This window comes from Balaenoptera borealis (assembly GCF_965194805.1).
Source record: "Balaenoptera borealis genome assembly, chromosome: 17".
Lineage (NCBI taxonomy): Eukaryota > Metazoa > Chordata > Mammalia > Artiodactyla > Balaenopteridae > Balaenoptera > Balaenoptera borealis.
Genome location: NC_138876.1, coordinates 77,985,057 through 78,057,145, shown reverse-complemented (window position 1 = coordinate 78,057,145; position 72,089 = coordinate 77,985,057). Strand labels below are relative to the sequence as shown.

Genomic DNA, 72,089 nt, shown 5'->3' with positions numbered 1-72,089 from the left:
ATACATGGCGAGTGATTTTTGTCTTTTGCCTTCAAGATTTTCTTTGCCTTTGCTTTTGACAGTTTGACTGACATTTCTAGGTGTAGATACCATCGAGTTTATCCTGCTTGAAATTCATTGAGATTCTTAGATACTGATACTTTTCATCAAATTTGGGAAGTGTTCAGCCATTATTTCTTCAAATAGTCTTTCTGTCCCTTTCTCTCTTTCTTCTTTCTCTGGGTTCCAGTGTACATACATTGGCATGCTTAATGGTGTCCTACAGTTCTATGAAGCTGTGTTAGTATTTTCCATTCTTGTTCTTTTTGTTCCTCAGACTGTATAGTCTCAATTGTCCTGTCTTCAAGTTCACTAATACTTTCCTTCTGCCAGTTAAAATCTGCTGTTTTGCTCCTCTATTTTTTTAAATTTTAGTTATTTTACTTTTCAACTCTAAGATTTTATTATTCTTTTATGTATTTTCCATCTCTTTATTGATAGACTCTATTTGGTGAGAAATTCTTGCTTTCCTTTAATTTTCTAGATATGGTTTTCTTGATTTCCTTGAACATATTTATGATAGCTGAATTAAAGTCTTTGTTTAGTAAATCAAATATCTGAGCTTCTGGGGTTTTTTTTCCAGTGTAAAAGCCATACCTTCTTGTTTCTTTTCACGTCTCATAATTTTTTTGCTAAAAATTGAACATTTTAAGTAAAATAACATGTCAAATCTGTAAATTGGTTTTCCCCTCCTTCCTAGCATTCAGTGTTGCTGCTGTTTGCTGTTGTTGCTGTATATTTGCTTAGTAGTTTTTCTGGACTAATTCTATAAAGTCTGTATTCTTTGTTGTGTGCAGCCACTGGAGTCTCTACTTGGTTTACAGTCATTTAATGATTGAACAGAGATTTGCTTAAATGCCTTGAGCCAATAAGTCTTCCAGCTTTTGTCAAACACACCTTCAACGCTCCAGCAGTTTATAACTCTGTTTTAACCTTCCCTTCCTGCTTGCACAGAGCTACACAGTTAACCAGAGTTGAGAGCATAGGCTTTCCCAGGCCTTTCCTGGTCATGCACTAACCTTGCTCATGGGCATGGCCTTCTAGATAGAGTTCCAGGAATATGTCAACTTAAAAAAAAAAAAACCTTAAAAAGATTTCATTTCCCAGTTTTTCCTTTTATGATTTTCATCCAGCTTCTTGTTTGCTACAGCTGGGATTGCTGCCTCCAGCAGCTACTCTATTCAACAGTTGTTGTTGATTGTTTTAGACTAACACTCTGCAGATAGGACTGTTCACCCTGCATGAACCCTGCATGAATTCAATCAAATAAAAGCAAACTCTTAGAATGGGCCTTTTCCAGTGATCTGCCAGACAGTTCAAATAGTGGCAGTTCTCTGGGGATGGAGATTTGGGGGAGCACCAAACCCATTCTTACCCTCTCTAGTGGCGGCCAGGCTGCTGGTTTTCATAGCTACCATGCTTGTGAGGCTGTTGGTTTCAAGACGGTTGCAGAGCTAGGAGAGAAAGACTGGAATAGTGCAAATGTTAAAACACTACAGACTCCTTGTTCTTACCATGGCTCAGCCATTTTTTAGAACAAATGCTCCTTAGATTTTTGCAAACATTTAATTAATTTCCAGAGTTCTGAATAAGTTTATGTTGACGCATTTTAAGTCAGTGTTCTCGTTGTTTTTATGGAGGAGCAGATTTTCAAAGACCTTTACTCCACCATTTTGGAAGTGCTTCTATTCCACCCATATTTTAATACACAGCTATTTGTGTAACTGGCTCAGTCTGGAATTCAAACCTCTGTAATGTGGCGTGGAAATCACTTGCAGCTACATCCGTTGCTTATTTTCCCATAAAACTTGTTGTAGTGAGATGAGAAGCCTTGAGGCCGGGAGTCACTGTCAGCCAGGGAAGGTAGGCAAGTGCTGCTCTTCTGGGGAGGATGTTCTTGTGTACACATCACCCACCCTCAGAAGCACCAAGGAAGTAGTCCTCCCATTGAGAGGACCAGAGAAAGGGAAAGCGAGATGAAGGAAGAGTTTTAAATCTCAGGCTAAACCCATAGACATTAAGTAGTAAACAGAGAGGTGAAGCTAATGCTTCCTCAAGTTGTTGGGAGTTCTTGGCCATAGAGACTAAGGAAGGAAGAATAAGAGGGGAAGAAGGAAGTCTTCAGGAACCAGCAGGACACTGTGATCCCCACAGCTTTGTGGGAGAAAGGGGAAATGGAGGAGGCATGAAGGGAAGAGTACTTCCTTCAAGGATGTCAGTTAATAGTTGATGTTTGCCCAGAACTAGCAGCTTCCACCTAAGGGGACATGGTTGAGTTTTTTTTCATATAAAACTCTCCCACTAATTACCTATTAAATTATTTCTTTGTATATGCAACTTTTATTGGGCATCATTTTCAAATTATGAAGAATTGGCTCATGCGATTATGGAGGCTGAGAAGTCCCACCACCTGCCATCTGCAAGCTGCAGACCGAGGCAGTTGTATGGTCAGGCCACTCAAGATGGCTGCTGTCTGGCTCTCTGTACATCCCCTCCCTCCCTGACCAGCTCCTGCTTCACCTGCACCCTACGTATGTGACTGACCTTCCTAGTACTTACCCCAGGCCCCAGCTAGTGATGGCTTATCCAAGGGGTGGTGGGGGGGGCCCCTCTGCTGGTTTCCCTGGTAACTATTAAACCAACCTGACATCAGTTCCCCTACAACTAACAATCTTCCCTCCCCCTCAGGAACGAAGACTGCCACCATACCCTGTCTGCCATCCACCACACACAGTGGGGTGTCGCTCCAGGACCTTGCTTCAGATGTGTAAGCTCCCCCATCCATTAAACCATTGATGTCTCTGTTGCTGACTCCTGGCTCTTTGTTCAGTCCTGAAGCTGGGCAAGTGTGGGACTCGTAGGCCTGTGGGAAACAGCCCAACCGCAGTGGTGTGGTTTCAGCCAGAGTTCTAAGGCCTGAGAACCAGAAGAGCTGTGGTGTAAGTCCCAGCCTGAAGGCAGGAGAAGATCAATGTCCCAGCAGGGCCATGGTGTAAGTCCCAGCCTGAAGGCAGGAGAAGATCAATGTCCCAGCTTACAGTGATGAAAGAGAGCGAATTCTCCCTTCCTGCCCCTTTTTGTTCTACTCAGATGCTCAGTGGATTGGATGATACCCACCCACATGAGAGGGAGGATGTTTGCACATGGGAGGAAGGATGCATGCTGCAACTCCAAGTGTGTGAGAAGCCCTTAGAATCATCATAATAATTAATAATAATAATTGCTCATTGATTGTTATTGTTTAATCCATTCTTCGTTTGTTATGCAGGGGTACATGACAAGAACAGTGAATTATGGCAAGCTTGACATACAGAGATGGAATGGAGTCTTGAGTCAAATGACACTGAGTGGTACTTACTTGCCTTAAGTTTTGTTTTTATCCACACAGGTCTTGCTAGAGACAATAACAATAATCTAACACGACTTTTTAAAACTAATAGGTCCAAATTGTCATTATTTAGTACTGAAACCTTTTACTTTTTGATTCTTTGCCTGTTCTGCAGATTATGTCTAAGTTAATCCCCTTAGCAAGGATTGATTTAGCTCTGCGGCTTCTCAGTTTGAACTGCTTTGGTTGCTATGCTCCCATTTACGGCTGTTGCCAGAGGCTGAGACTGACATTGTCTGGGAGGATCACTGCAGCATCAATAACTGCTAACTTCTTATAAAAGAGTTCACGTTGATGAAGGACTGTAAGTACCGCTGTGAAAAGCACAGAACGTTTTTACCTGCCTAGCATTCCTTATATTTGTTTTTTTTTAAATCATTTGTCCAATGCAGAGCTAAGTAAAATAATGTGCAAAAAGATTTTAAGGGGGACTTCCCTGGTGGTGCAGTGGTTGAGAATCTGCCTGCCGATGCAGGGGACACGGGTTCGAGCCCTGGTCCGGGAAGATCCCACATGCTGTGGAGCAACTAGGCCCGTGAGCCACAACTACTGAGCCTGCGTGTCTGGAGCCTGTGCTCTGCAACAAGAGAGGCCGCGACAGTGAGAGGCCCGCGCACCACGATGAAGAGTGGTCCCCGCTCGCCGCAACTGGAGAAAGCCCTCGCACAGAAACGAAGACCCAACACAGCCAATAAATAAATAAAATAAAATAAATAAATTTGAAAAATAAAATGTATGTCCTACAGTCAGGAGTTTCCATTTCAGACAAATGTGAGGCTAAGATGAATTCAAGCAAAAGTGAGATTGGGCAGGAGTGAGTTGCTAGAAAAGTGGGGAAATATGATAGGGATTTATGAGACAGAATATATGAATAGATGAATAGCTTCTGCAAGGAACTTGAAGGGAGATTTCTCAGAGACACCTGGTGAGGTGACATAACTCCATAAGCACTCCTTGACATGATACATCAGGCAGGGAATTCACCTCTGCTGGCATTGGCTGTTGTGGCATCTTAGAGACCAGTCTCTGGGGATTCAGCTCTGGTTCATTTCACAGCCATTCTTTTCAGAACTCAATTGCTTCACATTCTAATTATGAAATGATTTGGTCTATCAGTAGTGGTGTCATTTTTATTAAATATGGAAAAATAATAATTCCTGCCTTCAGCCTGTTATATCCCGTCTGGGATTGCCTCTTGAGAACTGATTAGCATTGGCTACCAAAATCTCATAAATATACCCTGGAGAAGGCAGACTTCATTATTCCTAATTTAAACTGGTAGGATTTTACACATTTGTAATTCTTATTCTACTAATCGCCACAAAAATTGGAAAGAGACTCAACTGTGGCATCCAAGAAATCTGAATGCGTGCGAATTCAGTAGTTGTTGTGAATAAAAAAGCATAGTGGAGCCTTGCTGACACAGTAATGAGATGCATACTTAGGTCACATAAGCCAGTAACAGCAAGAAAGGTATTGAAGATGCACTTGACTCTCATAACCTCAGAACTGTAATGTCTGATTAACAACTTTTCAGTAATCAGGTTGATGAATTAAGACTGATTCAGAAAAAAAGTTAAAAAAAAAAAAGAAAACTGATTCAGCATTCTTCATTTATCAGCTGTGTTTCAAGTCTATGAATTGGAGCTTCAAAATCCTTAGGGAAAAAAAAAAAGAAAGAATGGACGAAGGAAAGAAAAAGAAATCTGTTGTCTTGTAATAATTATCATCATTGGGGAAAAAATTGTTAGCATTTGAGATTTAGATACAAATACATTTAGATACAGAGGGGGGAAAAATGAGAGTCATATAGAATGCAGTCTCTGGAAGGTCTGTGACCCTAAATCTAGGAGGAGTGTGAGAATCCCCGGTGAGGCTAGGAAACCTTTGGGACGGAAGTGGAAGAAGGATCCAGGTCCTCTAACCCAGCATCCAGTGTTCCATCTACTATCCTGTTACTGACTATTGCAAAGAAGACAACTCTTCCTCTGCTATCAGAAAAGGAGAAGTCCCTTGAGGCTTTCTTGCTCTGCGTTCTGATGCTGCCCCCTAAAAAAGAATGACTTCTTTTGAGTCAAAGAGAAGGAAATGCAAATTCTACTGCTAAGAAATGTGATGATATACTTAAAATTTTGATCCTTCATTACCTCATTGGGAAAAGTAATGCCTTCCTTACAGAGCTGCTGTGGGGACTGAATCAGATAAGGATTAAGAGCATCTACCAAATTCCCTGGCTCATGGTCAACACTCAGTGCATGTGTTTCCTCCCCAAAAGTAATTTACTTGGACAGCAAATACTTCTTATTAGCTATAACATTTTTTAGAGATATGTGATACCTCAAATAAATAATATTTATAAATATATAAATCCAGGTCTTAAATTATGAGGGTGAGTTTTCAAAAATTATTTGGATAAAAATATTAGATCATCTTGGAAAACAACCCTAACTGTGCTATACTTCCTGCTTAATTAAGATATCGCTGTTGTTGGATTTTAAGTTTGCTTTACTTCCAGGAATAAGACAATTTGGCTTAAACTTTGTTTTTATAATGTGAAAGATCCTGCCTGGCACACAGACACAGACTCTGAATTTTTAAAAGTCATTCCAACAAACGTTTCATCCATCGAAGCAAATTTGAAATTCCCCAGCCTATTATTATCTTAACTCTAGAACATATGAATTAACAGATTTGGGTTGGATGCAAATTGGATTTCTCATGCTCCGTTACATGCATCTGACTGTCATTTCTCCTGTTGACTTTAGTAGTCAACAGAAATGCCACTGGAACCGGTGCTCCCATTGCTTTTAATACAGGTTCTAGGACCTGATCTGACACAGAAATGCAAGTGAACTTCATGCATCTCACCAAATACAGTCTATGGCCATAGATTGTGCCTTGATATTTTTATTATGTCACAATGGCTACTATTTTTTAATAGCACCAACACTTAATGTTGGCTACATCTGAAGCTGTGCCTCTGTGTCCACATAAGGTCACTGGAATAAACACAGTGACCAAAATATTTGCCTGAGGGCACAGCATTTGTGATGCCTACCATCTCCACCCCAGTGATTCCTTGGTATATTGCCCAATTGGTGATCTTGCCTCAGTTTCTCTACTCACTACTAATGTGAAATAAATTTAGAGAATTAGATGGGAGGAACCATTGTGTCCTCAGAGATCCATTCTCTTATGGACAGAGTTTGAATACCTGTTTTGGCTGAGGTCACTCAGTGTTTTTCAGCACTCACTCTCCCAGGATTTCTGTGCCCAGGAGTGAGTTGCCTGCTGTGCTCTGGGGTCTTCCCAGTCTCCTGGGTGGCTTCCTCTTCCTCTGTGGGCCTTCTGCAGAGTTCAATTATGAGCACATTTATCTCTCTACACACTCTCAAATATCTTCTCAATGCAAACATGCCCCAAGTACTCATTTCTAGCCCTGAACTTGACTAATCATCTTTCAAGCTGGAAAACCACTCAGCCCTAGCCACTGCAGCTGTCTCACATTCCTCACTGCGTCCTTGATGACTCCTGCACTGTTTCAGCCTCCCCAGCTTTGTCTGGACCTTCACTCTGTCTGATAGATTTTTCTGCACCTCCTACCTGTTGAAGCCTTACCTAGACCCCTGTCTGGGTTAAGTCTTACTTCTTCCAGAAAGACTTCTCAGATGTCCCTTTTCCACCATTCCTTACCCTTCCTCCTGAGTTCTCTGTTCTATTATAGCAGCTTCTTTCTATATTAAATCTGTGGAGCAAGGCACTTGAATGGAGATGGGTCAAGCTTCTGCACAAATCTGGCATCAGGTACAAACATAAGCAACTGGTTGACTGAGGTATTTACTCTGGATTATACGGAATTATAGAGAAATTGATTTCTCAAAGTTACATAGGAGTCAGTAAGGAAGAAAATGAGATTATTAACCAAAAGTTCATTCATGCCTAAGATATTCCTTGAGGAATACTGCTCCCAACAATTGATAATTTACTTGAAAACAAACCAAAGATAGTTCTTTGTTTATAGAATGCAGTCTAACTTGGTCATTGATATTGACCCAGATCTCTTCTCTTTTCTATTTAAATTTCTTTGAATTCACTGGCAATATGAACCTTAGTAAATCCATCAGTACAGAGTCTCTGTTTCTATTGACTTGTCAGAGAACTGTTCTGGCAAATTATCGATCATTGTAATTGAAATAACTTTTAAAGAACAATTATTTTGTAGTGTATTTTTAAAGTTATTTTATACTATGATAAGTAACGTAAACAGTATACTTATACTTCAACCAGTCCCAAATCAATAAATCCAAGGCTGGAGTTTGACATTAAATAAGTCCTTCTTATTTCTTCATATTTAAAAAATATGCAATTAAATGTCCTAATAAAGGCAACTGTAACTTAGATAACTCTGAGTCATGACAAAGTCCAGTCAATAACTGTGAAAGATCTGAAATTTTATCCTATTTGCCAGCCAACAAGCTTCATGGTTGCTGAAAGATGACACAAGATTCCTACTCATAGACAAAAACAATGTATTACTCATAGTAATAGCAGTTGACAGTGTATCAGCATTTTCATCAGTTTCCCAGCTATGAAGAAGACCAAATGGTCCTGCACATGCAGTGGGGCATATTATGGGAGAAAAACTCCAAGCTTGGGCAAACTAAATATTTTATAATGGGCAATAAGCCTGTCTGAACTTTATCTTGGGAGGCAGACATTATTTTTCCTATGGTAAAGAAGCCAGCCATTTGCCTAGAGGAAGACACAATCTTGGTATTTTAAGGCTGTTCAATATAGAAACAATTTAGAAGATAGTCTGGAACCACTATAGGCAGTGTCTCTGCTTGTAAGTCATGGAGAAACACAAAAGACTCATGGAGAATTATCTCCCAATATGAAGATTGGAAGATACATATGAAGATATTTAAAATTTGAAAACAATTTTCTGAGTTAGACTCACTCACTTTGAGTTAAGAAATATGATTGTGTGGGTGAGGATAAACACTTCAGTGAGGGAACATTTTTACCTTTTTTGAGAAAATACTTCCTATAAAGACAGATTTGCCATTTTTATCCTTTAACTGATAAAGAGGAAAGCCCAGCAGGTGCTATTTCATGACACGTCTCTAAAGGAGACCACTCACACCCTAAATTCTGGACCCAAAGACACAGAATCAGTTACTGGGAGATGGAATTGTTTTGCGGCCTTGTGGAATGGAATATTTCACCTCTTTCTTTCCCCACAAACCCTTCTCCATTCTCTACTCCCAGGTCCAGTCTTTATAAAAACACACCCACACATACATGCTGCCATAAGTTCAACTGTTTGGCATCATGCTCTGTTTTTATTTTTGCGACATACCCAGGCATGTCCACTCAACAATATCTCCAGATAGCTTGTCAGTAAATATTGGTCCACCACATACCTCTTTACAACTATATGGTATTCTGTTGTAGAGATGCATTTAGCATTTAATCAATCTCCTGTTGATGGAGATTGAGGTTGTTTCTACTCTTTTGTTATTATAAACAATGGTGCAATTAATATCCTACCACATATTTTTGCACACATTCCTATAATTTCCATAAAACTTAACACTGACATTTAAATTTAACTGTGAACATAAATTATAGTTGTTAATTATATTTATATAAACATAAACAATGAGTCAAAGCAACTACTTTTTGAAAGAATTCAATATTATCATTTTCTGGTGATGAACACGCAAAGCTTTGTTTTGCGTATGTAAGGTTTTGACTAACTTTATCCTGAGATAATTTGTTTTAAAATAGATTTTTTTTCCTCAAGAGGAAATATGATAGGAAGAAAATGAACAATTCAGTGATTAATTCAAATCACTTCTCTCCTTTCATCTGGAACTTTAAAAGTTAGACAGCAACTACTTGAATGACTATTGTTGCACTGGATTAAAAATAAATTAAAATGAATTAAGGGTCAATGCAGATACAAACATGATATCACCTTTTCCTCTATACAAGTCCTTAGCTTAGAGCTTTCTTTGCCCATACTTATTGAGTTAATAATTCTTATACACTTCAGATAGACTTTGATTCAAAATGATGTTTCATTAACCAACAGGACTTTCCAGAAAAAGGACTGTTGATCAATAATCAATATCTCTTGGTGCCAGTTACTTAGGGAAGAACTTTAGAATTCATTAACACCCGTGAACAATCTTGCATCTTTTGCAGATACATTAAAACAACAACAACAACAAAAAGGAAGCCTTGATGATTGGTTCACTGAGAAATCAGGCGTTCGAATTACCTATTATAGCTGCCGAGAGGGAACAGAATCTGATCCTTACCTATACCTACTCTGAGCAAGAGAATTCTATTATGTTACTACTCATCAAAGAACAATTGGCTTCCAAATTAGAAGCTTGACTCAAATCAGTCCAGGGTAAATCACAGTTTTTAAAGGATTACCAGAAATACATACACTTTAAACCAGAGGAAAAATAAGTAAGCCTTTTAGGGATATAGGCAGGTGGCAAATACCCGGAAGAACCAAGCTCCAGAAAGACTTCTCCTGGCTATTAAAACAAAGATGAGAATTGTAGGGCTGCTCTTCCCACTCTCCATGAGATCTCTGCACAAAATCAACTTCCTAATCCACAGCTCGATTAGAGAGCAGAGGATAGAGGTGACTGGGGCTGCTGCCGGCATGTCCTTCTGGGCAAGTGCAGGGTGTGTGGCTTCTCCTGCAGAACTTACACAGCTGTTTTTGTACCGTGGAAACGACTTCCACGTATTGATAAAATTGTGTTATATGATGTGTTTGGGGTTTTTGTCGGTGGTGTTAAATTCCATCCACCTAAACGTGAATGTAAGTTGTTAAACCTTGTTCATATATAAATTAATGTGTCCATGAGAAGTTGGGGGTCCTTGACACAAATGAAGATAGAAAATGTCTAGACAAAAAGTCAAGAATAATTGGAAGAAACTTTCCCAGTCTCTTCATTGTGCCAATCAGTCCCTTGTTCCGTGTTGCGTTAAACTGATCATGCACCCTGGAGGTGGCAGTGGGCGGCCAGCCTTGCCAGCAGGTTCCCTGGGCTCAGTCTCCCTTAGCTTCCCTGTTACGTGCTGAAAGCCTCAGCTCTGTCACCCAGTGAGGATGCTTCCATCGCTACGAGACTCATCTAAGTGACAAAATCTTTCTGAAATTAAGCATTATGTATTTTATTCCTTGCAACCCAATTATACAAAAATTTAAGTATATAGTGTGTACAAAAGAATGACTAAAAGACGAAGATTTAAAAAATAAACTAAGCCTGGCACCTCCTTCCCACTTCCAAGAATTATCTTGGGGCTCTCCTAGGACTGAGATTCTTTCTCTTACCCTTTCCTTTTCTTTCACGTTCTCCCTTTTCCATTCCATTTTTAAATGTTTAGTGGAATTTATTCTCAAAAGGATATTTAGACACTGTTATAAGATATATCTGTGATATAAAACTCACACTATAACACCTGAAACTACTACGACATTGTAAATCAACTATACTTCAATATGAAATAGGAAGTAAAAAAAATAAAAATAAAAATCACACTATGGATTTTGCTTGCTTAATGCTACTGCTGCTTCAGCCAACAGACACCTTTGTTCACTACTTTTAGATCTTTGAGATGACCTTTATAACTTCTAGTAACATTCTTATGCTTTTATTTACTGTTTCAGCATCTATAAATGGCATCTTTTAACAGCACACCGTGCAAATGGGTATTACCTTTGTTATACTTATTTTTACCTCTTCTCTCCCTCTTCTGCCTCTTTCCCCCATCCTTTTGCTCCTTTTTAACTTTATTGAGGTATAATTGACAAACTTTAATATATCGAAAGTATACAACGTGATGATTTGATGTACATATGCAAAGTGAAATTATTTCCATCATTAAGTGATTTACACTTCCATCACCTCACTTATTTACCTTTTGTTTTTTGGTGAGAACATTTACATTCATCTCTCAGCAAGTTTCAAATAAATGACATTACAGTGGTATTAACTATAGTTGCCATGTTATACATTAGATTCTCAGACCTTATTCACCTTATAACAGCTAGTTTGTACCCTTTCACCAGCCTCTACCTATTTTTCCCACCACAACTACCCGCATCACACCAGGAAACCACCATTCCACTTTGTTTCTATGAGATCAAAAATAAATTGTATTTTAGATTCCACACGTAAGTGACACCATGTAGTATTTGCCTTTCTCTCTCTGGCTTATTTTACTTAGCATAACCCTACCCACCCCCATGCCAGGTTCATCCACGTTGTAAAAAGTGGCCAGATTTCCCTCATTTATAGACTGCATAATAATCCATTAGAGAGAGACAGACAGAGTGAGAGAAAAAGAGAGATCACATTTTTTAATCCATTTATCCATTGACAGACACTGAGGTTATTTCCACATCATCGCTATTATGAATAACACTGCAATGGATGTGGGATTACAGATAACTCTTTCAAAAATAATTTCATTTCCTTTGGATATATACCCAGAAGTGCGATTGCTGAATCATACGGTAGCTCTATTTTTAATTTCTTGAAGAACATCCATACTGTTTTCCATGTGGCTAGACCAGTTTGCATTCCCACCAACAGTGTCAAAGGGTGCCATGTTCTCTACAGCCTTGTCAGCATTTATTCTCTTGTCTTTTTGATAGTAGACATCCCAACAGGTGTGAGGTGATATCCCATTGTGGTTTTGATTTGCATTTCCCAGGTGATCAGTGACACTGAGCACTTTTAATGTATCTGGTGTCACTTTGTATGTCTTCTTTGGAAAAATGTCTATTTAGGTCTTTTGCCCATTTTTAAATTGGATTATTTTATTTTATTTTTTTGCTATTGAGTTGTATGAGTTTCTTGTACATTTTGGATATTAACTGTTTATCAGATATGTGGTTTGCAAATATTGTCTCCCATTCTGTAGGTTGCCTTTTCATCGTGTTGATCATGACTCTCTCTTCTAGTCTTCAAAGTTTTTGCTGAAAAGTCTATTGATAGTCTTATGGGGATTCCCTTGTACTTAGCAAGTTGCTTTTCTCTTGCTACTTTTAAGATTCTCTCCTTGTCCTTAGCTTTTAACAATTTAATTATAATATGTCTCTATGTGGGTTTCTTTAAAGTCATCTTATTTGGTATTCTTTGTGCTTCCTGGATCTGGATGTCTGGGTTTTTTTTCACACTTTAGGAAAATTTGCAGCTATTTTTTCTTTGAATGAGCTTTCTTCCCCTTTCTCTCTCTACCCTCCTGCTGGGACCCTTATAGTGCATATTTGGCTCCATTTAATGGTGTCCCATAAGTTTCTTCAGCTGTCTTTACTGTTTTTCATTCTTTTTCCTTTTTGCGCCCCTGCTTGGATGAATTCCACTGCTCAGTCTTTGAGTTTCCTGATGCTTTGTTCCACTTGATCTAATCTGCTTTTAAATCTTCAACTGAATTTTTTAGTCCAATTTTGTATTCTTCAACTCTATTATTTCTCTTTCGTACTTTTTAATATTTTATCTTTGTTGAAATTCTTACTTTGTTACACCCTGTTCTCTTGGCTTCTATGAGCATCTTTATCAGTGTTGCTTTGAACTTTCTTTGGGTACATCACTCTCTCTCCATTTTGTTAAGATTAGTTTCTAGAAACATATCTTGTTCTTTTGGTTGGAATGTATTCTTTGGTTTCTTCATTTTCCTTTACTCTCTGGGTTGGTTTCTACACATTAGATAAAGCAGCCACCTCTCCCAGTGTCCACAGACTGGCCCTAGGAGATGAACCGCATCAATCAGTTTGGCCTGAGCTCCTGGTTGTCTCTCAAACATGTGTGATTGTCCGTGCCACCATCTTTGTTCTTGCTGGCTCCCAGGATCCACCTATGTCTCGGAGGGAAGATTGAAGTCAGCACCTACATGCAGCTTGATTAGAAGCCAGACCCTTAGGCAGCAGCTGGGAAAATATGTAGTTAAGTCCTTTCCAGGGAGAAACTGGGAGATGGGTTTTTTGCTTCACCGTTTGATAGTGTCACATGGGACTTGTGAACGCAAGCTTCATTGGCTATCAGACCTAGGTGACTGGGGGACTTGTCTCTTGGATGGCAGCTGTAAAAGTTGGGGTACTGAATGTGTTGATAAGCTCCTTCTAGGGGCATGCTGGCAACATGTTTTTATTGTTGGAGCAAGTTAGAGGGAGAAGATGGGGAAAGTGCCCACTGGCTATTTTGAGTCTGGGGAGAATCACAGTCAGCACCTGTGCATGCTATTTAGAAGCTGGACCTTCAGACAGCAACCTATAAAGTATGCAGTCATAAACAACAAGGTCCTACAGTACAGCACAGGGAACTCTATTCAATATCCTGTGATGAACCACAATGGAGAAGAATATGAAAAAGAATGTATGTATGCATAACTGAATCACTTTGCTGTACAGCAGAAATTAACACAACATTGTAAATCAACTATACTTCAATAAAATATTTTTAAAAAAGAAAATCCACAAGCAAGGAAATGTAAAAAAAAAACTAAAGTATGCAGTCAAACCCTTTCCAGTGAAAGAATGGAAGATAGGTGTTTTTGCCTCTGCGTTGAGCCCTGGAGGGATAACCATGGTGAGCGCTCCTGCGTGTGCCCATTTAGAACTGTTTCTTTGTTTGCTGCAGTCCTGTGGGTCTCATGAATGAAAGCCCACTGGCTCTCAGAGCCAGGACACCCGGGGACCCATCCTTCAGGTGGCAATCACAAATGCTGGGGTAACAGAAGAGTGTACATGCTCCTTCTGCAATGATGCTGGCAGCCTGGTTTTATCATTCAAGAGAGCCAGAAGAAGAGGGTGAGAGAAATGCCCACCAGCTCCCCTGGGCTCCAGGAAGGATCACAGCTGGCCCCTCGATGCATGCTAATTAGAAGCTGGACCTTCAGACAGCAGCTTGTAAAGTATGCGGTCAAACCCCTCCTAGAGGAAGACTGGGAGACAAGCCTTTGTGCTCCTCTGCATCGCACCCTGGGGAGAAGCTGGGAGGGGGGGGATCCCTGGCAATTCTCTGTCTGTGTAATGTGGGAGGAGCTTATGCGGGAATGTGGGCCCTTTCCTACCCATCTCCATGTGGGCCTTTTCTCATTTGCCCAAAATGTAGAAGTCACTCAGCTTGTTTCTCTCAGAGGGAGTTGCTCCATATTTAGCTGTATATTCAGTGCATCCTTGTGAGGAGGGAAGTTCAGGAGCCTCTGTCACCATCCTGGTCCCTCTTCTCTTTTTCTCCTTTTATTTCTAACCCTAAACTAGCTTCTGAAGTCTGCCCCCCCAAAAAAATCTCTTTGAAACTTCTCCCTCCTCATTCTCTAGCAGGCTGTTCCCCAAACACTTGTCACCTCCATTACACAGACATATTTGCCTCACTACTAGTGTATATGGAGAAAGCTTGACTTAACGGCCTGTTTCAGAGTCTGAATCATTTTTAGCTTATTGCCTTGTCAAAGTCCCATTGAGGCAGTGAGCATTAAATCCACCTCTTACCATCTCTGGAGACTTTAGCAGGGGAAGCCACCTGGGTAATATTTTCTCTCCAATTAAATTCATTTTCTTTATCCAGCATGAAATCTTTTTATTATAAGTAGTCAGAGAATTATACCCTATCAAGATGCCCCAGAGGCTTATAAAAGTTGTCAAGAAAAAAATGTCTACTTGGAAAAAAATTGGTCTGGGAAGCTTTATGACCCTCTTACACTTTGCCAGCCAGAAGTTTTGGCAGATTTCCCAATAACTTATGGAGCCCAAGGCAAGGGGAGTCTGGAGTTGCCTTGATCTAATTACTGCAGGATTTCAATTTGTGCCCAATTAAAATGAACAGCGTTAAAGGGTGGCCCTCAGCTGCACCAAAGTTGCAGTGCAACAGCATTTACCAGAAGTGTACCAACCCCCAGAGGGAAGCACGGTTAGCTATGTGTGAATGTAGCTCTGTTTCTGGGTACGATTATATGTAGTTCCCGTGTTTTCATTGTGAAAATGGAATTGGATAATGACAGCGGTCCTTGTAGAAAGGGTAGTTTCTAAAATTGGGCTTTAATTTCAATTTTCCAGGTAACTGGAGCAAAAGTAGATGTGATTTATCTAGTTACAGTGGAGTAGACGGAGTGAAATTATCTCAGGAAAGTAAATCAGTATCCTGTTTTGAAAAGATTTCCAGGGAAGGAAATCCATCCATCTTTCTCCCTGGGAGTTGGCACTGCCTCATATAAACAATCAAACTTTCTTCTGCCTATTCATTAAATTTCTAGTAACAAGCACACAGTAGTGACACGTTTATGACATTAAAATAGGTTCACCAAAGTACATTCCAGCATTACATTGTAGGCGTTCTATAAACGTCCCCCAAATAAGTGAAATGTTAAATGCATTACCATTGGATAGAAGTAATCTGCACTCAGAGGCAAATGCAGCCCAGCCTGTATCACTTATACTTTTTCGACCTAACCATTCTTTACACGACCGTGTCCAAGACTACTATACTAAAAGGTTATTATTTTCTTATGAATCACTGGTGAAGAGTTCTTCTTCCCTCCCTAGCTCAGTCTTGCACAAGTCTGGAAAAACATATTCATTAATTTAATCAACAAATATCCACCCTATGCGGATGGTGTGCTGGATTCTGCAGACAGATGATGAACGGTATTGAAATGACTGCTGCACTCAGGCAGTAGAGAGTCTTATGGAATAACAGCTGTCAATGACTAAGCACCTGTTAGGTGCCACATTGGGCACCATGTTGGCATCCCAGGCATTGATGAAAGCTATCTGTCATCATCCCCATTTCAAAGATGAACAAATTGAGGCTCTGAGCTTACATGACATTTCTAAAATTTCCCAGGTATTTTTTTGCTCTTCTTTCTCTAATTGCTTTAGGTTTAAGGTTAGGTTGTTTATTTGAGATGTTTCTTGTTTCTTGAGGTAGGATTGTATTGCTATAAACTTCCCTCTTATAACTGCTTTTGCTGCATCCCATAGGTTTGGGCCATCATGTTTTCATTGTCATTTGTTTCTAGGTATTTTTTTTTAACATCTTTATTGGAGTATAATTGCTTCACACTGGTGTGTTAGTTTCTGCTTTATAACAAAGTAAATCAGCTATACATATACATATATCCCCATATCTCCTTCCTCTTGCGTTTCCCTTCCACCCTCCCTATCCCACCCCTCTAGGTGGTCACAAAGCACCAAGCTGATCTCCCTGTGCTATGTGGCTGCTTCCCACTAGCTATCTATTTTACATTTGTTAATGTATATATGTCCATGCCACTCTCTCACTTCATCCCACCTTACCCTTCCCCCTCCCTGTGTTCTAGGTATTTTTTGATTTCCTCTTTGATTTCTTCAGTGATCTTTGTTTATTTAGTAGTGTATTGTTTAGGCTCCATGTGTTTGTATTTTTTACAGTTTTTTTCTTGTACTTGATATCTAGTCTCATAGTGTTATGGTCGGAAAAGATACTTGATATGATTTCAATTTTCTTAAAGTTACTGAGCCTTGATTTGTGACCCAAGATATGATCTATCCTGGAGAATGTTCCATGAGCATTTGAGAAGAAAGTGTATTCTGTTGTTTTTGGATGGAATGTCCTATAACTATCAGTTAAGTCCATCTTGTTTAATGTGTCATTTAAAGCTTGTTTTTCCTTATTTTTTTTCTTCTTTTTTGGCTGCATTGGGTCTTCGTTGCTGCACACAGGCTTTCTCTAGTTGCGGCGAGCGGGGGCTACTCTTTGTTGCAGAGCATGGGCTCTAGGTGCATGGGTTTCAGTAGTTGTGGCACACGGGCTCAGTAGTTGTGGCTCGCAGGCTCTGGAGCGCAGACTCACTAGTTGTGGTGCACAGGCTTAGTTGCTCCACAGCATGTGGGATCTTCCTGGACCAGGGCTCAAACCAGTGTTCCCTGCGTTGGCAGGTGGACTCTTAACCACTGCGCTACCAGGGAAGTCCTGCTTATTTATTTTCATTTTGGATGATCTGTCCATTGGTGAAAGTGGAGTGTTACAGTCCCTTACTATTATTGTGTTACTGTCGATTTCCCCTTTTATGGCTGTTAGCATTTGCCTTTTGTGTTGAGGTGCTCCTATGCTGGGTGCATAAATATTTACAATTGTTTTATCCTCTTCTTGGTTTGATACTTTGATCATTATGTAGTGTCCTTCTTTGTCTCTTGTAATAGTCTTTATTTTAAAGTCTATTTTGTCTGATATGAGTATTGCTACTCCAGCTTTCTTTTGATTTCCATTTGCATGGAATATTTTTTCCATCCCCTCACTTTCAGTCTGGATGTGTCCCTAGGTCTGAAGTGGGTCTCTTGTAGACAGCATATATATGGGTTTTGTTTTTGTATCCATTCAGCCAGTCTATGTCTTTTGGTTGGAGCATTTAATCCATTTACATTTAAGGTAATTATTGATATGTTATGTTCCTATTACCATTTTCTTAATTGTTTTGGATTTGTTATTGTAGGTCTTTTCCTTCTCTTGTGTTTCCTGCCTAGAGAAGTTCCTTTAGCATTTGTAGTAAAGCTGGTATGGTGGTGCTGAATTCTCTTAGCTTTTGCTTGTCTGTAAAGTTTTTAATTTCTCCGTCAAATCTGAATGAGATCCTTGGTGGGTAGAGTAATCTTGGTTGTAGATTTTTCCCTTTCATCACTTTAAATATGTCCTGCCACTCCCTTCTGGCTTGCAGAGTCTCTGCTGAAAGATCAGTTGTTAACCTTGGGGGTTCCCTTGTATGTTATTTGTTGCTTTTCCCTTGCTGCTTTTAATATTTTTTCTTTGTATTTAATTTTTCATAGTTTGGTTCATATGTGTCTTGGCGTGTTTCTCCTTGGATTTATCCTGTATGGGACTCTCTGCGCTTCCTGGACTTGGGTGGCTATTTCCTTTCCCATATTAGGGAAGTTTTAAAATATAATCTCTTCAAACATTTTCTCAGTCCCTTTCTTTTTCTCTTCTTCTGGGACCCCTATAATTAGAATGTTGGTGCCTTTAATGTCCCAGAGGTCTCTGAGACTGTCCTCAATTCTTTTCATTCTTTTTTCTTTATTCTGCTCTGTGGTAGTTATTTCCACTATTTTATCTTCCAGGTCACTTATCTGTTTTTCTGCCTCAGTTATTCTGCTATTGATTCCTTGTAGAGAATTTTTAATTTCATTTATTGTGTTGTTCATCATTGTTTGTTTGCTCTTTAGTTCTTCTAGGTGCTTGTTAAATGTTTCTTGTATTTTCTCCATTCTATTTCCAGGATTTTGGATCATCTTTATTATCAATACTCTGAATTCTCTTTCAGGTAGACTGCCTATTTCCTCTTCATTTGTTTGGTCTGGTGGGTTTTTACCTTCCTCCTTCATCTGCTGTGTGTTTCTCTGTCTTCTCATTTTGCTGAACTTACTGTGTTTGGGGTCTCCTTTTCGCAGGCTGCCGGTTTGTAGTTCCTGTTGTTTTTGGTATCTACCCCCAGTGGCTAAGGTTGGTTCAGTGGGTTGTGTAGGCTTCCTGGTGGAGGGGACTGGTGCCTGTGTTCTGCTGGATGAGGCTGGATCTTGTCTTTCTGGTGGGCAGGACTGTGTCCGGTGGTGTGTTTTGGGGTGTCTGTGACCTTATTATGATTTTAGGCAGCCTGTCTGCTAATGGGTCGGGTTGTGTTTCTGTCTTGCTCGTTGTTTGGCATGGGGTGTCCAGCACTGGGCCTAGCTGGTCATTCAATGGAAATGGGTCTTAGCATTGAGACAGAGATCTCTGGGAGATTTTCACCGTTTGATATTACATGGAGCCAGGAGGTCTCTGGTGGTCCAATGTCCTGAACTCTGCTCTGCCACCTCACAGGCTCAGGCCTGACACCCGGCCAGAGCACCAAGACCCTGTCAGCCGCACAGCAGTCAATGTGGCAGTCTCCATTATGAAGTCAGATTATGAGGGTCTACCACAGCTGTTCAGCTAGAACAGGATGACTTGGGAGCACTTTGTCTACGAGGCTGTCTCCAGCAGCTGGTGGCTGAAAGAGTAGGTCTCTGCATGCGCTGCCAGAACCTTAAACGTTTATATTGAGGTCTTCACTGGGTTCAGTCATGGATTCGGTGCAGATGGTCTCAAGAACACCTTACTCCCTCAAGGTTGTGTGCTTGAAGCAGCTCCTACGCCTGCGGGTCTACAAGCCGCAGGAAGACGAGACCACCAGGGGCGGCCTGCAAACCATGATTCTTGCCACAAACCCTGCTGCTGCCGTCGTGGAATCCGGGTTCCCCCCGCCACTCTGCAGTGCGTTTTCAGGGAAGCTTTCTCTCTGTGCTGAAGGGATTCATGCTACCTGATTTGTCCAAAGCCATAGAGCACGTAAATGTTGTGGCAGGGGTACAAACCCAGCCAATCTGGCTCTGAAGTCGGTGTTAACCTCACCCTAAACGCCTCACCCCCATGAGTGTAACCTCCTCAAGCCCGCTCCCCAGCAGGAAGAGTCCTAAAACACTATTATTTTTATCGTGTTGCATTTGTGGCATTGGAATTTGCATGAAGCTTTACACCACATGCTTCTAGATAAAGAAGTAACCATAACTAATACAGAGTAAGAATTTTTCTGCAATAAAGATTTTTGAAAGCAATTAATATTCATCAGACTCGGATTTAGTTTTGAATATATTTCTTTCAATCAAACATCATTTTCTTCAATATTTAGCCAAGTTTATTTTCTCATTTAGTTCATGAACATATTCTCTCACCTGTCACAGAATTCTTTTTTTCTTCAAATCTGTTTCTTCCCAAACAATAATATTATTTTGTTGGTGATGCCATTTTAGGTTATTATTTACTGAAGAATCCATGGCTTCATTGGTAGTGATGAGTCCAGCAATGTATTCCACAGACATTTAATAAATGGTATCTTCTACTAATGATTAAATAATGATGATGATTGTGATGATTGATTTTACATGTCAACTTTGCTAGTCCCTGGAGTGCCCAGATATTTGACTAAATAGTGTTCTGAGTGTTTCTGTGAGGGTATTTTGCCATAAAAGTAATATTTCAATCAGTAGACTGGGTAAAGTAGGTTGCTCTCTCTAAGGATGGGCCTCGTCCAATCAGTTGAAGGCCTGAATAGAATAGAAAGGTTGACCCTCCTCCAAGTAAGAGAGAATTTCTCCTTTCTGAATGCCTTTTGACTTGAACTGAAACATGAGCTCTTCCTGGGTCTCAAGCCTGTTGGCTTTCAGAACTGGATTAAATCGTCAGTTCTCCTGGTTCTCAGGCCTTTGGACTCAGACTGGAGCTACACCATCTTGTATAGAGCTGGAAAGCCAGGAACCCTGATGATGTAGTTCCATTCTGAGTGCAAAGGCCTGAGAAATAGGAGAACTGAGACCCAGGAAGAGCTAGTGTTTCAGTTCGAGTCCAAAAGCAAGACTATTAACACATATATGAATATATCCTATTGGTTTTGTTTTTCTGACTAATACAATGATGATGCTGATGGAGATAAGACAAGCAAGATAAGAATGTCTTGGTGCTGGTGTGGTGGTGGCGATAGTAGTTGATTTAAGCTCATTAGACACGTCGATTTTTAACTCAAAATTCCAGTTTTTGAATCTTATGCCTCCTGGGAAAAAGTGATTAAGATGTGTACTTTTGAGTTCTTGTAACTATCTTTCATTCATTCAACAATATTTGTTACTAATCTACCCTGTAAAAGACATTTTTGCAAGATCTATATATATGAGAATCTGCCTATAGGTAATATGCCCTCAACAAAAAAAAAGTAATACATTATACAAGAAAGCAATATAAAATAAGTAGTAACTGAATTAAAAAGTGAGGAAAGAAAAAGAAGCAAGTGATTATACATAAAGAACCAGGAAAGTTGTAGTAGTGTGGACATCACTTGAGAAGTGATGTAGGGATAGGATACTGAGTGGCTGTCATGGGCTAAGTGAAGGGCTATGAACATATCTGGAGAATGTACACAAGATATGATAGATTTCTCAGTGACTCTAGCTCTTTTAAGATGAGGCTATAAAACTCATAGTGAAGTCTTTACAAGTTTATGCCTTCTGAAATGGCGTGTTATAAATCCGAAGACAAGGCAGCTTGCTTTTACCCTAGAAAATAAGAAGAGTATTGACCCAACTGTAACACATTTCATGGCCACAGAGGTTGTGCTCTTTTTAAACTGTCAAAAATTTTTATCATCTAATTCAAAGAACTCAAGGAGACGTATGAGGTGTATGCATCTTCATTTCAAGCTTGTGTAGCCATTTGTCTGGTCAATACAACTAAAAATGCACAATATTTCATTTAATAAACTTACATTGCCAGAATTTCCAGGAACTTGCCCAGTGACAAAATTAATTTTTTACCGTTGCCCCCTTGGCACTTCTTGAAATATACCACCAAGTTAATTGTGTGCAAGAGGCAATTTGAGGTAGAGCCTCTGGATCATTCAAAGTCCCTGTAAGAAGCTTCCTTTCAATTTTTAAAACCCTCACAAGCAAATGGTTTTTGAGGGACTCCTCCTTCCTTTGAAAATTCTCTGCAATTTGTAGAATTGATCATTACCTTTGGAATGCAGGTGCTACCCCAATAGTTGATTAAACCAGCATGGCGTAGAATGCACCCTAATGGCAATCCTTAAAGTCTCCCTTAATTTAATCCTAGTGTTTACTCAATAAAGATGTTTTTAAGCCACTAGATTTCAGGAACTTTTTTTTAATGGTCTGGAGTATTCAGAAAAGAACAGAACAAAGTCTTTACCCTCAAAAAATGAAGTGGCACAGAAAATTAATAATATGCAGTGTGATAAATACTAAAATAAATATATGCACGGAGAGGTTTGTGCACTGGGAGACCAAAGAAAGAGCAGAGAGAATGATCACTTAATAGCCACTTGGGGACAAACAGGGAAGGCTTCTAGGAAGGGTTAGTGCTTAAGAAAAGATGCAGGAGATAGCCAAGAAGTGAAGAAAGTAACAACATTCCAGGCAGGGGCAAGAGAAGTTAAATATATGAGCAAACTTAGTCCATCCAGCATAACCTGTCTCCCCTCATAACACCCTGGTGTGTCACTGTGGTCTTTTTTGTTTTCCATCTCTTCACAAGTTCTCACGCAGCTATCATTTACATACCTCACAAGAAGCACACAGTAGAGGTCACCCAATGACGTCCAAACAATTGGAACATTGTGTACACATCAAGTAAGTCAAATTTTCTCCATCATTTAGGCACATTGGAAGTTATCTACTGAGGAGCCCAGAAAACTGGAAACACTGGTGATAAAAGCACAACTTTTGAGGGAGAAGGGGTGAAAGTGTGAAGATGTAGATTGTCTGACGGATGAAGAGTAAACAGCCATGGGGGTGGATATGACTTGAAGAATGGGAGCTGGGAATACTTCATTCTTGCACATAGAAGTCTCTCAATAATATTTGTTCAATGAATGAAGAAAATCAATACATAAAATATAAATGATTTATGATTTTGTATGGAGCTATTTCTAATGACCAGAAACTATTCATTTTATTCTTCCCTTTGACAAAGGCCAATCCTCAGTAATAGGAAAGCCAGAGGAAAATATTTCAAAGAAAATATTTCAAATAAAATTTTCAAATTCCATCTTAATTTTTGTCTTATTTTGTGACAGTGTTTTTAAAAAGCCAAAGAGAAAAGGCATTTAAAAATAAAAAGAAAATAGGCTATACAGTAAAAATTTAATGAGAACAAGTAGAATTCTGGACAAAAAATTTTCAGAGAAGGATTTGACTCATAAGAAAAACTTATATACCTAAGGCAATGATAATGTTAAATAATTTAAGGGGCCTCTGATTCAAGGGACAGAAGGTGGGGCACAGCAGAGATATATAAAAAATCTAACGCAAAATTCACCGGCCAAGGAGAAGGCTGTGGAAGGGATACGCAGCTGAATTTGGGCGTAGAATTCATTATAACTTAAGGCTTGGGGCCATGCAGACAAGATTATAAGAAAGAAAAGGTAAAGTTAAGGTTGCCAACTAAAAATTAATATTGCCTTGTAAATGGAAAAGAAGAGATTTATTACTTTTAGCATGAAAACTCCAACAGAAGAAATAGTAACTCCTGATGTAAAAAAAAAATATATATATATATATCTCCCAACTCCTCTCCTCCTGGAGCAAATCATTAATCTGACTGTGTTCTCAAAGCACCGTGTTCCCAAAACTAAGGCAGCAGTTACTCCTCACGTTTTACCTGGTTTTCTTCAATGGGTCACGCTGAATTGATGTGAAGAACGTCCCCACGGAAGGGTCAGTGTGAAGGCTGTCACTGCTCTCAGTCCGAAGAACAGAGCCTGGTCCAGAACAGAAACTCAACGTTGAACTGAATTAAAGGATGGAAGAAGTAGCAACTGCTCCTTCTCTCTCTTCTGTTTCCTTCTAGAGCATCCTCAAAGTCCTCTATCAACACCATATTCCCTGGCCTCATCCCACACCAGCTCCCCCCCTCCCCAGTTACTGAAGGAAGAGCGTTCACTGTCTCCAAATCTTCCTCACCTAGGCAACTCCTGAATTCTTAAAATCACATCTGTCTGCCCCGGGCATCTGAAACATCTCTCTCGCTGCTTCCAACTATGAAAATCAGTTTTCCTAACGTTCCTCTCCACCCACTTCTCTGCAACCTTTGATGTTTAATGACCACTATTACTTTAATAAACACACACCGTCTGCGCTACCACTGTTCCTTCAGTTCACTGTTCTCTTCCGCCCGGGGCCCTCTATCCAGTCCTCTTCTGTGCTGTGTACGCCTGTCTCTCCCTGGGGGGGTCTCACTCACTCTCACAACCCACTCCAGCTCCCAAATCTAACAGCACCGCTAACGCACCGCTCATCACCATTATTTCTGGATAACTTGTCGCCAAATACTTCTGCCTGGGTATGCCACTAGGACCTTAAATTCAATTATAAATATTACCAATAACAATAAACAGCTGATAGTATTGCGCACTTTTCATTGGAAGGTGTGATTCATGAGGGGCTGTGTTAACATTATCTCAACTTTGTAGGTGCTAAAGAAGCCCCACGTCCCCACTCCTTGGGAAGGAAGTTGAGGAGGCACCTGCAGCAGGGGACACCCAGGTCGCACTAGCATCTTCCTGAAATCCCTTCGACTGGGACAGAGCAACGGGAGGCACCAAGGAGAGCAGAATTCTGGACTTTAGTTTGTTTTCACCACAACTTAAGGGAATTACGTTCATTTCTTGGACTTGAATTTTTATTTGGAAATGTAACAATAGGAGGTACCTATGTGTACTTTGGGTAATAAAAACAAAAACTGGGGAGTGTTTTTGTGACGCCCTTTATTCCCTCATCCCCACAATTTTATAAGAAGTGGCTAAGCTTCCCCACTGCTGGGTAGGAGGGGATAGTGAGTGAAGGTTTAAGGTTAATGGTTTTTTTTCTTCTCTCTCCACTCACCATTCACCCCTTTATAAGGGAAAAGAAGTAACTAAGGAGATTGATGATATACTGACATACATTGTTCCACGTTTGTGTATTTATTTGTTTGTTTGTTTGTGGTACCAAGGCCACACATGGTCCCCATCCGTCATTTTCTAATGGAAGGGCTGTCCTTAATTCTCTACCTTCTACATCTGAAACTGGTGGGTAACTTTGGGTAACCTTGATGCATTCAATAAGAGATGACAGGCCCTACAGAGCTCTTTAATCTGGTTGCCATGAGAGAATCTTGCTTGGGGATTATTAAGAAAAGAATTTCAATTTCAATTAACTGTGATAATAAGAGCACTGAACCGGAGGTCATGCAGCCTAGTGTCCATTCTGGATTCTTGTGAAGTTTCTGTTGCAACTCATCTCATTTTCTTAGATGTGCCACACATTCGATGTCTCATTTGTAGACTTGAGCTTATGTGAGACTGTTGAGGTTTCCTCTAATGTTTTCAGTCAAGAGTTATGTATCGAGAGCCTATTATATGCCAAGCCCTATGTTAGGCATGAAGGAAAAGGCTGTCGCAATTGTTGATTGAATACAACAATCCAATCCCCTCCTGGGTAGAACAGTCTAGTGGTGGTGTCAGACATTAACAAATAATGACCAGAAAAATTATAATTATACTTTCGAGAATGCCTTTTCATTGTAAACCTTTCTGTGATGTTTTGATTTATTTTTAACACCTGTATGCTTTATCTGTACAAGTAAATGCAGTTTGGAGAAAAGGCATCTGCAAGGTAAGCTACACAAGCCTAAATTGTTCCCAACTTATTCCTCAGGGCACAGGTTTAAGTTCTTGGGAAGAGAAAGAAAAGCGGGTTCAGCGACCAAGCTAAGGTCTGTAAACTTTAAAATTTGTATTACAAACTCTGTGTTTGCAGGAGTTAATGGATTAAGCCAGCCCAACATTTCCTGGAAGAGAAACTTCAGGAAACCCACTTAAATATTAGTACCACTGAGTGTCATTGGTGAGAAGTAATGTGCACGTGTCTGTAGCTTTTCTCCTGGTGCCTGACAGCGTTTCCACAGGAAACAGAATTGTTCTGTCAGCGCTGTTACAATATGACCGTCAATATTGTCTTTAAAAATCAATCTTTGGCATCTGTATTATTCCAACATTCATGTTCTATTTAGCAAATGTACAGAAAGTGGATGTCACAGATTTTCCCCAAGCTCACAATTCAAAGTTGTTAGTTTTTTTTTTTTCCTATAATCTACGAATTTGAGGGGCGTGGGGATCTACTCTCTCCTCTTCAGTAAGCATGCAACTTTATTTTCCTCACTCTCCTTAAGTTCCAAAATATCAGAAAAAAAATTTTTCTTAAGAGTTTCCTTTCATCTTTTTCTTCTTAATAGCTGGATTTGGAAGAAAATTGCTTATAGGTTTAATGTAAAATATCTTCTTACTAGAAGTTATGTTAAGTAAGCAAAGCGTCTTCTCACTTAAGCTTTACAAGAGGAGAAAAGCAGTAACAAAAGTGTGAGATAACTGTGAGTGTTACCAGCGATCCAGCCAAATTCCTCCAGGGGCTTTTTGGTGCCCCTGTGGCTCCTGCTTGAACTGTTCTGCTTAGGAAGGACTCCTGAGGTGCCCAGACAACCCCCAGCATGTTGCTGTATTGATACATTGTGTTCAATGTGATAAACTAAGGACTCCTGCCTTTGCTTCCCAGTAGCCCAATTAACTGGAAAAAAGTATTGTTAGGTTGACGGATATGTACCTAGTTTGCTTAAACTTCATGCCCCCAAAGTGGATGTAGCAATTTATCCACATCACTGTGCTACTATATCAAAAGCAGTGTAACCCTAATCAATGTAGAACGCCCCAATAACCAGCCTTTGTAGAAGGTGTTTTTAAAGACATACAATTTAATAGTCATAAGTGATTTTAGAACAACCCCATCTTAGATTTTTGTCTCACAGAAAACATTAAAGTAGATCCAGTTCATAAGCCTCAGTCACATCTATCAGACGTCCTTAAGCCATGCTTCGGTACCCTTATGCCTTTCAGGTGCTCTGTGTTCCTTAGAGAGCTGAAGCTTTCTCTCCTGGTCCAATTTCTTCTCTTTCTTTCCTCTCACTACTTTTAGTGTGTGGATCACCTTAACTTCTTCCAAAGAGAAAAATATTCTGAAACTCTTTTCAGATTTAATAGACAGTAAAGTATAATTTCCTCCAGAATTCTAGTCCTCATCTCCTTGACAATTTGCTCTGTATTTAAAACAAATTAAAGGAAGAGGTTATCATTTAAACCTTTAAAGATTTACGGGAAGCATACTGTCTACTTGGAAAAATTGAAACCCCAGAAGCTGGAAAATCAGATGAACAGAGGAAGGTGTTTTTATACCTCTTATTTGTACTTTCCAAACCCCCTGGGGTTGCCAGCTTGGGTGGAACACCTCCTAACAAGCTTTGTGGTGAGAATTTTGACACTTCCACTTCTGGTTCCTACTGGAAATATCACAAAATAAGCCTTCTGTGCAATATTTCAGCAATTGTCATGCCAATTCAGGAATTATAGATTAGAAAAAGTTAGCCAAAAACTTCAGAACTTTAAAAGGCTTTAGTCTGAAAGTAATAGTCAAGTTGTAACTGCACTCCAAAATCCCTGAGCTGAAGATAAATATATCAGGAAAGAATGCTTTTAGCTGAAAGTAACAGAAAACTGGACTAACCCAGGCCTTAACAGGAGACATTTGCTGTTTACTGAAAATCCAGATTAGGAGATAAATCATCCAGACCTGGGTCCGCCACTCCACAAAACTGATGTTATCATTCTTTCCTCTCTATCAGCTTAAGCATCTGAAGCTTTTTTCTGAGACTGACCATAAATTTGTTGTCTAATTCGGGACACTTTTGAGTGTGAAAGGGGGTGTTATCAATAATTACACTGTGACAGCAGGATTCACCTGGGACTGTCTTAGGCAAACTAGTACATATGGTTACATAATTTTTTTTCTCATGTCATTTGCCTCATTGCCCCAGAATGGCTGCAACAGTTCCAAACATTAGTCCTATCACCATATTCAAAGGCAAGAAGCAAGGGGAAGAGGACATAATAACAAGCTTGCTTCCCAGGCCTGCTCCTTTATCAGAAAGAAGCTGCTTTCTCAGAAGCCCATCTACTTACTTCTCATTGCCACCATTAGATACAGAGGTCGGGGCCCAGAAGCAGCCTCACCCAGAGGGTCCATGCGAGGCCAGGGCGGGGATGCGCTTTCAGATGCCCTGTTATTTCTATGCGGTTTTAGCAAAAGGATTCACACTTCCAAACTCCATCCTGGTTGTATGTTGGATTCCTTCCGGTCAAGCGCCACTCATGAAGGTGCTATTTCACTGCACTAAGTTGCACCTAGAAGGCCGGCCTGTCTCTAACACAGCTCCAGGACGCCAAGCCCTTGCAAAGGGTGCAGAGGCAGCAAGTGACCACACAGCTCTCTCCTTAAAAGAACTAAAAAAAGAAGTTTTTTTTAGCAATATCAAAAGGAGAAGTTCTAAGCACCAGGCCCCAGGCCACATGCCACGTGCTGGTCTGTCTAGGGCCATAAAAACTGAAGGAGTGCCAGGGGCTGTGTGTGCTTCTTTCTCTGCATCTCTGTGCTCCTGGTGGCAGGGCTGGTGGTGCAGGTGTTACAGAACCACACAGGCGATGTCTGCAAGCCTCTCCTCCCTGGTCCCCCGCACGCTGGCGGTTCCCTCAGTTCTGGAGACGGACCAGGCTTCCAGCAGTGCTGACCACGGCAGAGCAACGGCAGGAAGGGCCTCTCCCCCGGCGTGACGAGGAGCTTGTGAAAAATAGTGCCGGGGGTCCTGGTGGACAGACCTCTGCAGCCCACGTGAGAAAAAGAGAGCATCCAAGGTGGGTCGCTCCAGCAAAATGGGTGTCCGGGAGCCAGCGTGCGCCAGTGTCCACAGCTCCAAACCCATCGTCGAGCATTTCTCAGAAGGGGAGAGCGCTGGTTGACTTCACGTTCTGTGAATCACTGCACGTAGCGCCCCCATCCAATAGGGCAGCCAGATGTTTTCCTACATCTGCAGCAGAGGGACTTGGATCGCCCTGCTGCAAAATCCAGAAAGAAAGTACTAGACGCTGGGGTTGACAAAATTCATAGGCTTAGCCCAATAAGAACATTAATAATTAATTTAAATGATCAGTTAATTAATTAAATGGAAGCCAAAGTAAGAGGCTGTTAGATTTTCCAGTCTGGTTATAGCATTCTGTGTTAAAATTATCAAAATCAAGTGAGACAATCTTATACTTTTAACTTATGATACTTAGCTTATTATCTAATAAAAAAACTCAATAATAAAAAAACAATAATAAGCTGTTATAAGATGAGGTGCTACTTGCAGCAACATGGATGGACCTAGAGACGGTCATACTGAGTGAAGTAAGTCAGACAGAGAAAGACAAATATCATATGATATCGCTTATATGCAGAATCTAAAAAGAAATGATGCAAATAAACTTATTTACGAAACAGAAACAGACTCACAGACTTAGAGAGCGAACTTATGGTTACCAGGGGAGAAGGATGGGGGGAAGGGATAGTTAGGGAGTTTGGGATTGGCATGTACACACTGCTATATTTAAAATGGATACCCAAAAAGATCTACTGTATAGCACAGGGAACTCCGCTCAATATTATGTAACAACCTAAATGGGAAAAGAATTTGAAAAAGAATAAATACACATGTATGTCTAACTGAATCACTTTGCTGTACACCTGAAACTAACACAACATTGTTAATCATCTATACTCCAATATAAAATAACAAGTTAAAAAAAAAAAAAAGACGAGGTGCTGTGCTTAGTTATTCTGCAGGGAACAAAATATTTACTAGACATTTATTTAGGAATTGGGACCCTCACTCTGTACTTTACATGTTATAACACTCACTATTCTTTAGGGTTTACTAGGTTCCAAACCCTGTACGAAAGTCTCTATATGTATTATTAATTCATTTAATTATTATAATAACCCAGCAAGACTGTTACTATTAGTATCCTAATTTTTCAAAGTGGGCACACGGGGCACAGAGAAGCTGAGTAACTTGCCCAAGGTCACACAGTAAGCTCGGAGCTAGGACATTCACAGGAATCTGGCTCCAGGGTGTGCTTGCTCCAACCACAGCTGCCTTCCAAATAAACCCCCGATGAATTGTCCTCTGAGAAAGTGAGAGCCGTCAGACCTTCCCACCAAAAGGATGTGCTGCTTCCTTTGCCCACTTATTCTATTCCGCACGCCTGAAGACCAGAGACAGCTCTTAGTAAATGTTGGCTGAGCAAATAAAGGTATAAGTATTACTATTTTAGTTTTACAGGAAAAGTGGGAGCTCTGAAGAGCTAAGCTAAGTTCTGCTAAGGCAGAACCACTCAAGATGCAGTCTACTCTGTCTGCTTCTAAAGCCCTGATGTTTGCCCGTCTCTCACTGTTGGCAACATGGCATCCATACCCGCGCTATGGATTCTCCCAGCATGCACTGTCATGCATGTGTTTGCAAGACATTCTCCTCAATTCACCTAAGAACTTCTTCAGGGGAAGGGGTGGGTGTGAGGGGAGAATGAACGGGAGTGGGGAAGTCATTTTATTCTCCTTGGTATCCCCAGCTGCCCACTCACTATTTATAACAAACAAAGAACACCCAGCACAGTTCGTTGGCGGTATTATAATATAAATTCCATGTTATTTTTTTACAGAAAGTAACCAAGAGGAGATCATTTTTATTCTATCACTGTAACTTTTGCTTGAGAAAAACATTAACAAGTGTCCCCTTCCAGAAACCTTGCAAATCAATTTGTGTAGTCACTGAGGTCCTGCAGCCATCTGTTACTCAGCTGTGAAAGTTGTTTATTCATACTTCTGCCCATTCATCTGTTTTGTGTTTCCTTTTGTCCATTTCTCACTTAAGATAAACAAAAAACTGTCAGCGCATGACGGAAGCCAAGACCCGAATCTGCCTCTGCCCAGAAGAAGGGTATTTGTCAAGGGAGGGAGAAGAGAGGGTGGAGGGAGGAAATCCCCCTTCTTACTCTTCCAAGACAGAAGGTCATTTGAAATTTCTGATTATGTAGTCCTCCAGGTCTGACCTTTGAAATGCCCCTTGGATTTCAAAACACATGAACAGTGTCAGATGGAACCATTCTAGTCATGCAAACATTTCCAACACTATTACTACTTTTTGAATTGTTTAAAGGATTGCCGATTCTTTCACCTAGGCAAAAAGGTTTGTTTCTCTAATTCAGAGAACAAGTTCATAGAAATGCACAGGTTTTCTAACAGAAGAAATACTATTCTCTTATCAACCCAGAAACACTGGGAAAGATATTATTAGTAATTCCTAATGATATTTTGGAATCAGTTTCCTCCAATTAAATGTCGTTAGTGACAGAATACCCAAACCAAATTGAGTTAATCAAAATGAAATTAATTAATTATTCCACATACCTAAAAAGTCTAGAGGTAGGACTGAATTCAGGAAAGTCTTGATCAGAACTTAAGTAAAATTACTATGTGCTGGTTTCTTCTGTCTTTCATGCTTGCTGCTCTCTGTGCAGATCTCATTCTCATGTGCCTCATACATTAGCCAGATGGAGGAGAGAATTTCAGTGACAGTTTCTAGGTACTCTGCAGAGGGGAAGGATTGTCCCTTTTAGTTCCAGAAGCCTCAGCAAATATCTGGCTATCATTCATTAACTTTGATGATGACACATCCATTCTCCAACCAACCACTGATGCCAGAGGAAGCCAAGGCTCTGACTGACCGAGACTGAATCACTCACGACTTCTGGAGAAAAACTTATTCTATTTTTTTAACAGTGTAATTTTGAAAGTTTGTAGGTGCTATACAGCTGACCCTTGAACAACATGGGTTTGAGTGGAACAGGTCCACTAATGCATGGATTTTCTTTTCACTAAATACGTACAACAGTACTACATGATCCGAAGTTGGTCGAATCCACAGATTCAAAGCCTTGGATATGGAGGGTCAACTGTAAACTTATATGTGGATTTTCAACCACATGGAGTCGGTGCCCCTAACCCCCGTGCTGTTCAAGGGTCAGCTGTAGTTACTTATGATAGTGTCACATAGAGCTAACTCCAGTCTTAAATGACACATAAGAACACATGCTAAATTTTTACAGTAGTTTCCCTAAGGAGCTACAAAACAGGAGGATGTATTGGGAGCCACAATTAATATTATAAGTAAAAGTACAAATGAAACTGTTTTATTTATTCCCATACTGGGGACTTGTTTAATAAAATATTGAGTAAATGTGACCTGATTGAAAAATGGTGGCGTTCGGAGAACTGTATTTTGATGTAAAAGCCTGATAAAGGTTATTGAATCTCACGTCTAGGGAGTAATTTGAGTCTTAGCTATTAAGCCAAGGTTCCTTATAAGTGATAACAGGGAACAGTGATGAAGGACAAGGTCCCTGCCCTTGAGAATCTCAGGTGTGGCATTAAGACACGTGAGAAAGCAAGCACTTAATAAACAGTGTGAAAATGTCTTTTAGAAGCATGTACAGAGATCTATGGCTGCACATAAGAAGGGCCCTTATCCTAGCCTTGGTCGGTTAAGAGAGGCTTCCCAGAGCATAGAATGTCCTTGCAGGGGGAGCCTGGAGAGATAAGAGAAGGAAAAATAAAAATAGAGAAAAGAGAAATGTGCATAGATTGTTCCATTAGAAGAGCATGTGCTCACCTTTGATGGACAATCAAGCAGATATGGGAAAATTTCACTTCCCCTAAAATGTCCAAGCATCCAATCTCCACTAGAGGAAGATCAAGATTCAGCCCAAGACTTGACCCAAGAATAGCAAATCCCTACTCCAGGAGTTAAAAGTAAAACTTGAATCTAGCATAGAAATGTTGTTTCCTGATGTAAGTTCCTAAACTTGAATCTTGTTCCAGATTGAGAAACCAGTTGTGCTACAGAACATTATTTTGGCAGCCATGCACAGAAAAATCCACATTTTCTCTCCTGCACTTATACCTCAACACTCTCTATGATTTAAATCTCCTGTTTTGTAGCTCAAAGTGTCACACAGCCTCAAAATGAACATTGTTGAGATTTTGTTAGGACAATCTCTTTGGAATATCCATAAACATATTCAGATCTCAGGAGAAGACCCTGCTGCTGAGAAAGGGGCTGGGTCCCCCTAAAGTGGAAAACAGAAAACTACTAATTATTACCAAGAGACCCACTCTAATGAAATGTAATGTACTGTAATATACATAATCTTATCCTAGATAAGATTCAGAGCAAAGAGTCACATAAAGAATGTGGAATAAACAATAGAAGTGACACAGCTTCCCTCCTGAAACCCCAGTGAGACAGGTGTTGTCAAACTCAAACTCTATTGGGAACAGGCAGGCATCACACGTGCTTGACACCTGGGAACCAATCGGCTGGGAGACTAGCCACCCAGCTAAAGGAGAAGCCACTTACTCAGCTCCAACAGATAACGACCACTTAGAAATACAGCCCAGTTTCCAGATCTGATCTTTTAAGAAAAGCTAAAAAATGAAAGTTTTTTGTGGATTCTCATACTACTACATAGGAAGTGTTCACTACTTCCTATGTAATATAATATAATATGTAAGATGGCAGCTGCAGAAAAAGGGAAGAAAAAGGAAAAAGAACAGAAAGAAAAAAGAAGAAACCAAAAAAAATGGTGCCCACCAGCTTTATCAAGGCAGAGGGAGAGTGGGCAGATAGGGCCCTCCAGCCTCTCCCCCAGAGAACATCCCGGCCCCTGCCCCTCAGACCAATGCTTTAAAATCAGCAAGTGAGTCTCTCTCACATAAAGTCTGGGTGCTTTTCAAAGGGCTGCTCCTGCGCTGGACCCTGGGCTGGGTGAGTCTGTACCCAATCTTTGTAAGAGCTGCTCCTCGGTTCCCACAGCCCGCAGGTCTCGTGGGCGCAAGCCCCTTGGAACTTCAACGCAGATATCTGTGGGGCTGGTCTCTCAGGTGTGGAGCTTAAAAGTCTGAATGCCTGATGCGGGCCACAAACCCTTCAGCTCTCAGGGAGAAGGTCCAGGTTCTGAGTTTCCTCCCAAATGTCGGTAGCTGTGCTGGAGATGGGGTTTACAGTGAGACTGGGTCCCAGCCTTTCCTCCCCTCTTTGATGCAGTTTGCCTCTTGTTTGCTCGATGTGAAGGGGTCGCTCTGCCAGTGTTTAGTTTTCTTTCAGAGGAACTTGTTCCCTGTAAAACAGCTACAGATTCCACGTGTCTGTGGGAGGAGGTGGGTTCAGGATCTAAGTCGCCATCTTGAACTGGAACCTGGAGAAAAAGATTCTAAGGCGAAACAAATTTGGGGAACCCTGGGAAAAAGTCACACAGGTTTCCTCATTATAGTCTTTAACATCAAAGTGTGTTTTTTGAATCTCCAGGAAAGGGATACATTATTCCGTGTTTCCCAGATTTGACTAAAGCATCCTGACATGTGTACCTGTGTGCACGCACGCACATCCCTCGAGACCATCTCTCGGGACTGGTGATCCAACTGTGGTAGGCAGAATGCCCCCCAACAATGCCCATGCCTGTATCCCCGTGGCAAAAGGACTTCGCAGGTGTGATTAAGTGAAGGACCTTGAGGATGTGTGTGGGGGGGGATTGTTTGGGGTTATCTGGGTGGGTTCAATCAACTCACATGAGCACTTGAAGCAGAGCACTGCCCCAGCCTGGAAGCAGAAGAGGAAGTCAGAGGGGGGAAGTCAGAGAGACTCAAAGTAGGGGAAGGGTTTGATGTTCCATGGTTGTTTCTGAGATGTAGAGGGTCATCTGGAAGAACCAGAGAGCAGCTAAAGGTGGCCGCAGCCGACAGCCAGCAAGGAAATGGGGCTCCGGTCCTACACAGAAGAAACTGGGTTCTGCCAACAACCTGGAGAAGCTTGCAAGTAGCTTATTCCCCAGAGCCTTCAGAAAGGGACTCAGCCCTGTCAACTATCAGCCTCATGAAACTCTAAGCAGACAATGCCGCTGGGATGCCCCTGACTTAACTGGGAGATAAGAGCTAGATGTTTGAAAATGTTATGCTGGGGGTAATTTGTTATGGCAGCAATAAAAATTACTTTCCCTTCATCTCTCATCACTGCCTGCTTTTCCTCTGCACACCATTCACATTCCCCTACCTGTGACTCCCTAGAAACAGATGTTCTCTCAAGCGTCTTGGGTTGGATCACTATGCCTGGAATGCTCTTTCCTTTATTTCTGCTCTTTCCAAGATGCAGCCTCTAATCCTCACCTCTTACCCCACACGCTCAGCAAGTCCCGACTGCGAACTCCATCAGGGTTCCATCTAAGCAACATCCGCTCCAGCACTGCCTGGTCTTCACACGGGAGCTTATGGTCCCCCATTTCCTGGTCCAGCTCTCCCAGGGGCCTTGAGAACAAGGGGTGAACTTAATTAACCAAGGAGGCCATCAGGCTGAAGTGGCTCGAATGCTGAGGCAGCCTATGTAAGTAACTCAAAACCTAAGCCTGCACTGGCCTCAAGGTTACAAAATCAAAACCTAAGGACATCCAGTCACAAGCTGCCAAGTGGGATTTTAGCGATAACCAACCAACAATTTCCTTACTCTGCTTCTGCCTTTTCTCTATAAAGTGTCTCCCCAGCTCCTGTTGGTGGAGGGCTCCTAAGTACTTCTTGTTTGTCGCTGCCTGATTCAAACCGATTCTTGCTCAAACTGTTAAAATTTTGAATATGCCTCAGTTTATCTCTTAACAAAGGACACTATCTTATTCATTTTTTCATCTCCACTATCAGGCTGGTATACAGAAGGTGATCAGTAAGTGTGTAGAACTGATGAATCCAGACAAACATAGCTAGTCAACTGCTCACATTGCAGGACTGAACTTCAAAAGAGATGAAGGCTGGAAACAGAGCTCTGGGGCCCCCTGAAGTGTGCACACAGCGCAGCTCACCCAGCACAGAGGATGGGATAATACATCGAAAAATATTTTCCAAAGGATTTTCAATCCTTGCACGTTCTGTTGCCCTGAGGTTCCCTTCCCAATAACTAAAAGTCATTCATTTCTTCAGAGAGGGAAAATACAGCCGAGAACAAAGTGCCCTGACTTGGCTCTGAGTTTCTTATTAGGCTTCTTTTTTTTCCTTCAATGAGGCAATAAACTTGAAATCTGGGCTCCAGAGAGAGAAAAAGGGATTTTCTAAATTCCAAAGGCTTTTCATATCAAGAGCAATGCTTTAAGTCTGAGCATATAGTTTTAACATAAACCACACTGTATCCAATAGAGACATGTTAGTAACTTGTTTAATGTCTAAATCCAGTGATATAAAAGAAGGGAAGTTCAACCCACGGGTGGGGGGCCCCCAAACCCATGCTTTCTCCCACTAGAGCATCAAAAGAATTTACTGCTTTTGAAAATAGTGATTTCCCTGTAATTGGCCATATACAAATGAGGCTTAATGACCTCTGGGCTTCAATGATGTAGAGCAGATTCTCACATAAATAGGTGGCTTTTCAGGTGACCTTTCAAGTGAGGGCCAATCCTTAGACTCTAGAAGGCTATGAAAATTTTGGTTTCCTTATTTAAAAATTGGTTTCAAATGTTATAACTGTCTCAGGACTTCCCTGGCGGCGCAGGGGAGAATACTCTGTGCTCCCAGTGCAGGGGGCCTGGGTTCCATCCTTAGCCAGGGAACTAGATCCCACATGCATGCCGCAACTGAGAGTTCACGTGCCACAACTGGGAAGACCGCATGCCGCAGCTAAGGAGTCCACCTGCCGCAACTAAAGGAGCCCAGGTGCTGCAACTAACGAGCCGACGCAACCAAATAAATAAATATTTTAAAAAATGTTATAACTGTCTCATAGTTAAATTAAAACCTAACACTGAACCACTCTGAGTAATTCAATCATCCATCCAACTAACTGGGAAAATTAGATTAGGCACATGAATTGTTTGACTGAAGAGTAGCAGTTTAGTCCAAAGCAAGAAATGTCTTATGTTATTACTCCTGACAAATGGAATTTGGGCATGGGAATACCATATGCATTGGCATCCTATATAGATATTTAAATAATAAGTATAGTATAAATATTTACATGGTAAAATATCCATGATCATTATGACAAAAGCAAGTTGAAAAGTAGTGTGTGAGGCATGATTCTGTTTCTATTTAAAGTTATTTCTCATTACATAGAGTATCAGCAGAAAGCTTGGAAGTATATGCATACATGCCTGAAACAAATGCTTAGCTAGTGTGGTTATTTTAGAAAAGTGGGAAACGGAGAAAATAATTATATATATGTATGTGTATTAAATATATCACTAAATTGTTGAGTTTTTAACCATGAGCTATTGATGCCCTATTTTTTTAATAAAAATGCATGTCCTCCAGCCACATGTAAATCAATGAAGTTAGAACACACCAAGACATGGAAGCAACTTAAATGTCCATCGACAGATGAATGGATAAAGAAGATGTGGTATATATCTACAATGGAATACTACTCAGACATAAAAAAGAGTGAAATAATGCCATTTGCAGCAACCTGGATGGACCTAGAGATTATCATACTAAGTGAAGTAAGTCAGAAAGAGAAAGACTAATGCCATATGATATCACTTATAAGTGGAATCTAAAATATGGTACAAATGAACCTATCTACAAAACAGAAACAGACTCACAGACATAGAGATCAGACTTGTGGCTGCTAAGGGGGAGGGGGAGGGTGGAGGAGGGGTGGGTTGGGAGTGTGGGATTAGCAGATGCAAACTATTATATATAGGATGGATAAACAGCAAGGTCCTACTGTATAGGACAGGGAACTATATTCAGTATCCTATGATAAACCATAGTGGAAAAGAATATGAAAAAGAATTTATATATATGTGTAACTGAATCATTTTGCTGTACAGCAGAAGTTAACACAACATTGTAAATCAACTATACTTGAATAAAATAAAATTTTTAAAAAATGCATAACCTCAGCTTATGTACTAGCTGGCTTCTAGGAGAAGCAAAGTCATGGTAAATATCTCCCGTAGTCTAGAGCTGCAGTCTCTGATTATTGCTTCTATGGTCTCTCCCCAGGCCATCTCCAAGGCCACTCAGATCTCTAATCTTTCTTGTCAAAGATCCTCCAAGTTTCACAGGGAGAGGATCCCTGTGATTCCTGGGCTATGTCTTTGGTCTCAGCTCAATGGGGCCCTGCTTACGCCAGAGCTCAGCAGACACCTTCCATGAAAATGAAAACCCAAAGTATGGCAGGAAGGCCTGGGTGACAGCTGTCCACAGGACCCCAGGACAGCCAGGGGAGTGCAGACATGGACGTGAGGGTTTGTTTCTGTCCATCGTGGGCATGCTCATGACCTCAGGGCAGGCTATTTGAATAAAGGTGGTGTAGACTGCAGCCAACAGGCTTGGAGACAAGGGGAGACAGCAAACGGGCTGCTGGAGAAGAGGGTCATCGGTCCAGCGGGTGGTGGTGTTTTTCCCCCTTTCAGGCAAGAACACCTGGAGGGTGTTCAAACTCAGTAAGGAAACTTCAGGAGGAAAGCAGAGAACCAGAAACTGCGCAGAAAGAGACTGCAGTAAAGAGAAACCGTCCTGGAAGAGCAGGGAGTACTTCCCAGCGGTGACGCTCACAATCTTCTAGGCGGCGTGAGCGGAGGTGAGCTGAGGGATGTCAGGGAGGAAGAGACGGGAGAACGCTAGGCTTCAGTCTTCTCGAAAGATGTGAATACGGAGCTTGACAGCTCTAGAAACACACTTATCAATACTAACACGAAAAGCTATTTCAAATGATCTCCAGGAAGTCACAAATAAAATGATCAAAGGCAATCCAATATACGACCATAACATTCGGTTAACCTATTATGTCCTTACAGACGTCGGTGCTATCCCATAATGAGCATTATTCTCATGTTCTATATTTTCTATCCCAGAAAGATACTTGTCAATGTATTGAAGGCAAGGGGGAGACCCGTAATCGTGCTGCCCTTTGTCCTGGCTGAAACTGCTTTCAATCTGCTCCCTGCTCTTCCGTGATTTATCTCAGAGATAAAGGGGCCATTTCGCCGGGACATCGGGAAGCATTCAGTGTGGTTGTCTGTTTGGGGTCACCTGAGAGTAGACAGAACCTGATGAAATGCGGTTTGACAGAGCACCTGAGCTTACCTGGGGGCCCCTGGCTGCAGACAGCAGAGGGGGCCCACGTGGTCATAACACGGTTTGTCTGGAGAACTCTGGAGAGATGTCGTACTTGTGAGTCATTTTCAAAGGTGACGCATGAAACTACCTATCTATTCCAGGACTGTCAGAAAAGAGCTCTCTTACTTCTTCACCCAAACCATCTTCCTCTCTTCTCTGACAAGTCTCTAAAAAATGTGAAATCAAAAAAATTACTTCAAACAGGTATATGTGTTGTTTTTAAATTTAGATTTATTTTTTATAAAGAAAAATACCTACAGCTCCTTGACCAGTCTCTGCAACTGATTCACCCACAATGTTTCTGAAATTGGGCATCTGAAAAGCTGCTGTGGGAAGGGATCCCGGAATAGGGAGGGAATAGGGTAAATAGGAAAGAAACACAGGCAGGAAGATGAAGAGGGGAAGGGTTTTGTGCCCATGAAGGCAGGCAGGACTAATGATAATAAAAAACCGGACATAGGAAACCTTGCCTTCGGTAACCTCACCTCCCTTTCTATCTCCCTCTCTCCTGTTTCCTGGCACCTGCCTCTCAAGGTTCCATTCCCGTGATCTAGGCCAATGGGCCTCAAACTGGGTCTGCTTGCCCAGCTTATGTGGGAATCAGAGATTGTACACAAAATTTAAATTCCCTTTTTTCTTCCATTCCTGTTCTTTTTCTTCCCTCCCTAAAGGTCAGCTTCTACTCTGAATTTTTATGGTATGATCATATACGGATTTTTTATTTTTTAATTTACTTTTTCCTTCAACATTTTGCCTTTGAGGGAAATATAGATCTATTTCATTCACTCTAACTGTTGTCTAAAAATGCGTTGCATGAATATAAAACAATATCTAACAGTGGGTTACTATTCATCTCCCTAATGAGAGATGTTTAGATTATTTCCCATTTCTCACTCTCATGAACAGTGCTACTATGAATATTCATTTTCTTGTTTCCTATGCACATATTTGAGGGTTTCTCCGGGATATGTACCTAGGAGTAGAACAGCATGAAGATGTGCATTTTCAGTTTTACTGGGTATTGCCAAATCGCTCCACAAGCATTTGGACCAGTTTTCACTCCCTCCAGCATCATATGAGAATTCTATTCCGAGGCATCTTCTCATTCACTTGATATTGTCTTCCTTTTAATTTTTGTCCACCTGATGGGCGTGAAATGATAGCCTCTTGTTTTAAATTGCATTTCCCTGAGGCAGAAGGCATCCTTCCCTGCTGCTTAACCTTAAAAATGCATTCATTTCTTTCAAAAATCTTTTTCCCCCATGGCTGCCCCATCTTCACTCAGTTCCCACAGTAATTTCCATGTGTCGCTGTTACAGCAGTTGCCACTTTACACTCAAGTGCCTCTTGCTCTTTCTGCCTCTCCCACTGCCCTGAGAACATCCAGGATAACAACTGTATAACACTCATTCTCTCTACCTCCTGGCTGAAGCTCAGCAAATGTGCATGGAATTTAAATGCATACTAAATATTTTCCTTTGCTTTTACAATTGTATGTAATTTTGATTATTTTCATTACTTATTTACAAGGTGCATCTGCTGTTTTCCCATATAATTTTCCTATTTTTAAAATAAAATAAGTTAACACCTCTTATGCTATAATCCCAAATTTTGTATGTCTGCTTATTGGAATTCTCTTCTGCAATGGACATGGGCACTTAATATAAGGAAAGTAATGGGCCTTGAGAAGTCATCATTTAAGCGGAAATCAATAACATATAAATGCATACTTTGGTTAAAAAGAAAATGCAACTTTTCGGAATTGTAACACTACCTATTCAGCAGCCTATTTTCACAACTTGAATTATCTTAAGGTTAAATCATTGGAAATGATACCTTTGACATACATGTATAGCAACAGTAGTTAGTGCTTACGAAGAACATACTGACTGCAGCTCACTTCTTACGTGTTTTACATGCATTTCGTCCTTACAACAACCTGGGATGTTAGTACTGTTGTCGGCACCATCCCAACGTCATACATTGGGGATCAAGGCACAGAGTGGTGAAGTAACTTGCCCAAGGCTGTAGAGCTGGGATTTTCACCCAGATGTCCCTTCTCCAGGAAGAGATGAGCGGTGAGTGATCAACCAAGGCCACGATGGACATGGAGCATAAAAGAGAGAAAATCCCTGCGCTGCTCTAACTGACCACATACCTGTTTTGTCTTTTGCTTGATTTTGATTATGGTGGATTATACGTAGTGATACTCTATCTGCAGAGAAAAAAGTAGGTAGAAAGTGGTAAGGAATATTCATAAATTCAGGGGTTTGGAGAAAGACCGAGATATTTTAACAAAATCTTCCAGTGGCTTCTTCCGAATTGCATCCTGAGAACACCAGGTGCCTTTATGGAATACATTTCAAGCTTAAAATCTACTTTCGAGCTAGAGCTGTTCTCTAATATTTTTTAAATGAGCTTTTCCAAAGGGATCGCTGATCCCGGAAATACATAGGAGTCCACACCTCAGTGAAGCAGCTATGGACAGTTATCTCCAGGGAAGAACGAGAGATGATAGCACACACGTTAGCAGGTGTGTGTCCGCAGGCAGGAAACGTTGTTGGGCAGCATGCCCGGAGCCTCAATATCTGGGTCCCTACGAAAATGGAGAGGAATCTGGGGGGGGGGAATAAAACTTAATTTTTCTTGTAAATAGAGTTTCATAATGAAATATTCAAAGAGCAGCTCCGCTGGCAGCTGCTAGCCCTCGTGTGCTGAATTGAAATTAACCCACTGCAAAACAATATAGTTGCTTTCAAGTTAATTCACCCTATGCTTGCATACCTGGGTGTCTGGGCAGAAATAATGCATGCATGCACACTCCAGTTTTTACGAAAGTGAAGTCTTTCAGCACATGTGACAATCTAATAATGCCCCCCAAATTCCAAGACTTCTTACTCTCCCACAGTGACGTTTAAGGGTGAGGGCACATGGAATAGGCTGAGAAACGGGCGTTAGCTGAGCTCTGGCAAGTAAGGGTTCTTTACAAATTTAATCTGTTTAAATCTTCTAAGAAAACAGGGGGGAAGATTTTGTTACCCCATTTTACTGGTTAAAAATATTCAAGCTCAGAAAGATTCTCATTTATAACACTTTCATTCCCATTTTAGACTCTCTTTACAAGTGGCTCACACATGCAAATAAATGCTGCCTGTGTTCTGTGCCCTCCATCCCCAGTCCTCACCTCCTCAGGCATCCTTCCGGGAAAGACAAAAGCAAATCCAAAATAAAAGTGATGCATACTTAGGAGGCATCCTCTAAGGACTTTGGAACTGTCGGAGAGACAGAGGACAGAAAGCAGCCAGAGAAGCAGGGACAGGTCCACAGCGGTCCATCCGGACAGTTCTCCAAACCCCAGTTTACCAAAAGGAAAAGTCTTCCCCCTTTTTGGCCCTGAGATTTTTATTTCCTTTTATTTTTTATTCAGAATTGGAATCAAGGTCATGTAAATTTCACAGTTTCCTCCATAATAAACGTGTGGGGTTTTGTATACAAGTATATTCATGTATCTCCTCCTCCAAAGAGCAAACAAACTTTGTCATTATTTCATAATATTTTATAAGCTCTTATTTCCTCTGATGGAGAAGCAGAGATCCAGGTAGAAGAAGACCTACTAGTTTAGGAGAAAGATTTTAAAGAGCAATGCTCATGTTTATCAAGAATTATCACTTAAGAATGAATTGTTACAATAATGTAGAATGTTAACCTGAAAGTTATCTGCCCCCAATCAGCATTTCTCTAGACTCACATTTTTATAAAAATTTGATTAGTTGTATAGCTCTATAAAAATAATGCATCATACTTACCTAATTTTCTGAATATTTAAGAATTCTGATCATATTTTATACAGAAATTCATCTACTTAACTTGACTATCTAGAGAGAATTATCTTCCAAAAGTGTAGCAAAGCAAAGTAAAACCCATTTGCAAAACATACAAGCAGAAATAGATGAACTTTCTGAAAACATTATTAAATATTATTGGGGATGGGTGGGGAGTGGGAAGCAATTAGAAAACTTAATGTCCAGACTGGAGTGTAGAATTCTTTTTAACCAAGTAGAGGTAGGAAAAAAAGCATGAAGGATGTTTTTATAAGGCTTGCTTTCTCCCGTGTCAGTCACTGTGGCAGAGAGATGGAAGTACTGCTCTTTTTTGATCACATAACTGCCACACAATGAGAGACATCAAAAGGATCTTGGGGGACTTTCTTATGTCAGGGTCCCCAGATGCACACCTTGAGACAGGGAATTGTCTGCAGGTGTTTATGAACACTCCCAGGAGAGCCAGGTGCAGGAGGGGAGGAAGTAGGTCAAGGAAGGGAAAGAGAGTCTGATTCTAGGCAGAGCTCCCTTGATCGCCCTGCCAGCACATGCCACCGGGGATTTCTGTGATGTAGATATTACCTTAGAAGCATCTAGACCTGAGGCAAGACAGCTGGATTTTCCTGCTTCTCTGGGATCCTTCAGCCCCAGGCTCAGGTCACACCACGGAAAGGAAGTGGGCAAGGAGCTCCAGTAGGCTAAGTGCAGCCCCTCAGAAACAATAAAGGGACTCAAGGAGATGTGGATGGAGCACCTGCAGTGTCCACAAAAAGTCAACAACCACAGAGCCTGCCATTATTTTATCTTAAACGTCAATGTTTGCAAACATGTACAAAGAGGGAAAAATGGGATGGAGGAGGTGAGGGAGATAGTTCCTGAATTTGAAAAATGTGGGGCTAAATAAAATTAAATAGAAGACTTTTCTGCAGGTCTTTTACGAGCCTTTACTACACATGCAGGCATTGTGAGGCAAACCACAAAGCCTTTTTTATAGGAACATCTCTCGGGATACATTCTGTGAGATGTAGCTTGGGAATCGCTACGGGGAGTAAGAGGCTGTCACAGGTTTTTAAAGCGACATAATCAGACCAAGATTTAAGGTCTGGAGTGAAAAGGGATGCACCAGAAAAGGAGAGATCAGACACTTTGAGATCACCTTGCCTACGGCAAAGGTACAAAGCAAATACAATGAAATCGTGATATAAGCAAGTGGTATAGGAAGCATAGGAGGAAATGAACTTGAACATATAGTAGTTAGAATTATCATGACTAAAAGACCCATGAGACACTAAGGAAAGGGGAGATTCTGAGGTCTGAGGCTCAAGTGACTCCATAACTATTGAAGCCATTAATTATGATACAGAATTTATAATGAGGAGTACTTTGAAAGGAAAGATTAAAGTTTGAAAACAATGTGCAGATGTATGGTAAACAATAAAGCTGGAGGTATGGATAAAGATTCACCAGCTTTGGGGTGGTAAGTACCACAGCCTGGGCGGCTTAAACAACAGAAATTTGTGTTGTCACAGATCTGGAGGCTGGAAGTCCAAGGTCAAGGTGTCGGGAGTGCCGGTTCTTTGTGAGGCCTCTCTCCTCAGCTTGTAGACGCCCACCTTCTCTGTGTCCCCACGTGGCCTTTCCTCTGTGTCTCTATAAAGACATCAGTCATATTGGATTAGAGCCCCTCCCTTATAACCTCGTTTAACCTTAATTACCTTCTTTAAGGCCCTTTCTCCAAATAGAGGCACCTTGGGGGGTTAACGCTTCAACATATGAATTTGGGGGAACACAACTCAGTCCATAAGAGGGTGCTAGTTGGAGCTTAAAGAATCATGAAGCTGCCCAGACTATGATGGAGACCGAGCCCCGGGAACCTCCAACCTTTGAAAGCGGAGGGGGATAAAGCAGAGCCGGCCCTACAGAATACCAGAACCAGAAGATCTGAGCAAGACACTTACTGCTCTGTGCCTCTGTTGCTTCCCCTATTAAAAAAAAAAAAAAAAAAAAAAGTGCAATGATTGCCTTTGTTTATGAAGATTTTATAAAAATATCCTGTTGTATTAGTCAGGGTCCAGCCAGGAGACAGAAACCACACAATGTTTGCAAACACAATGTTAAACCTAAAGAATGATTAGCAGAAGATTGGAGACAAGGAGAGCTGGCTGCTGAGCATGAAGGAGAATGATGAGAGTTTGGGAGCAGCAGATGTGAGGGTAACCCCAACTTGTGGGCTCCAGAAAGATCTTCCCCAGACCTCCCTGCTGGAACCCAGACCTGGTGTGGGCGGCATGGCTGAGACTCGCTGATGGCAGAGAAGGCACTCGGGTGTCTCACTGTTGGGACTTGCTGGAAATCTCCTCTCTGGGAGATGCAGAGCCTCAGTTTTATCATCTGTGAAATGGACATGATAATAGTATCACCTTTAGGATTTGTGGTGAGCACAAATAGGAACATAAAGGTACATTGCCTTACACAGTACCTCTGGCACATAGTAATGGATTTTATAAGTGGATTTTCAAATTTTTAGTGTTTGTAAATAGTAGACCACTTTCCTTCTACTGAATGGTCTTTGGCAATTCGTATAAAATTGAAGGATAGAATATAGTGAGACAGTAATAAATAAGTTGAGTGCATAAAAGCCCAGTGGCTTTTAACGTGGTTAATCCCTCTTATTTGTTTCTTGGGTCTGAATTTACAAGATTAATTTTAATCTGATGCCTCACTTATTCAGTGTATACAGGGGATAAGAGTTCTAATTCAATTCAGAACTTCTGAGATGGTGAATTTGTCAGCTGCCTTACAAGTCAATAGCAAATTTATTGATCATCGTGCCCTCCAAACTCCCACATCAAATTCTATTATAGAAGCTTCTGCTGTTCCATGTGGGAGAGCTGAAATGACTGAATCACCAAGTCACACTAAAGAAACTGTCTGGTTTGTGTGCAAACTTATATATTGGCATCTTCTGCATAATCCAGTGAAGATCTGAACTGAAAACATAACCTCTTCTCTCTAGCCTTAGTGAGTATATTTTCAATTACCACTTATTTTCAGGCATATCATGAAATTTGAGGCTTGATGGACCTGGTAAATTCATCCAGCTCACTATTTCTTGGTTGATCCATTACAGATTTCTACCACACCTGACAAAATCGCTAATCTCAGCTCTGCTCAACAGAGAGTAGACAAGTCTGAAAGCAGAAACTTGTCATTATCAAAAACATGTGACGACCTAGAAGGGTGGGATGGGGAGGGTGGGAGGGAGGCCCAAGAGGGAGGGGATATAGGGATACACAGAGCTGATTCACTTTGTTGTACAGCAGAAACTAACACAACATTGTAAAGCAATTATAATCTAATAAAGATGAAAAAAACAAGGAGTTTGGGCAAATCCTATGACTAGTCACAGAGGCTGCCTTCTTCCAGGGGACAGTCAAGCGCTTTTGATGGCAGTGCTAAATTAGTCAAACTCAGTTGCTGTTCTCTAGCTTAGTGACGAAACTAATATATTTCAGAATCACAATATATTATTACCTAGAGACAGCAGTTCATAGAATTCCTTATTCCCTTGTTTTAATTTTTTTCTCTGTAGTTAGTACTCATAAATTATTGATTTCAATATAAATGAGAGTTCATCTGACCTATCCAAATAGCTGGAAAGTTTTTTTAAAAAGGGAAATAAGTCCCTATGTTTCTCTTTTTTTTGTAATTGCTATAGTCACCACTTTCATATTTGCAGGCGGTTATTTGAAAACAAATAACAATCTCCAGTTTGTTAAATATTCATCCAAACAAGGTTTAGAATCATTGGCAGAACAATGATTACTCAAAACATTAGAGTCCATGGCAGAACAATTATAAAAATAAAAGTCCATAGAGAAATAAGATAAAGAATTATAATGATTTGTCATAACTGTAGAATTAAAATGGGCACCCCTTGCTTCTCAATGTGGTATAGTGGTAGCATTGGACAATAATGGAAGAAGAAAATTGCTTTTTATTTTCCTGTAGGAACAATGTTGATATTAGGTATTGTGTTATTTAATCAAGAATCTAATATGAAATAAATCACATATGACAAATTGTCCTTTCTAAAAGTGTATATATGACTCAACATCTATAATCAATTCATATATGACTATAATTCCATGTCTACAAAATATGTGTGACTATTTCTTCACTTCCATTATACACTGTATTTCAGTATCCTAAAAAAGTATGTAAAGAGTTTTTAAAATATGCAACTTTACTGTATCACACTTTGAGATAAACTAATAAATGTTCTCCTGGCATATTAAAGATAGCTATAAATTCGTTGATCAGCCCTCCATTGAGTGGTGGGGCAGTTTCCCTTCCCCTTGAACCTGGGCTGGCCTGTGACTGTTTTGTTATAGCCAGTACAGAGGAGATGATGTTGTGCTAGTTTAGGACTCACGCTTTAAAAGGACTGACAGCTTCTACCTCTGTCTCTTGGAAACTGAGCTGTCGTGTAAGAAGACTGACTACCCGCAGCAGAAACCACGTGGTAAATCCTGAGGATATTCAAAGAAGGAGAGAAGTTCAGTGAGCCCAGCCTTCCAGCCAACTCCAGCAGGGGGGCACGCATGAGAGGAGAGATATCCTGGAGTCTCCAGCAACCTGTGCAATCCAATATGGCAGCCACACATGGCTACTGGGCCCTCGAAGTGTTGATAGTCCAAACTGAGATGTACCATAAGAGTAAAATGCACATTGGACTTCAAAAAACATACCAAAAATATCTCATTAAAATTTGCATAGTGATTATATGTTTAAATGACAATATTTTAGATGTATTGGGTGAAAATAAAATATGCTATTAAAGTTAATTCTACTTATTTAAACTTTTTAAATGTGGCTATTAGAAAATTTAAAACTATATGCATATATGTGATTGGACAGTACTGCTCGAAGTTGCCCCAAACATCAGCTGACAACTGCTGGGTGACCCCAGGCGATGTCACATGAAGCAGAAGACCCAGCCAGCTGAGCTATTTCTGAATTCTTAACCCACAAAATTTATGGCATATAATACAGTAGTTGTTGTATTAAGCTACTAAATTTTATTAGAGTAGTTTGTTCCATAGCAATAGATAACTGGAGTTATACATAAAAAATATTAAGTAATTGATAGCTATTATACTCAATCTTTTAGAATTTAGAAGGAAGGAATGTGGTAGATTCAAGTGTCATTTTCACCATTATCATCCATGCATTTTAACCTAATGCCTTACTTTTGCTCTGAATTATTTGTAACAAGTATGGAACCTCATATTTATTGAATGTTTTAAGATTTTCTCCTTGAAAAAACAGCTCACATCTCCCTTTTGTTAACTACTAAAGAGATCACTTAGGTAGAGAAATAAAGTGCAGAAAATGAAAACCAATATTTTAATTAAACATGCTCAAATGAACAAAGTAGGGGATCTCACGGCTTCATTTATTAGTTTCATTATCCATGTTAGTACTTACAGTTATGAACTGAAATATCACAAAAATCATTGTTCAGGATTCTTAAGCCAGGAAGACTTAGATTTAGAGATCAGTTATACTATTTTCTAGCATGTCACGTAGCTCCTATGGACCTCGGTTTTCTCAACTATACAATAAGAATGATAACACTAATTACCTGTTGGGATTATTGTGAGGATTAAATGAGCTAATGTGTGTGAAGCACTTATCTCAGGGTCTGGCACAAAGTAACACTCTAAATGTGGGGCTTCTAGTAATGATACATGTAAAAATTATATACAAATATTACATATTGAGGTACGGTGTAATATGATAACTCCGGGTATTATGAAAAATGTCATAAACTTGATTACCTCTTATTTATCTCTTAAGTAAACAGGTGAGCATCAGGCCTGATTCCCACAGTGATCAATAGATGTCCAGCAATGAAGAGTCATCAGACCTCTTGGAAACAGGAAACAGAGCATTCCAGGGGGCTGTGAAGATTAAGTTACTTAACCGTGGAGATCTCTCGCGCGCGTGCTTCTCTCTCTCTCTCTCTTTCTCTCTCTCTCTCTGTCTCAAAACCCAGATGTTTGGAATCTCACCAACATCACCCAAGACCTTCTGGACTGGAAACAAAATGAGTATAGAGAAAGAGGAAGCAGTTTTAGTGAAAGCACCACGGGGAACAAACCAATAAAAAAGCAGGAAACTCAGCACAAGCCTGATTTATGTCGCTGCATTTTTCTAGCTCTCAGCCTATTCCCCCAACACACACACACACACCCGCACCTTCTCCCATGAGCTTTCTTTCCTGCTCTCACTCTCACTTTTCTTTTCGAAGTGGAGCATTTGGTAAAACCCCCTTTTTATGTCATTCTCCCCCCATCTCTCTGGAAGAGCCTCAGAACGTGTGTTAGAATGAATGCACTGAGGGCTCATGGACGTGAATCATGAAGTACTGTCCCCTCATCATTTCTTTGATAGTCCCTTTCTCTTTTTAACAGTCAAGAAAACATGGATTTAGCCACTATTGCAGTTTCTGTTTCTAGACAGGAAAAAAAAAAAAAAAAGGAAAGAAAGAAAGAGAGATAGAGAGAGGGAAGGAAGGAAGGAAGAAAATCAGCCTATAAACATAAACATTATCGTGACCTTCCCTTTTTCAACAGCTGGGGGCCTTCAGAGCGTTTTGTTTTGCTTTGCTTCATTTCTGTCAAGAGGCAAATCCATGTAGAAGTGATGGTGGGAAAACAAGAGAAGCACGTTGAGAATGGATGCTTTGGGACATGAAAGCACAGGCAAGTTGGTAGCCAAAAGCAGATTTTGATTAGAAACAGAAGAATTTTTCTAAGAAATTACTTCCTCATTGTAGTTTCCTGTCAATCCCAAAGTAAACCAAAGGGTGTGCTGAAAACTGCCTTTTGAAAAGAAAGAACAGATTGTTCACATCGCGTCTCTTCCCAAAGCAGATTGTTGAAGGCTGCGCATCGGCCATCGGGGGCGGCCACCCCTCCAGCCTCCCAGGGCCTGGGGGCGAGGAACACATATATCAGTCACCAGCTTCCATGGGTGCCTGCGTGTCCTGGTGCTGTGTGATGACAGCTGATGTCAGCAGCGCCAGCGTCTGTCCCCAGAGAGCCTCCGATTCCATCAGCGGCGAACACGGGACAGTGGAACCATCAACACGAGTTAACTCACGTTAACCAGGACATTGCGATGCCACAAAGCCGTACACGCAAAGTGAGTACGAAGGACTCACTCCAATCAGCTCTCACTGTAGAATGTGACCAAGAAGGATCTCGTGGAAGAGGGGAAACTTTTTAGGTTTTAAAAAAAATACTGAAAAGTAAATCTCTGTGGGCAGCTGTTCAGCTCCACAGACCTAAGATCTGTGCTTTCTAAAGGAAACTATGGAGCAGGAGACCAAATCTGAGGGTCACAGCTAACTAGCTTTGCATCATGTGTTTGGTTGCCCCTTGAGATTTTAGTTACATCACCACACAACAACAACAGTAAATTATAATAATTACGATCGTTAAAGTATTTGTTTTCTTTTTTAAATAAGGTCTGGTCAGAGATGCGCAGGGCCAGAGAGTTCTTCCAACCCTGTGTCGGGGCAGCACTTTCCAATTTATGGAAAATAAAATGAATAACGCAATTAGTTGTCTGCCTAACTGAACTCTGAGTAAATAATGGGTTCTTAACAGAGAGTTACTGAATAAATGGGTAAGTCAAATGCATTTATGTTATAGGAGCTACTGCACTCTACTGAAGACAGGATGCATTTTTCTCTGGAAGGTATGATCATTTCTCCCTCCATGAGAAATGCTCTGCTTCCCGGTTCTGGGAAGAAAGCAGCATCAGCTGGGATCTCCTAAGTGCTGCAAGCTCAGCTTCTGAGATTCACTCTACAAACTGAACGCAAAGCAATAGAGATAAAATGCACAGCCACTTGAAGAGGAAGACTGGCCACAATGTACAATGTAAATTTCCCATATGTTTCTTATTGTGTATCCGGTCAAAAAAGGCTGAAATCCACTTGCCTAACTGATAGTGTGAACATATCTAAGCCAAATGTCATCATTTGGGTCGTTGGGAATGGTTGTCCAGAAATAGAATTCTGGGAAGGAAGAGTGTCATGGACGAACCGTGGTGGGGCTCAGGGTCAAGGGGGCCCTGACCTAAGGATTTAGTCTGTCTGGTCTGAGTAGGAGGCTTACCCATAATGTAACAGTCATTTTGTAATAACCTGATGCCAGCTACTATTCAAATCACATGAGCCCTCCTTCTGCACTGATCCAGGCCCACTGGTCATATTTCTGGTTAAACTTTGGAGTCCCCTCAAGTCCACATACAGCTGGAGAAGGTGCCGAACAGAGAAACCAACCATCCAATCTCCCTGGTAATTGGCTTCACCATCTCATGAGCTGGATTGATGTGAATCTGTTTGGCGAAATGGATCCCTCATCTGTGCCGACAAAAATCACTCAGCAAAACTGAACACCACACCACAGCATGAGGTGGGTTCCCCAGGGCACACAGCACCTAGCGTGGCTTATTGGTGGGCAGGGAACATCCTCTTGGATTCAAACAGGTCCACACTTACAAGCCAAATTAAAACACAAATTAAGACAATAGTTAATCATTCAAAAATTTTTATTGACATGGAGCTACTGTAGGTTAAAAGCAAGAACTTTAGCTGTTAGACTGCCTGAAAAATGTGCCTCAGTTTCTTTATCTCTAAAATGGGGTTCCACAAAGTGTTGAGCTAATTGGACTGAGAGGATAAATGATATTTTTTAGTAAATTTTTATTGATTATCTTCATCCAATTCCCGCTCGTCCACCTCCCACTTATGGTAACCACAAATCTGATCTCTTTTTCTGTGACTTTGTTTTCTTATTTGTTTTCAAACTATAATTGACCTACAGCACTATGTTAGTTCCTGGTGCACTACAGAGTGATTCAATATTTCCATACATTACAAAATGACCACCATGATAAGTGTAGTTACCATCTGTCACTATACAAAATTATTACATAATTGAGGACTCTATTCCCCACACTGTACATTTTATACCCATGACTCATCTATCTTGTAGCTGGAAGTTTGTACCTCTTCATCTCCCTCTCCTTTTTTTCTCATACACCCACCCCACGCCCCTCTGGCAACCACCTGTTTGTTCTCTGTTTCTACGACTCTGTTTCTGTTTAGTTATATTTGTTCATTTGTTTTGTTTTTAGATTCCACATATAAGTGAATTCATATTTTCTTTCTCTGTCTGACTTGCTTAACTTAGCAAAATACCTTCTAGGTCCATCCATGTTGTTGCAAATAAAAAAGAACTCATTTTTTTATGGCTGAGTAATATTCCAGGGTGTATGTGTGTGTGTATATATATATCATACCTTCTTCATCCATTCATATATTGATGGGCACTTAGATTGTGCCCATATCTTGGTTATGTAAGTAATGCTGCAATGAACATAGGGTGCATGTATATTTTCAAATTAGTGTTTTGTTTTCTTTAGATAAATAAATAATAAATGATTTACTTTCTATAAAGTACCTAGAATAATAAGCACAATAAGCATTATGTAAATGTTTTCCATTATCATTGTTTTCTTTTAGTCAATTTTAGAAGAGAAAGTAACTTATAAATAAAATGTTTTAAAGAAAACTTTATGTGATATATGATTCAGAGACAGTGTTGATTTAAATTCCTGAAAAAACAGAATAAGGAGAAAAAAAAAACAAAGAACTAAGTTGCTGACGTATTCTACTCCCTTTGGAATTCTAAAATCCATTTCAAGAATAATTCACCAAAATCTGCGACAGGTAAAGGATCACATACTTAATAATATGTTTGCCAAAATATGGGTTTCTTGGGTTAGTTGTTTAATTATATATTAATTTCAAACCTATTAATTTCAAATCTATTTAAGATTTAAGGTATTAGTAACTTTTCATAACAATCAGACTTATTTTCCAAGTAGGAAAATATCTTTTATCTTGAACTTACCTGATATCGATTCCAAAATAATTTTTTCTAACTCATAATTAATTGCAAGTTGTGCTACTTTGTTGTTCTTCCATTTGAAGAGTCTAGCAAGGGGACTTCCCTGGAGGTCCAGTGGTTAAGACTCCACACTTCCACTGCAGGGGGTATGGGTTCGATCCCTGGTCGTGGAACTAAGATCCCACAAGCCCTGTAGTGCAGCCAAAAAAAAAAAAAAAAAATGAAGAGTCTAGAAAGTTCTGATGTAGACAATGAAATCAAAATAACCTAAAAGGAAAGTTCCTAATTAGATTATTTTCCCCACATTGAGATTCCAGAGAAAATCACTTTTACAGTGGAGTGGTTTATTAATAGAAATAATGTATAAGAGGAAAAAACTGCATTATCACATGGTAATGAAGTGAAATGAAGGAAACTGAAGTTTCATGTAAGTTCTCACTGATGAGAATCTAGTAGGTATGTTTTTAGGGTGAAAGGAAGGGGGAAAGACAGAGCCACACAAGATTTGTAGAAGCTTTACAGCAGTAACAGCCAAAAAAAAAAAAAAAAAAAACAGTACTCATAAAACAGGGGTCAACCAAATTTTATCAGGAAAAAATCCCAGGGTACCACACAGTGGAGGGAGAACTCAAATGCTTTGCATCCGCCTCCCATAACACCTACTGGCATGTGTTTAGGAATATTGGATAATTAGGGGTGTCGGTACAGTCAACTTTAAAAACAACAAGTGAAAGAAATAGACTTTCTTTGAAACTGTTACCCATTCTTCACTGCCGCAACCATTTTTTATTGCACAGAAGTCTGGGTCCTGCCCCAGAGTGTAAATAAATAATGATAAAGTTGGGGCTTCCCTGGTGGCGCAGTGGTTAAGAATCTGCCTGCCAATGCAGGGGACACGGGTTCAAGCCCTGGTCCGGGAAGATCCCACATGCCGTGGAGCAACTAAGTCCGTGCGCCGCAACTACTGAGACTGCGCTCTAGAGCCCACGAGCCACAACTACGGATCCCGTGAGCCACAACTACTGAAGCCCGGGCGCCTAGAGCCCGTGCTTCACAGCAAGAGAAGCCACGGTGATGAGAAGCCCGCGCACCGCAACGAAGGGTAGCCCCTGCTCGCCGCAACTAGAGAAAGCCCGCAACGCAGCAACGAAGACCCAGTGCAGCCACAAATAAAAAAAGAAAGAAAGAAAGAATAAATTAATTAATTTTTTAAAAAAAGAAAGGATCCTATCTCATGACTGGACTGTAAGAAATATGACTAAAATCTTTCTTTTTATACAATCCTAGAATTCTTTTTTTAAATTTATTTATTTATTTATTTATTTTCGGCTGTGTTGGGTCTTCATTTCTGTGTGAGGGCTTTCTCTAGTTGCAGCGAGCAGGGGCCACTCTTCATCGCGGTGCGCGGGCCTCTCACTATCGCGGCCTCTCCTGTTGTGGAGCATAGGCTCCAGACGTGCAGGCTCAGTAGTTGTGGCTCACGGGCCCAGCTGCTCCACGGCACGTGGGATCCTCCCAGACCAGGGCTCGAACTCGTGTCTCCTGCATTGGCAGGCGGATTCTCAACCACTGCACCACGAGGGAAGCCCAACAATCCTAGAATTCTTAAACAGTAAACCTGGGACTTCCCTGGTGGTGCAGTAGTTAGGATTCCGCCTGCCAGTTCAGGGGACATGAGTTTGATCCCTGGTCTGGGAGGATCCCACATGCTGCAGAGCAGTTAAGCCCGTGCACCACAGCTACTGAGCCTGCGAGACACAACTACTGAAGCCCGCGTGCCTAGAGCCCGTGCTCCTCAACAAGAGAAGCCACTGCAATGAGAAGGCTGTGCACTGCAACAAAGAGTAGTTCCCTCTCGCCGCAACTAGAGAAAGCCCGCACGCAGCAACAAAGACCCAACTCAGCCAAAAATAAAATTAATTAATTAATTAATTTAAAAAAATAAAGTTCACAGGTCTAAATATAGTAACCTCATTTCATAATAAAATAGAGAAGTTTTTCATCTTAAATTTTTTTTCATTGTGAACTCTATATTAATTTAGGGTTTAGGCCAACAATATATCCAATTGCAGTTTTTCGTGTTTCTGTAAACTGCAACATTCAGCTCCGTAATATATTGTAAATATCTGAGCATCATTCAGGGGCTGGGGGAAAACACTTTTTACCATAACCAGAGAAGACAGTTAGGTGTCCCTGAAATCACAAAAGTTTTCTATTAAAAGCTGTCATCATGTGGCAATGAGTCTTAACAATCAATGCATCCCTACTGCACCCTCTTATCGGGTTGACCTGCTCTCTGCTTTTGTCTGGGGAGGTCTCCTTGTGACCTGGAAGGGAGATTTTCCCTCTACATGTTAATCTCTCTCTAGCCCACATTTCCTGCTTTCACTAGTGCAGTCAGAATTGCCTGGGAATAACTGACAAACTACTCATCTGCTGCTTAGAGAACATCTCCCCACTACATAGATGCTGGAAGGGGGGCACTCAGGTGAGTTCGCAAGTGCTCCTGGGAACATCCTCACCTTGCTATTTCAACCTGGGAAGCCCTGAGCATAAACCTCAGCACAGCACCAGATATGCAGGAAAAGGCTGAGAAGTCACAGTGCCAAACAAGCATGAGGTCATCCTCAAATCATTTTTTCTACAAGAGGAAGTACCTCTTTTCCTTTCTGTAAACTTGCTGTGCAAAAAGTGCTATTATCTACAGCACTGTACTATGTGTTTTTAACCACACACGCAAAAATATGTCCCATATCCAAATATTCATCCTGCCCAAACACACAAGAAGTTGAGCTAAAATTTCTTCTTAGCAAATTACAGGCTCTGGCTGTCTATGACTAAGTCTGGGGAGATCGTACTGCCATCTCACAAGGCAGCTTTCTGCCCTTTGCGTGCCAGCATATGGGGTGGTACGTGCTATGTGTCCAGAAGGAAATCCTTTGATGCCGTGTAAACTAATCTCCACGCGCTGGCGTCAGCGCTGCTCTTCTGGCCTTGGTAGAACCCGTGCCATATGGCGTGTTGCTCCCCTGGGCTCCGAGCACAGGGGTATGTTTGTGACAAGGGAAAATGTTAACAGGCATTGCAGGGTGACGACAAAGTCACAGAGGCATAGGGTTTTGAAAGTGGTGGTGACAGATGGTTCTCTAACGAACCCTGAAGGAAACAAAAGATATCCGTATCTCCCGGCTCCCTGAAGTCTTCCCCTGAGGGTCTTTGTGAACACCTATCTTTCTCCCTCCTTCATTACCCACTTTTAATCTGACATCATTTTTTTTGCCAATTTCCTTTTCTAGGAAAAGGAAACAATTGCACTGTTCAACCCAGTAACCACCGGCTCCATGTGGCTATTTCAATTTCAGCAAAAATCAAATAAAATTTAAGTTCACCTCCATCATGCTAACCATATTTCAAGTGTTTAATAGCCACATGTGGCCGGTAGCTACTGTATGGGACAGGAGAAATTAATGTTATTCTGGAATATGACTCTTCATTCCCACAACTTCAATCATAATCCACAATGGAATCTTTGGAATCATTGGACCCAGCGTCTTATAATGGCATTCTTGCTCTTCAGCTTATAGCCTCTGTCTTTCTTTATGTCCAAGCACATCCCCCATTGACTAATCCAGTCCAGACACATTTTCTTTAAGTTTTGAATTGTCAGTATTCAAAGCATTTCCTTTTTCAACATACTGCAGTGTCCCTCAAGACCAAGTTCTTAGGCAATGGTTCAAAAAGCTTTACCTGTTGCTTCAAAGACCATGCTATTGAGCCAGATAACTCAAGAATTCAAGAGATGCTTTTATGCCAAAAAGAGTGATCATAGTTATTCATTATTAAATGAAGGCCCTACTACCTTTAGATTCTGCATCATCAAATTATTTAAGGTTAATGTCCCTTTAATTTCCTTTGGGATGTGATGAAGCTTTTGGAGCATGGCCATTCCAGAAAGGAGCAAATATCACATGAATAACAGCCAGTGTCTGTTGAATACATAAGAGAGGTCAGGCATTGGGTAAGCACTAAGTGTGTCATCAGATTATCTCATTTAAATCCACAGCAATCTTTTGATGTAGGCATTACCTCCACTTGACACTTTAAGAAACTAATACACAGATACTTTACGTAACATGCTCAAAAATAACAGCATTAAATGACAAGATTTGAACGCTCTTTCTCACCCTAGAGCCCAAGTCCTTAAGTTCTATGCGCTTTTCCCGCTTCAATAGAGTATTCTTTGGCCAATCTAGCTATTTCACATACTGTCTCCTTTGATTGTCCCAGCCATCTGGAGAACTAGTCTGGGCCTCATATTAGCGCCTGACACACAGTGTCTGCTGAATAAAAGTGTATTCATGTTATTTTTTCCAACTTGCAGTTGAGCAAACTGAAACGCCAAGAAGTTCAAGGCCCAGAGAAGCATAGAGATTAACTGGTAGTGTTGACATTGAACTTCAGTAAATCTCTGGACCTCACTATGCTAACACTGCGGTCATTATTCTCAAAAATAAGTCAATGAATATATAAAACAAGAGGTGTTATCTCAGGAACTTTCTCCTAAAGTCACCAGGATTTCTAGTTCTAGAGAAGACGGTAAGCTTGCAGGAGCTGCTGACTTCTTCAGAACCCACTCAGGAGAGATCACAGAAGTGAGGGGGTTAATTCATCTCTGAACATAACATAAAGCCATGAGGAATGCTTTGAGAGAGAATTTTATTCCTGTTTGGAAGAGAGACAGTAGCTTAGAGACTCAGTTGTTCAAGGCAGGAGACAGGCTGGGAAGGGCCACTCCAGCTGCGCCCTTTCCCCTTTTGCTCCCTTTTCCCACACATAAGGGTGGCCACGGTCTGCCCAGTGCCTTCTGTGGAAAAGGAGAGCCATACACTGGCCTGTGCCAGCAGCAGACAAGGTCCTGAGGCCGGCACAGGGCAAGAGCTGCATGAGCGATGGTCACCTCTGGGAAACCTCTCCTCTCTCCATCTCCCTAACCGCACCCTGTGGATTAAGAAATTATCAGAGGATGGCATCATGCAGAAGAGCAGGACATGGCAGAGCTACTGGGGCTTCTCCAGCAGAAAGGCTCATCAGAGGAGGAGGAGAGGAAGTGCAGATTTGTGGAGTTCATATTGCAGGTCTGGGGCACCTCTGTCCTGAGACCCCACGCTCACCCCAAATCCAAACCTCCTAGGAGAAAGAGTAAGCTGGGATTTCAGATTTTTTTCCCTGTTCCCAGACCCATATCACCAGCCCCGGGTAACAGAGAATTCCAAGGGGAATAAGAACTCAAAGGGGAAAAAAGTAATAATAATGGAGAAGCATCAGTACTTTGAAGAGCAAGAAAGTAAACCTAGCAAGGGTCACAGAATGAACTGACAGGCTGGAACAGGAATTTCACGTTAAGCACAAATAAATATCTTCAGGGATCTAAGAAGAACACTGGAAACATGAGGCAAGTGCTGGAAGTAACAGAATGTTCAGTTGGGGTTATTGATGAGAAAAAGGTAACTGTTGAAATAAAGAACACAATCAACAGGTTGAATGATAGACTATACAGAGAAAGCAACATGTTTCCATGCTGGGGGGATACAGCTGAGGGAGTCTCAGTCATCAGAAAAGGATAAAGTGATAGAAAGAATGAGGGAAACCTCAAGTGATAAGGATAGAAGGACAAGTGTCAGTATGGACCTAACAGGAGTCCCAGAAGAAAAGAATTAACAAGTCAGGTGGGTGAGGGACGGGGGATACATGAGAAAACATTTCCTTAAAATTTTCCAGATTCAAACAAAGAATGCTGAATAGCAGAGATAAGAAAACCTCAACTGTCAGACCCATTAGGGTAATGTTGAGTGACACCAATGAACGAGACCATTCTAAAATCTTCTGGAAAGGAATAGGAGAGCACTTCAAAGAGACATCGGATTTCACAACAGTAACAGTGGATGGAAGAAAGCAACAGAGTAATAGTTTCAAAGCACAAAAGACAAAGAGCTAAACTCTTATCTAAAGTGAGGACAAAATGAAGATATTATCGTGCACACTAAGCCTGGCACAGTTGATCATACAAAGCCTCTTGGGGGACTCTTGACAGAGTTCTTCAGAAAGAACAGGAAGCATGTGCAATAAAATATGAGTGACTAGAAACTCAATAATGTTACTATTATCTAAGTTAGCAATGGCCAACATATATGTCTGTTTAAAACTCTAAAAGTATTTTCACATGACAAGCATGGGGGAGACACTAGGAGAAAGATACTAACCAAGAGCTCCACTGAGAGGAAGACTTGGTTATTGAAAAGCTTTAGAAAATGTCAAGAAAAATAAACAAAAGTTTGGTAATTGGGAAATTGCCATGATAATGATGACAAAATGTTGACCTTTTCTTAAAAATAAGAAGGAAACTTACTAGATCCAATTGAAGGTTGGAAATTACAAGAAAAACAGAAAGATACGAGGTAAATAAAGATATGAATTAAAATGGTTGAAATCATTTTTAAATGACAGGAATTACCAAACAAAGCCTAAATTAACCAACAGGAAAACCCATATTGAATAAAAGTGAAAACTGTCAATATATTACTTAAAAGAAACACACTTAAACAAAAGGCCAGAGAAAGTTTGAAAAGTAAAGGAAAAGATATACTCATGAAACATGAACCAAATATGAGCTTTTTCCATATATTCAGGGAAAAAGTTTTAACATGACAAAATAAAATTTAAAGTGTAAACAAAATCAGAAAAGATAAAGATTGTTAAATGTTAGCAAGAAAACAAATAATCCGGAAGACCTCAAAACTGTGAGCCCATACGCACCTAGAAATATAGTTTCAACAACGGACAGAATTACAAGGGAAAAAATAGTTGAATTGACAACTGATGGGATTTTAAATAAATTCCTCCTGAAAATTAATTGGCCAACAGTCAAAATAGTTGAAAAAGACGCAGAAGGGAACAAATTGATGTGCTTGTGCTAATAGATGAGCAGAACATTTTACATCCTCAAAGCACAGAATACATATTCTTCTTGAGCACGCAAAACAATCACAAAAGTTGACTATGCACTCACAAGGTAGAGAGAAAAACTCGATAAGTGAAAAGAATCAATAACATATAGATTATTTTTTTTTGATAACAGGCAATAGGGTAATAAAAATCATTAGTAAACCAGGAGAAAAACCACGTGGTGATCCCAACAGATGTAGAAAAAAGTACGTAAAATATTCAACACCTATTTGGGCTAAAAACCCTTAAACTAAGAATCTAGCAACTAAAAGCCATATCAAATCTTATTTTTTAGTGAAGAAACTTTAGAAGCATTTCCTGTAAGTGTAAATATAGTACTGATGGCCAAAGAGAAAAGATATGGAAACGTAAGAGGTGGAATAAGGATCAGAAGAGACTAATAAAATAGCCAAATAATTAAAGGCCACCATGGGTGCTGTATAAAGGATCAGTAGTAATTCTCTATAACCAGTAACAATCAACTAGAAATTATAAAAGAAAATAAGATACCACTCACAATTGTAAGAAAAACTATGAAGAATGGGAAATACCCGAACACAGAATACTTACAACCTTTATGGAGAAAAGCATTCAAACTCTATATTAAAGAACATAAAAGAAAACCTAAACAAATAAAATATATACTTGTTTCATAGATGGGATACCTAAAATTATAAAGGTGTCAACCTCCATAAATTATTCAATTAAACCAATTAGAATAAATATCCCAGCAGAATTTTGGAGGGAAATTTTCTATTGATTCTAAAAATTATATAAATTATATTTTAAAATTATACAAACTAGTAAATGTCCTCAAATAATTAGTTAAGAAACCTTTTCGGAAATAAGAGTAATTAGGTTAGTTCGCACAAGTACATATAGAATAATGAAACGAGACCATGATCCCGGAAACAGACTTGGAAACGTGGTACATGTTAGATGTGTCATCATAAATTATTAGGGAAAATATGGATTATTAAGTAGATGGTGTTGGTAACAATGGTTGATATATAATATCAAAATAAAGCTGGATTCCTACCTCAAAAATCATCCACAAATTTCAAATTTGTAAAATATATACATATGAAAGGTAAAACTTCTGAAGCTAAATAATAAGAGACTAGGAAAAACAGAAATTTAAATTACTTTAGGATATATGAAATATTTTATAACTTCTAATTTGAGAGACACTTTAAATTGAGGTTTAAAAAATATATTGATCAATATATTCATGTATCTATGTATTACAATGATATATTTATGAATCAGTACAATGATTTGACACTTTCTTAGTTTAAGACTTTTGAAAAATATTGAGTTTTTTCCCTCCGAGCAGCTACCACATCACACCATCAGCTATGGTCTCCCCGTGCTGGGCAACAGGTATCTCCAGAGAAGGGAGTGTGGGCAGGTTCTCCCCCCACGACCTGCCTGCGTGCTGCCCACAGCTACCACACCCCCAGCTCTCTCCCAGAAAATAATGGTGGAAATGTGTGGAGTGAGAGTTCTATGTCTGATGTTCAATGAGCTGGGCATCTTATCATAAACATGTCAGCCTTTGTATCTCTCACATTGGCAAAATTTAAACCTTTGAATAATAACAAATGCTGGTCGGGATGTGGAGAAAGGAAATACTATGAATTGTGGATAGAAGTATAAAGTGGTACAGCTCAGCTAAAGAGAAATCTAAAAATACTTGGAGAAACTAAGTATGAATGGAATCTAGCAATTCCATCCCTAGGTCTATCTTAGAGAAATTCCTGCTTGAATCCATCATGACATACATAGAAGAATATTCATCATAGCATTGGCAATGGTAAGGAGTTGGAAACAACATAGGGGTTCATTACTGGAGGGAAATATAATTAGTGTGTTGTGCACATTCAGTAGAATACTCTGCGACAGTCAGAAATAATGAACTCATTTTACTTATAGCAACATGGCTAGATCAGAAGGATTTGGAATTCAAAAGAAAAGGAAACACAGCCGAAGGAGATCCATGCACAGTAAAATGCACATAATTTTTAAAAACACACACACAAATATCCTGACAGTTTTCGAGGATATACAGTTACATGCATTGACATAAACACACGGAGAATGAACTGGAGAGAGGCATGTTAAATATTACATTAAGGTGGAGATGAGAAGGAGGAAAGCAACATATGATCAAACAGAGGAAGTGCTTGCAGAAACGTATGACAAAAATCTGCCATATGGTTAAGTCAGTTCCATGCCCTTGAGGTCCAAAAATAAATATATAAAATTAAGTCAGAGGCGGGGCTCCCAAAAAGGAAAAGGCATCCATCTTTAAGATGCAACCAAGGCAGCACCGACCAGCACTCAGGGCAGGGAGTCTGGACCCAGACTTCCGGGGTTGAAGGCCAGCTCTGCAAGGGAAAGTCTAGGAGACTTACTTCTGGCTTTCACATCTTTGTCTCCTCATCTGTGAAAGACGGATGATAGTAGTACCTACCCCAGAGGACTGATCTGAGGACAAAATGAGTTCATATTTGTAAGGCAGTTGGAGGAGTACCAGAGTAGCGTAAGCAATTAAAAACTGCATCGTAATTTTACAGCTTTTTTTAGTAGTGTTTCACGGTGTTTTAAAGCAGATATACAAAGGGCTTACTGGAAACTGACTACATTTCAGGGCAGTAAAAAGCATATATGTTGAAAAAATGATTTACATGATGCCCTTCTGAAACTTCAGGATAAAGGGAACTCAATTGGAGAAGGGAATTGCCAGTGTGTTTCAGTGAATCATCATGCTAAATGCTTTTGTTCTCTTTTTTGTTTGTTTTTGACAGTCTCTAAGGAAAATATGTCAAAAAATATTACCTAATGAATCGCTAACTGAGGTGTTTATAAGTTATTATAGCTACTTCTGAAAGAGCAAGTCTGGTCTAACAACTTGTCATTAAATTCTAGGTTTACTAACAACAGCCCTCAACTACCAATGTTTAATTTTTTATTTAAAGACCTCTTTCTTCAGGTCTTTCTATATAAGTTTGCCTAGCTGGTTATACACTTACTTTTCAATAGATAGTTGACTGTCTTCTTACATTTCTAATGAATCTGAAAATCTTATAGTTGTATTGTCTTCTCCTGTTTGCTTCCCAGCTGATAGAAGGAGCTCAGAGGGATTTAACTATTTCCCTGCAAAATGGCAACTGGGATAAAAAGAATTTCTGGTTCTGGAAAGTATTTGGCAGACTTGGAATGGCTAATTTGTTTTACAGTGCAAAAGCCAACGCAATGCTGATGGCATAATAAACTTGCCTTATGGTTTGATGGACTCAGGAAACCCTTCTGGACCACAAAACATTGTGTTTTTATCTTCCAACTTCATTATTACTTGCATTATGTAAAAAATGGATTTCAGTTACTGTTGATCTTATCTTTTTTATGGTATAATTCTACATCAAGTAACCTTTTAACAGAGACAATAACCACTTACTAAGTTTTATCTATGAGCTAAGCATGGAGCAAAAGACTCTAAGTCTTTATTGTTCATTGTGTAACAGTAACACAAGGGAAGTATTAATATTACCCTACATGGAGGTGAAAAAACAGTGTCAGAAAGGTTAAGCCACTCACCCAAGGCCACACAGCTGGAAAGGGTCTGTGACTCCAAATTAACAGACTATTATACATCACCCTGTCTCCTCTGCATCTCAGATAGGACCGTGAGAGGGCCTCACGAGTGACCAGCACCTTCTGAAACTGGGTCTCTGTGGATACATCTTTTGGCTCTCAGGGCAGAGGACAGCAAGATCCTATTCTGGCACCACATCTTCTCATCTTCTCTTGTTGGGTGGTCCTGCCTATTCAAGACCTCAGTACGTTATGCCCAGTCTCCAAGTTGGTACAATTCTTTAGTCTTCTTTTTGCCTAATTTGAGCCCGTATATATAGTCACAGTCTTGCCTGTAGAAGACTTCTGAATGCCAGAAAGTCCTGACACTGACTCCAGACTTTGTCCCTTCCTTTCTGCGTCACGTTGAACCTGGCTCTCAGCTCGGCTTCTCCTGGGCTCCTACTCAGCTCCCACTGATACCCTCATCCTGTGACCAGCTGTGCCTGGGGCTCATTATCTGGGTATCTGTCCAAAAGCTTTCCAGGGGCTGTAGGGTGACATTAATCATCCGGCCTTCTGGTTTGGTTTGGTTTTGCTACTTACAGAAGATCTGTTGATAAGAGAACCATAGAGGTGAACATGTTCTTTCATAAAATTATAGTTCAATAATTATAGTTGCCCACCTATTCTTTTTTATTTATACATCTTTATTGAAGTATAATTGCTTCACAATACCGTGTTAGTTTCTGTTGCACAACAAAGCAAATCAGTCATATGCATACACATGTCCCCATACCCCCTCCCTCTTGAGCCTCCCTCCCACCCTCACTATCCCACTCCTCTAGGTCATCGCAAAGCGCCGAGCCGATCTCCCTGTGCTTTGCTGCTGCTTCCCACCAGCGAACTATTTTACATATGATAGTGTATATACCTCGATGTTACTCTCACTTCACCCCAGCTTTGCCCTCCCATCCCATGTCATCAAGTCCATTCTCTATGTCTGCCTCTTTATTCCTGTCCTGCATCTAGGTTCATCAGTACCATTTTTTTTTTTTTAGACTCCATATATATGTGTTAGCATACGGTATTTGTTTTTCTCTTTCTGACTTACTTCACTCTGTATGACAGACTCTAGGTCCATCCACCTCACTACAAATAACTCAATTTCATTTCTTTTTATGGCTGAGTAATATTCCATTGTATATATATGCCACATCTTCTTTATCCATTCATCTGTCGATGGACATTTAGGTTGGTTCCACGTCCTGGCTATCGTACATAGTGCTGCAATGAACATTGTGGTACATGTCTCTTTTTGAATTAGGGTTTTCTCAAGGTATATGCCCAGTAGTGGGATTGCTGGGTCATATGGTCATTCTATTTTTAGTTTTTTTAAGGAAGCTCCATACTGTTTTCCATAGTGGTTGTATCAATTTACATTCCCACCAACAGTGCAGGAGGGTTCCCTTTTCACCACATCCTTTCCAGCATTTATTGTTTCTAGCATTTTTGGTAGTGGCCATTCTGACCGGCGTGAGGTGATACCTCATTGTGGTTTTGATTTGCATTTCTCTGATAATTAGTGATGCTGAGCATCTTTTCATGTGCCTCTTGGCCATGGTTATGTCATCCTTCATGAAATGTCTATTTAGGTCTTCTGCCCATTTTTTAACTGGATTTTTTTTTTTTTTTTGATACTTAGCTCCATGAGCTGTTTGTATATTTTGGAGATTAAGCCTTTGTCTGTTGTTTCATTTGCAAATATTTTCTCGCATTCTGAGGGTTGCCTTTTTGTCTTGTTTATGGTTTCCTTTGCTGTGCAAAAGCTTTTATGTTTAATTAAGTCCCATTTGTTTATTTTTGTTTTTATTTCCATTTCTCTAGGAGGTGGGTCAAAAAGGATCTTGCTGTGATTTATGTCATAGAGTGTTCTCCTATGTTTTCCTCTAAGAGTTTTATAGTGTCTGGACTTACATTTAGGTCTTTAATCCACTTTGAGTTTATTTTTGTGTATGGTGTTAGGAAGTGTTTTAATTTCATTCTTTTACATGTAGCTGTCCAGTTTTCCCAGCACCACTCATTGAAGAGGCTGTCTTTGCTCCATTGTATATTCTTGCCTCCTTTATCAAAGATAAGGTGACCATATGTGCATGGGTTTATCTCTGGGTTTCTATCCTGTTCCATTGATCTATATTTCTGTTTTTGTGCCAGTACCATACTGTCTTGATTACTGAAGTTTTATAGTATAGTCTGAAGTCCAGGAGCCTGGTTCCTCCAGCTCCATTTTTCTTTCTCAAGATTACTTTGGCTATTTGGGGTCTTTTTTGTTTCCACACAATTGTGAAATTTTTTGTTCTACTTCTGTGAAAAATGCCATTGGTGGTTTGATAGGGATTGCACTGAATCTGCAGATTGCTTTGGGCAGTATAGTCTTTTCACAATATTGATTCTTCCAATCCAAGAACAAGGTATATTTCTCCATCTGTTTATGTCATCTTTGATTTCTTTCATCCGTGTTTTATAGTTTTCTGAGTACAAGTCTTTCGCCTCCTTAGGCAGGTTTATTCCTAGGTATTTTACTCTTTTTGTTGCGATGGTAAATGGGAGTGTTTCCTTAATTTCTCTTTCTGATTTTTCTTTGTTGGTGTATAGGAATGCCAGAGATTTCTGTGCATTCATTTTGCATCCTGCAACTTTACCAAATTCATTGATTAGTTCTAGTAGTTTTCTGGTGGCATCTTTAGGATTTTCTATGTATAGTATCATGTCATCGGCAAATAGTGACAGTTTTACTTCTTCTTTTCCAATTTGTATTCCTTTTATTTCTTTTTCTTCTCTGATTGCTGTAGCTAGGACTTCTAAAACTATGTTGAATAAGAGTGGTGAGATTGGACATCCTTGTCTTGTTCCTGATCCTAGTGGAAATGCTTTCAGTTTTTCACCATTGAGTATGATACTTGCTGTGGGTTTGTCATATATGGCCTTTATTATGTTGAGGTAGTTTCCCTCTATGCCCATTTTCTGGAGAGTTTTTATCATAAATGGGTTTTGAATTTTGTCAAAAGCTTTTTCTGCATCTATTGAGGTGATCGTATGGTTTTTATTCCTTAATATGTTAAAGTGGTATATCACATTGTTTGATTTGTGTATATTGAAGAATCCTTGCATCCCTGGGATAAATCCCAATTGATCATGGTGTATGATCCATTTAATGTGCTGTTGGATTCTGTTTGCTAGTATTTTGTTCAGGATTTTTGCATCTGTGTTCATCAGTGATATTGGTCTATAATTTTCTTTGTGATATCTTTTTCTGGTTTTGGTATCAGGATGATGGTGGCTTTGTAGAATGAGTTTGGGAGTGTTTCTCCCTCTGCAATTTTTTGGAAGAGTTTGAGAAGGATTGGTGTTAGCTCTTCTCTAAATGTTTGATAGAATTCACCTGTGAACGCTTCTGGTCCTGGACTTTTGTTGGTTGGAAGATTTTTAACTATGGTTTCAATTTCATTACTTGTGATAAGTCTGTTTATATTTTCTAATTCTTCCTGGTTCAGTCTTGGAAAATTGTACCTTTCCAAGAATTTGTCCATTTCTTCGTGGTTGTCCATTTTATTGGCATATACTTGTTTGTAGTAATCTCTTATGATCCTTTGTATTTCTGCAGTGTCAGTTGTGATTTCTCCTTTTTCCTTTCTAATTTTATTGATTTGAGTCCTCTCCCTCTTTTTCTTGATGAGTCTGGCTAAGGGTTTATCAATTTTGTTTATCTTCTCAAAGAACCAGCTTTTAGTTTTATTGATCTTTGTTATTGTTTTCTTCATTTCTATTTCATTTATTTCTGCTCTGGTCTTTATGATTTCTTTCCTTCTACTAACTTTAGGTTTTCTTTGTTCTTCTTTCTCTAGTTGTTTTTAGTGTAGGGTTAGATTGTTTATTTGACATTTTTCTTGTTTCATGAGGTGAGACTGAATTGCTATAAACTTCCCTCTTAGAATTGCTTTTGCTGCGTCCCATAGGTTTTGGGTCGTTGTGCTTTCATTGTCATTTGTTTCTATGTATTGTTTTATTTCTTTTTTAATTTCTTCAGTGATCTCTTGGTTATTTAGTAGTGTATTGTTTTGCATCCATGTATTTGTGTTTTTTACAGTTGTTTTCCTGTAACTGATTTCCAATCTCATAGCGTTGTGCTCAGAAAAGACGCTTGCTATGATTTCAATTTTCTTAAATTTTCCGAGGCTAGATTTGTGACCCAAGATGTGATCTATCCTGGAGAATGTTCCATGTGCACTTGAGAAGAAAGTGTATTCTGCAACTTTTGGGGGGAATATTCTATAAATATCAATTAGATCTATCTGGTCTATTGTGTCATTTAAAGCTTGTATTTCTTTATTTATTTTCTGTTTGGATGATCTGTCCATTGGGGTAAGTGGGGTGTTAAAGTCCCCTACTATTATTGTGTTGCTGTCGATTTCTCCTTTCATGGTTGTTAGCATTTGCCTTATGTATTGAGGGGCTCCTATGTTGGGTGCATAAATATTTATAATTGTTATATCTTCTTCTTGGATTAATCCTTTGATCATTATGTAGTGTCCTTCTTTGTCTCTTGTAACAGTCTTTATTTTAAAGTCTATTTATCTGATACAAGTATTGCTACTCCAGCTTTCTTTTGATTTCCATTTGCATGGAATAACTTTTTCCATCCTTTCACTTTCAGTCTGTATGTGTCCCTAGGTCTGAAGTGGGTCTCCTGTAGATATATGGGTCTTGTTTTTGTATCCATTCAGCCAGCCTGTGTCTTTTGGTTGGGGCACTTAATACATTTACATTCAAGGTTATTATCGACATGTATGTTACTATTACCATTTTCTTAATTGTTTTGGGTTTGTTTTTGTGGGTCTTTTTCTTCTCTTGTGTTTCCTGCTTAGAGAAGTTTCTTTAGCATTTGTTGTAAAGCTGGTTTTGTGGTGCTGAATTCTCTTAGCTTTTGTTTCTCTGAAAAGCTTTTGACTTCTCCATCGAATCTGAATGACATCCTTGTTGGGTAGAGTAATCCTGGTTGTAGGTTTTTCTCTTCCATCACTTTAAGTATATCCTGCCACTGCCTTCTGGCCTGCAGAGTTTCCACTGAAAAATCAGCTGATAACCTTACGAGGATTCCTTTGTATGTTATTTTTTGTCTTTCCCTTGCTGCTTTTAATATCTTTTCTTTGAATTTAATTTTTGTTAGTTTGATTAATATGTGTCTTGGTGTGTTTTTGCTAGGGTTTATCCTGTATGGGACTCTCTGTGCTTCCTGGACTTGGGTGACTATTTCCTTTCCCATATTAGTGAAGTTTTCAACTATAATCTCTTCAGATATTTTCTCAGACCCTTTATTTTTCTTTTCTTCTTCTGGGACCCCTATAATTCAAATGTTGGTGTGTTTAGTGTTGTCCCAGAGGTCTCTGAGATTGTCTTCAATTCTTTTCATTCTTTTTTCTTTATTCTGCTCCTCTGCAGTTATTTCCACCATTTTGTCTTCCAGCTCATTTATTCGTTCTTCTGCCTCCATTATTCTGTTATTGATTCCTTCTAGTGCATTTTTAATTTCAGTTATTGTGTTGTTCATCTCTGTTTGTTTGTTCTTTAGTTCTTGTAGATCTTTGTTAAACGTTTCTTGTATTTTCTCAATCTGTGCTTCCATTCTATTTCTAAGATTCTGGATCATCTTTACTATCATTACTCTGAATTATTTTTCAGGTAGATTGTCTATTTCCTATTCATTTATTTGGTCTTGTAGGTTTTTACCTTGCTCCTTCATCTGTGACATATTTTTTTGCCATCTCATTTTTTTTTTTTTTTATGAGTTGGATTGTGTTCCTGTTTTACTGGTTGTTTGGCCTGAGGCTTCCAACACTGGAGTTTGTAGGCTATTAGGTAGAGCTGGTTCATGGTGCTGAGATAAGGAACTCTGTGAGACCTCACTCCAATGAATATTCCCTGGAGTCTGAGGTTCTCTGTTAATCCAGTGGTTCAAACTCGGACCTCCCACTGCAGGAGCTTCTCCCCGACCCCAGGCTCATGAATCAAGATCCAGCAAGCCACTTGGGGCAGCAAAAACAAAAAAGAACAGTAACAAAGTAAAAAATAAAATTAGACTAGGAAACTAACAGATATGTTAGAAAGAATGTAAAACTACAAATATAGATGAATCAACAACCAGAAAGTACATCAGTACCACAATAGTAAAAAAGAGGAGGAGGGAAAAGAAAGAAAAAAAAAGGGCAGGTGGGGGGAGGCCTTGGCTGTGGAGGGCGGGGCCTAAGCAAAGGTGATGTTTGGGGGGTGGGCGGGGCCAATGCTCAGGATCCACAGGGCTGGAAAAGGCCCTGGGGGCCATGGGAGGTTGGGCCTTAGGCTCAAGGAACAGAAGGGGCCCAGGCGTGCCCCCCACCCCTGGTCTCAGAGGGTGGGGACCTCACCTGGGAGCCCAGCAGGCTTCCTGGGCTTGAGTGGGTGGGACGAATGCCCTCCTCACCTCTCCTGCTCCTCCAGTCTGGGGTCTGGGAGGGCCCCTCCTGCCTGCCTCTCCTGATCTCCCAGGCCTCCCTCCTATGCCTCCAGGACCAATGTGGGGAGGAGGGGGGAGAAGAGGGGTTCTTGGAGGGCAGGGGACCCGCCTGGGAGCTCAGCAGGCTCCCCAGCTCCAGTGGGCCAGGCGATTGCCCCCTGCTCCTCTCCCGCTCCTCCCAAGGGCCCCTCCCCCCTGCCTTTCCTGATCTCTTGTGCCGCAGGGGCACCGATCTTGTCTGGCCTCCACTTCTCCTTCCCCCTAGGTCCCCCTACTTCCTACCAGCTCACTCTGGGGTTCCTCCCATCTCCTTGGGGGTCAGAGCCAACCCCCAGTGGCAGGCACCCTACTTGTGGGGAGACGCTAACTCTGTGTCTTCCCACACCGCCATCTTGACTCCTTGACGCCATCTTGACTCCCCTCTGCCCACCTCTTCTAATCAAGAACCCTCACACCTCAGCACTCCCACCAGTATTTCCCGAGAGAGCGCTGCTGGGATGGTAGCTGTGGGCAGCGTCTGGGCGGAGTGAAGGCCAGGAAGGGGGCAGAGAGCAAGTACCCCCTCTCTATCCCCCCAGACCCCTGATGCCCACCTTGGGGGATGGGGCGGGGATGCAGACAGCTGATCACATGATGCGGTAGCCACTCTGAAGGAAGAAATTCAAGTTATTTTTTCAAAGTCTTAAGAAAGTGTTATATCATTGTACCAGTTCATAAATATCGGTTTTGAAACTCAATTTAAAATATTTCTTACATTAGAAGTGATGAAATGTTTCTGATCCCCGTCCTCCTCTGTAGGCTTGCTACCCCAGGTGTAGAGTGTGTGGGGAAAGCAGATCTCAGGCTCCCTGCCAGAGCTAAGGAAACAGAATCTGTATTTTTTCAACAAGATCCCCAGGTGATTAGTGTATATATTAAACTTTGAGAAATGCTGTTCTATTCCTTTATTCCTTCTCAAGAGAGGTTTCAATTTAAACATTAACTTAAAGCGTAGGCACGTAGGAATCTAGAATATGTTTCCACCATAACAGAAAGGATTTCACATTCATAAACGACGTTTGTGTGTTGGAGATAAAATGTGTTTGGGTCTGTGTCCTCTCTGCCTCAACCATCCAGCCCACACTCCCTCTGAGAGCATTTTATCCTAAGGCTCAGCTGCCCTGGTCCCCCACCTTCTAAGGGAATTGCTAGTCTGCTTCATTGACTTTGAGATGTAGAATTGGAAGGATCAGCCTTGGCAGATAGAAATAAAGCCTGGGAAAGAAAAGAGCAGATTAGCCTCCCGGGTGGGGGATTTAAGGAGAGCTAAGGGTGATGAGACATCCATCCTAGGCTGCATCTGGACCAGACAAGAGCTACAGAGGTCAACCTCATGGGAGTTGGCAGGTCATGGCAACGGTCGCAGGGCCAGAGAGAGGAATGACAGTGCGCTTTCAGAGAGACAGGGCAGAGCAGCAAAGAGGAGGAAGGTGTGAGAACCGCACAGCAAACACACACGTGTAAGAGGGAGGTTGCTGAGAGGGACCAGAGCTCACACAGAGCAGTAAGCTGTGCCATAGACCGTATGTAGAATGAATTCTGTGGGCACAAATAATCTCTGTGGGTTGGGAGACAGTCAAATAAATTGTATTGTGATTCTGTAATTTTAATGCTACTTTTACTCCAGGTTGGGAATAATCTAACCACAACTACAAAAAAACAATGCTTAAAATGGTTCAGTACTGGTCAGTGAAGTTGACCAAAATTTGATAATTCTTATAATACCTATTTGCATACACATACATTATATATAATATCTATATGTAACATAATACCTATATATAAGCATATATGTGTATATGGGTATTTATATGGGTATATATATATATGAGCCTGAATGTATGTGTGTGTATGTATATATTCCTTCAATTTTTACTACCTTTTATTCCTCAAGAGTTCCCAGGACTTAGAAAATGGCAGAGCCCATCTATCTCATAATATGCCTCCTATAATATGCCTAAGTCTTAGGGTGAAC

The 72,089-nt window shown here is 40.4% G+C and overlaps 1 protein-coding gene across 32 annotated transcripts; it reads right to left on the bottom strand.

Moving 5' to 3' along the window:
- Positions 1-26,788: 26,788 nt before the first annotated feature.
- LOC309615326 (uncharacterized protein) lies at positions 26,789-60,783 on the bottom strand. 32 transcript variants are annotated; one of them, XR_014236735.1, is made up of 10 exons: positions 48,799-48,884; positions 45,230-45,346; positions 41,293-44,605; positions 40,108-40,276; positions 39,261-39,301; positions 39,102-39,169; positions 35,199-35,336; positions 30,726-34,249; positions 29,557-29,596; positions 26,789-28,999 (listed from the first exon to the last, which is right to left on the bottom strand). XR_014236735.1 is itself a non-coding variant. In XM_082364804.1 (9 exons), exons 5-9 carry the CDS (start codon positions 40,238-40,240, stop codon positions 34,210-34,212), a joined length of 420 nt encoding a protein of 139 aa, XP_082220930.1. In that variant the 5' UTR covers positions 40,241-40,276; positions 41,293-44,605; positions 45,230-45,346; positions 48,799-49,056; positions 51,315-60,783; the 3' UTR covers positions 26,789-34,209. The 32 variants fall into 32 exon arrangements, 12 of the variants coding, with proteins under 12 accessions (XP_082220930.1, XP_082220920.1, XP_082220929.1 ...); XR_014236737.1 differs by having other exon boundaries at positions 30,974-34,249; XR_014236741.1 differs by having other exon boundaries at positions 31,389-34,249.
- Positions 60,784-72,089: the final 11,306 nt, after the last annotated feature.

Coding starts and splice junctions, on each gene's coding strand:
- LOC309615326 (XM_082364804.1), bottom strand. CDS start 40,240: ATGAGAAGATGCCTCGGAATAGAATTCTCATATGATGCTGGAGGGAGT. Junction 35,337..39,101: donor CTGCAGCCAGGGGCCCCCAG/GTAAGCTCAGGT, acceptor CTTGTTCTCAAG/GCCCCTGGGAGAGCTGGACC. Junction 34,250..35,198: donor CTGAGCGTGTGGGGTAAGAG/GTGAGGATTAGA, acceptor GTTTCGCCTTAG/AATCTTTTTCTCCAGGTTCC.